The sequence below is a fragment of the Phoenix dactylifera genome, chromosome 4 (genome assembly GCF_009389715.1).
Source record: "Phoenix dactylifera cultivar Barhee BC4 chromosome 4, palm_55x_up_171113_PBpolish2nd_filt_p, whole genome shotgun sequence".
Lineage (NCBI taxonomy): Eukaryota > Viridiplantae > Streptophyta > Magnoliopsida > Arecales > Arecaceae > Phoenix > Phoenix dactylifera.
Window position 1 is genome coordinate 7,645,787 of NC_052395.1, and position 72,089 is coordinate 7,717,875.

Genomic DNA, 72,089 nt, shown 5'->3' on the forward strand with positions numbered 1-72,089 from the left:
ATAAGCAAGCAATGATAGGGTTCGAGTGGTGATTGAGTGGATTCTACAAAAGAGACAGGGAGTGTTCGACCATCCACTTGTAGAGGATATCCGGTTGCTGCTGTTGCAGGAGTGTGACGTCTTCCATATTGTGCATGTGTTCCAGAAGACGAATAAAACTGTTGACTAGATCGCTTTCTTTGTTGCTCATCATTCTGAAGAGATTTTTTGAACTTGCTTTGTACCTGTTTCTTCACCTTTGTATCAAGTTACCTAACAATTATTTGGTCTGCAGGTTGAGTAGATCATGCTTCATGTTTGTAGACAACCAATGCACAAAACTGTCAACTTGCGGCGAGATTTTGATAGAAACTGGTTTGTTTTGATGGTGTGAATGAGATGACCTACGTCATGCTCTCTCAAACATGGCTGGTCATTGAACTTAGTGAACTAGATATATTTGGAAGTTTAAATGGTGCTGCGACTGCTTTTGTTCTTGCAGGGTTTATGACCAGATACCTGAGCCTCGCTGGGTCATTTCCATGGGCAGCTGTGCGAATGGTGGGGAATACTATCACTACTCGTACTCCGTCGTCCGTGGCTGCGACAGGATTGTCCCCGGCGACATCTATGTCCCTGGATGCCCACCGACGGCTGAGGCTTTACGTTATGGTGTTCTCCAGATCCAGAAGAAACTCGACAGGCAAAAGGATTTCCTTCTCTGGTGGACCAAGTGAAATCCTCTTGAGTTGTCTGGTTCAGTTAAATGGATTGTTTCCCATCTCGACTTCAATGCTAAAATAAAGATAATACGCTGGATCATGCAGCTTGTGCTTCTTGTCAGTCTTGGTTTTGCGTTTTTGTTCTTATTTCTACGCAGGAGTCAATACATTTGAAGGCCTAAGGCGAACTCAATAAGAGGAACCTTTTTTTTCTTTCTCTTTTATCTTTGAGGCCTTTTCTGCAGTAGGCCAGCTTAAGACGAACTCACTAGGGGAGCTTTTATTCTTTATGTTTTGTCTTTAAAGCCTTTCCTGTGGTGAGCCTTCTTTGGGCTGGAGCCTTAAGCAACCGCCTCAGTCGCCTAAGAGTTGGGCCGACTCTGTTTCTAAGGGAGTCCTGCTTTGTTTTAATGGGACTTTGGATATATGTTATAATAATATCAAGTGAAATCAGTACTTTCCAGGCTATGCATATCTATAGAAAGGCCAACGGAGCTGCACACTGGGTGGTCTTGTACATGGCCAATCACTCCGGAGACACACTTTGGGTTGGGGAGAGTGAACTGCCTAGTGTGTTCTGGGATATGTTATATTTTGAGTTTTTTGAACGTGTCCATACTAAAATTGTATGAATCATCCATCTCAACAAAAAAAAAAAAAAAAACTTTTAGTTCCTCCTACTCTTTGTTTTGTAAATGCTGCATAATTTCTTGCCTGTCTGTTTGTGAACATCGACCAATGGTTCTAGAGGGACGTTCTCAGCGGTAGCATTTCTAAAGGCAGCATATCTCCTAAAAGGAAGACCTTTTCTTCACTTGCCAGTTGCTACGAATTATTCTGCCCTTTGAAACCTTTTGAAAACCATTTTGGGATTCTACCCTTCGTTTTGAACCTAGAACTGTGACATCTGCTTTCATATGCTGGTTTCATCTTTCAGACGTTCATATTGTCCTGTATCACAAACCATATTGTTCCGGGAGTTTTTTAATCATTCCTGAGTCCATTCTCTCAAACAAACAGTGGAAACCTATAACAAGCATTCTTCTTCCAAGTCATGCATGGACCTGCTTCCTGTAGCTTTTGTTTTCTCTTTTCGTTTTCAAGCATGATGAAACCTTTTCTATTTTTGGAAGCAAAGAATTGTTGCTTTCAAAAAAAAAAGGTGAAAATAAAAGCGAGGAATAAAGCAACAAGGATGCCATAAACACAATAAATTCTTCTTCCCTGCGGATACGCTGGGTGGCAATGTGAGCGAGCAGAGGAGCTAGTGCCATGTATAAACTTACCCAAAAAAATGCTATATACATGAGCATTAACAGCCTTGTAACAAGATGACTGGTGTTGACTTGTAGGTACTGGTCAAACAGAGGTTGACTAAAATATCTGTTCTACTATATAATACCAATCCCACAAGAAATACTGAAAATGCCCATATTTTCACATAATGCAGATATCTATTTTCTCTTGCACATAACTGTCCGTGGCTTTCATTCTCTGCTATTCTGGGATCATCCAAGCTCAATGAATTTCTTGGGTGAGGTACCGATCACAGGTCAATGCCTTCGCAGGAGAGAGTGCACTTTCTTAGAGCAGAGCATCAGGAAAAGGCTAGAGGGTTTGCAGGCGAACGCCTTGTCTATGATGGATAGGATCACCCTAGTACGATCAGCTCTCAGTTTGATCCCCATCTACCTTTTGTTCAATACCTTGGTGCCCATTGCAGTGTTACGGTGTTTGGAGTGTTGGTTCCGAGATTTTATCTGGTGGGGGCGGGGGGATAGCGGTGGTGTCCATCTTCTGGCATGGGACACGATTTGCCAGCCGTCCCGCAGTGGTGCCCTCGTATCCACTCCCTAATCGAGCGATGGGAGATCTTCGCCACTAGGATGGCAGCGAGGTTCATACTGGAGTCGTCGAGCTTCTGGGGCTCCATGATGAGGGCCAAGTATGGGGACTTGATGGACCCACATGTCTTCCGTGTGGGTAGGCGCAGTTTCTTCCTATGGCGAGAGATATGTGCTCGTGCCCCCTGGTACTTTCGGAGATACGATGGGAGATTGGTGATGGTTAAGTAGTGGATGTTTTGGGGGGACTGCTGGCTGGCTGACATTCCACTGTGCAGATGACCCACCTTTTGCAACCCTAGGGGATTGGAGGGGTGTAGAGTTCGCGATGTACTGGCTTAGGAGGGCAGGATTGGGATGGGGACCTCGTCCGACGGGTCTTTGGCGAGTGGTTGGGAAAGTAGGTGTTAGCGGTGCCGATCATTGTGGTTGAGGTGGGGGATAGGCAGGTGTGGGGCCGGATGGGGAGGATAAAGGTGCAGACACGAGACGTTCTTGGGTTGGTGAGGAGCCTTGCAGCTAGGCAGATAGAGGTAGGGTGGATCCGGCGGCTGTATATTCATCCTCGAGTGGCCTTGTTTATTTAGAAGGTCACCTGGGGATATCTGCCTACTGGGGAATCTTGGCCCGACGGAGGGTGCGCATCGCCCTGGGATGTTGGGCCTGTTAAGAGACGGAGGAGACTATGTTCCATGTCCTCTTTGGTTGTCAGAGGGCGGTTGCGTTATGAGAGTGTGCCTCGACTTGCTTTGGTCTGTAGTGGAGCTGGTCGTCGACAGAGGAGTTTTTGACCCTACTGTTTGAGTCCTGTCAGAGTCCCGAGCTTCTATCCTTAGGGATTAGGGCAGCCTATATGGCTTATCGCTGCTGGCTAGATCGCAATGCCCGCATCTTTGAGGACAGAGCCGAGCTTTTGAGAGTTGTAGTAGACACGCCCTACTTCATGCGGCAGAGGTCATTGATGTCACTGGTTGGGGCTGCCAGGGGAATATGGGGCTCTTATTTCGCTCATGTAGTACCCAAGTATGTTCTCATCTCCTATAAGTCCCCACACCCTGGTTTTCCTCAAGGTGAACTTCGACGGCAATACCCAAGAGGGTGGTTAGTGCGGCGTCGGCTTTATTATCAATCAGATATCAGCAGGCCAGACTAATGGCGGTTGGGGGTCAGCGCATCTTCGACCAATCTGTCGACAGTACTAAGTTGAGAGCAGCATGGGAGGGAGTATCCTATGCGAGACGGGTGCTAGGGGCAGACCGCATTATTATTGAGGGGGATTCCGCCACGGTAATCTAAGGGACTAGGGGTGCTGATGGGAGACTGCGACTGCTCTAAGATATTCGCCGTTTGTTAGGTGAATGCATCTCCTATCGGGCCTCTCATGTCTATAGAGAGGGCAACAATGCAGCGGATTGGGTGGGCTTCTATGCGGCTCATCATTCAGACGACTTCATCTGAGTGGACCAGGCTTATGTTCTGTCTTCCTTACAATCTATTTTACTTGTTGACTTTTTGGGCAATACTCATACCTGTTATGTGTGAGTTGCTGATGTACCAAAAAAAAAATATTTTTCTTTTGGATAAATAGTATAACACATAAAACATAAAACATTGTGAAATCTACCAGTAGACTGCAACATATGTTCCATAATTGAGTCATTTATCTTAGATCCATCTAGCACTAAAAGCATATATTTTAGAACTAATAGCAAAAGCTTAATCATCCCCTCGCTAATGACATGCAGTCACAGATAGCTTGAAATAAGGCTTGAGGTGAGGTGAGATCTCTGCGTTGCATCTTTTGCGCTGCAAAGGGCTTTGTATATCTCGGTTGTTGCTACATCACTGATCTCGGAAACGGAGGGCTCTCACACAATTTCTTTACATAGTGTGTCTAGCATCTCAAGGCGATGATCTTGGTTTCCAAAATGAGCAGGGATTCTTATGCAAAAGATGCACGACGGAGGATCTGAACTCGATGTCCATCTAGAAAAATCTGAGCCCTCGAATAAGTCCGGAGAACTACGGGAACAGAGTCCCGTATACCCGAAATTAGGTAACATCCAACGGCTATAATCACTCCAATCATCATCATCCCTCATCAATCGTATGGAGCCCGGCTATGCGCTCACCAAGCAAAATAAACTCGCACCTTTGGGGTCCAACAAGGGCACGGCGTCAGCCCGTGTCCTTCCGTCCGTTCTATATCTATATATATCCATCTCGAGCCCTTTCTCCATTGTTTCTCCTTTTCTATTCTCTCTCTTCTTCTGATCCGAGCTCCGAAGGATTTAATGGCGGAAGAGCTCCAGTTTTCTTCTCGTCTCGACAACAAGCGAAAGTTCGATGACGCGGCCGGATCTCCACCGTCCCCGATCGCCGCCCTGCCGCCCGGGCGGCGGCCGACGGGATTTTCGGCGCCGATCACGTCGCCGGACGGCCACTCCGCTGTGGTCTCGCCTCCGTCGTCGTACAACAGCGTCCCGCCTCCCGCAGATGGGATTCAGCTCGCCAAGCAAAGGGCGCAGGAGATCGCAGCGCGGCTCTTCAGCGATGCCGAGGCGAAGCGCCCCAAGGTCGAGAACGGCGGTGGGGGCGCGGATGATGCGGCAGATAAGGGGTTTATCACTGGTTTGTTCTTTCTTTGATATTTTACTAGGCGATCTTGCCCTAAGTTCGAAGGGTTTTCTGCTTGCGTGTACGGATTTGCGTAATCTTAGGGTTTTTTTTTTTTTTTTTTTTTTGCGAATGCCTTTGATCTTAGGGTTTATCTATTATAGTGTTTCGCTTTGATCATGTGTTTAAACTCCACTGGTGGAGGCTTCGGCTCCGGTCTGGATCTTTTCCTTTCTTGATTTCTTTCCCTCTTTTTGTCTTTTTTGTGCGCGCTTGCTTTCTTGCTTTTACGGACGACTTGTGTTGAAATTTCGTTGATTTCAGTTGATTAATAGCACATGGTTGAAGCATATTTGCTGATATTTTTTGGCATCTTGAGTGAATTGGTTTGCAGCGAGAAATGGTTCTAGTCTATCAATTACAAGCTGTGTTCAATGATTCGTTTAATTCAAGATGATAATTTTGCTGTTTGATTGGGTGTAGGGTCATGTTATTATATTCCAGCAGTTGCTTTTTCTTTTTCTTGACTTGTGTTTTTGCTTGTTGTATTGATGGTATAATAGCCTTTGCTTTTTTATGGTGTCTTCGATTCACCGGTTAAGGTTTTTGGTGATGCTTTGGTTCATTACCAGAAGAACATATAAAAGTAGCCCATGTACGAATCACCAAATATCATTTGATAAAAATAGTAGATTTCTTTTGTTTCCGAGCATTAAATCCAAGATCCTAATAAACAGAAGAAAGAAACGAATAACTTCTTATTTTCCACAACCCACATGTATAAGGGCTTTTTTTTTTTTTGGTTCGGAAGGATTTGTCAAGTTTTTCAACTTTCAATTCAGAGTATTTTCCTACTCTTTTTTTTCTTTTTCAGTATGAAGTATGAGATGATATTTAATGCATCTAAATAATATATGCCAAGATGTCAATGAGTAGAATAACTTGCTTCTGTCATACGCTTTAGGACATCTTGCTAAAGTGTTCAATCCATTTAGGTCTTCTGACTCTGTGGTTCCATATTTATGTCTTCATGTATCAGACCCTCTGCAGAAGCCCCTAGGTCAGCAAATGGCATCACAAGTTGGTATGGGCCCCCCTCCTTCATATTCCATGTATGGCTATCAGGGTTCAAACAAGCAAATCCATATTCCAAATGGAAGGGTACTCATTCTTTCTTGATGGATATTTGGCTTTTATCTTTTTATTGTTATGTAATGTGAAAGCTGGAATATTACATGCATGGTCCATACTCCACAATTGCTGCACATGCATAGTCAATATTTTATTGTTCCGTTCTCAGGTAGGTGTCATCATTGGTAAAGGTGGAGAGACGATTAAATATCTTCAGCTACAGTCAGGTGCCAAGATTCAGGTTACTAGAGATGCAGATTCTGATCCCAATTCAGCAACTAGACCAGTGGACCTAATGGGTACTCCTGAGCAAATCAGCAAGGCTGAGCAGTTGATCAAGGATGTGCTTGCAGAGGTATTACTTATGAATCTCTTGGTTTAGTAGTTGATGCATTGCGTCTCCTGTTTCAGAGACATGCTCGTTCACTTTTTCAAGACATGATCGCTATGCAGGCTGATACTGGGGGTTCTGGCATTGTTGTTGCTCGAAAATTTGGAGGCGGTCAAGTTGGTGCAGAGCAATTTGTAATGAAAGTTCCAAACAACAAGGTAATCTAATTTGTGATATGCACTGCTTTGGCAAATTTTTATGCCGACTTATTCTTTTACAGACTTTAATAAGTGATCTTCTTCCAGGTTGGTCTGGTCATTGGTAAAGGTGGTGAAACAATAAAAAACATGCAAGCTAAGACTGGGGCTCGCATCCAGGTCCCTTTTTTTCCTTAAAAGTTTTATTATTATCCACGTATGTTGTCATTCAAGTATAATGTGATGATAGGATTAAGCAAACTTTGAGCTCCTTTCTTGACAAGATTTTAGAAGCTGGGTCATTGGTCATCTTAGTGGGTGACCGAGACTGAGGTGAACTGAGATATTGGTTTATCTTGGTCGGGATGGAAAGTTGGAAAATGGGTGAGATTTTCTAAATTTCTGCCTATATTTTTTAGAACTGAAATATCGAAATCTTGGCCAATATGGTAAATCCAGAATTAGAAAAAAAATGATTTTGAGATTTATAAATTTAAGGGAATGGGTTCCATGCTACTTGGGTAGTGTATATATCACCCCATATATGGATACCATATTGGCCAATAACTTGGGATTTATCAGTTTATATTGGCCAAGATGATAAGGACTAAGAATATCATATATAATATTTGTGAGTGGCTGATACTGATACAAACTGAGATCTCGGCGGAGATGAATTAATCATTTATATGAGAATTGCATAGTCCTTAGTTATGGCAGTGAACTCTTGACTTAAAAGATATGACATAGACTCAAGATATAAGGAGTGCTATACTGGCTGCTTATACACACTGGGCTCTCCGATATTACTAATGCCTTCTTCAGTTCTTTGAATCATTTGGAAGGACGCTAGCACTTGATTCTCCTTTTTGTGCTGTCGCTATTTCTCCATGTATTCTGCAGAAGAGAACTTCTGGGTCTCAGTGCTGCTGTAATAGATTGTTGGATTGAACAAATAACTCATGCGTTAATTTGTTATCATTTTCCGTATCATCTTAGTGCTTATTCAATTGTAAGGTGCATAATGAAATGCTTGTTCAGAATAGCTTCAATCCCGAGCTTCATAGAACTTCGAGTGATCTCATAATCCGCTTTGTATTAACATACTGTTGTCATTATAGTTCTGTCATGTTTGTTTTTTCTGGATTTAAGTTAATTTGCCATGTTTTGGTCATATTATTAGATTTTTGCGGACTTCTGATCTGATTTTTATAGTATATACTATCTGGTCTTTGCAGGAATGCGTTATTTTCCAACCTTTCTTATGTCAGAAATCTTTTCAATCTTTGTTTTTTATTTCCTTTTCTGGATAGATCATAGATGCACTAGACATAGATTTTGGTATATCAGTTTCTTTTTTTTATGCTGCTTGTTATTCTATCATTAAGTTAAGATACTGAACTATGAGAATTTGTCCATTTCATTTCAGCTGATACCTTTGCATCTTCCTCCGGGTGATATATCGACAGAAAGAACAGTACAGATAGATGGTACTAAGGAGCAAATTGAATCTGCAAAACAATTAATCAATGAAGTCATTAGTGAGGTATGTACAAAGGCCACTATTTTTGGGGTCGTAGGTTTGCACACTAGCTCACTATCTGCATATTGTTTCCTGAGATTCTTTTTAAGGGAATATTTGGTTGGAGGTGGGATGGTCTCTAGAATGGGAATGAGTGACTCCATTCCAGAGGTTTGGTTGGGGGGAGTCCCATTCCCATTCCAATTCCAGTGGTGATTGGAGCATTCAAAATTCCAAAATCCAATCCGACCTCTCCTTTAGTATTCAAATTTCATTCAAATTTTGATTCCAGTCATAAACCAAATGCATTGGGAAATATGGCTATTCCGATTCCCATTCCAATCAATTCCGATTCCGATTCCGGTCGCTAACCAAACACACCCTAAATGTTTTGTGAATATTTGATATACTAGATATACTATTGCTTTGTGGGATATGAGACTTTAGTTCATAGTAAGTCTATTTAGGTTTGCTTGCTTAATAGTTATTTGCAGTGTGCTGTGAGCAAGTATCTTAAAGGAACTGATCATTGCGTGCAAGGTTTGGACATCCTTTTTTTTAAAAAATGTATCAAGGAAATTATGAATTTCCTGATATAGTTCTTTCTTTCTGGTATCCGTCTTAGCGAAATCATAATAACAATGGATCATAGTTAAATGATCAGTTATATTGACGTCTTCTCATTTAATTTGTTTCTCTAATCTGGTGAACGATCGACTATTTATCCAAGTATGTACATATATTCATATATTATACATATACATGCATATCTTTATATGCAATCTTTTTCATTTTTCTTTTGTTTGGTTGTTTATTCAAATTCATTGTGGTATACTTTTGACTGGAATAAACTCCAAGCATTATTAGGTTTCTTTTGCCTGAATATGCACTTTGTTTTGTGGTAAGATTTATTAGTAGCTTGCTCTAATCTGCTTTAATGGTTTTCCATATTTTATTGTCTTCAGTTCATGACCCATATGGTAAATATCTTCAATACTTTGTATGGTATGAGAGTATGAGGCTTTTATATCTATACGGTTACGTTGCTTGACATTGACAAAATCTTTTGTATAATATTTGCTTCACTAAAATGAAAATTCTTTTGATTGTGAAGTTGATATTACATCAAGAGTTTTTGGATATTGAAGAAAAATCTTGGTTGGTGCAACTATAAATTGTTCTTGTTTATCACTTTATGTGCATCATGTACAACTCACCTCTAATCGAAGAGATGCCTTTCATGGAGGTTGAGAAGATTGCATCTGTATCCTACACAGAAACAGGAATTTGTAAACTGATCAGTTTGGCACCTTGATAGTTGTGCTTTTTCCGCAAAGCAAAATTGTCGATCTTTAGTTGGGTTCATTAGCATATATGGAGGAACAAAGATGATGTTCTGGAGGTTTATGAGTGGTAAATTATGGGGGATATTGTTTAAATTTTGAGTGAATTGGAGGGCCCCAAGGAGTAACATAGGAGAGAATGAAGTGAGAACAGATTATCAAGATTTCTTAGATGTGCAAATTGCAGGTCTTGCACGAACTGGATGAGAGGCCCTGGTCAGGGGAAATATAGTTTCCCATGTCTCTTAAATGGGGAAAACTAGTATACTGATCACGGGCCTGGTTAGGGGAAACATAGTTTCCATTGTCTCTTCAATGAGGAAAACTAGTATGCTGATTCTTGTCTTCAATCTTGACTTCTATAATTTGTTAAGATATCCGCCTTGATGTATGTATGCTTGGTTGCCATGCAGTGTAGTAGAAGACGAGTTTAATAGTTCTGCTCAAGTTATTCATATTATATTTACTATTTTAAGTTAATATTCTGAGTACAATTGATAAAATTTTGTTGACTTGTTAGTTAGTGAACAGTCATTATTTCTTAAATGTGATATTTTAGTATTGCTCAGGAGGAGCATGGATAAGGATCCCTGTCCTAAGTGGACAATTTCTTCGTTAAGCTCCCTTCTGTCAACTTTTTCCCTGTTTAATTTTCTATCTCTCATGTTAGCTAACTTGCTCCCAGTGAAAACATATACTTTAGAATCTTGGGTATTAAATATGTGGGTTTTTTGTTAGAATGCTTGATTTTATAGTAGACATGCAGTTTGCTGCCGTTCTTGCTACAGTGCTAGATTTTAGCATCTAAGGATATCCGTAAAGTAACTTGGAACTTATCATTGGACGTATCTGCTGAATCTATTTGTTATTAGCAGGATACCTTTATTTTTTTGTCTCTAGAGGTTTTCTGCTTTGTGAATTTCGTGCCTTCCAGGATATTATGCTGGAGTTTCATTTGCACTTCAGGTTAAATGTCTTAGGCAAGCTTGTTGCTGTATCTTTTGCAGAGATGAATGATGAAATCAATGGATGAGTGCTGATTTTTTGTAATATTTTTGAGCTTATTGTTCTTGGGAATAATTGTAGGATTAGCAATGTGCTGGTGACCCCAGCATGGTGCAGGGGTATAGACAACCCATTATCAGTCTTTTCATGGCTTTTCTTGGCTTGGCACTGGTATGGTCTTGAACCTCCTCTCCAGAATTAATGCTCATTGGTCTCTTGAAGGGGATGTTTAATTAGGAATATTGCAGAGATTGCTTTAAGTTTTCTTCTGACAAAACAAACATTGAGGTTTATTAACCTAATTGCTTTCAGCTTTATAGTCTGCAATTTTAAGTGTCTGGTACCTTATTATGGTCTGCAAGGAGAAACTGTAATGACATGCTCAGCTATGCTGAAGTATTTGATATAAGAACCTTGCAGTTCTACTTATCTGAACTTTATAACTGTTCTTTCCTGAGCATATCCCTTCATCATGAGAATCCTTTACTGCAAGTACCTATCTGACATTCTCTAATTAATAATTCTGTGACCATCAATTTCAAACTGTTTTAAAGCTCTGATTATTTTGTATAGTTTTTGGCTTTTAATTGTACCATCTACTTTGTCTCAGTATTAAAAGGCTATTATTCCATATATTGTTGTAAGCAACAAATTTGTACTCTAATATTGTTTTACACTCATCAAATATTTGTTTAACTATTGAGGCCTTTTAGTAATTGACTTTGGCAGGAGCAAAGGGGTATAATTCCAATTCGTTACATTGTACAAAGTAGTTAGCTGGTTGGTTATAATCATTCTATGATGTCAGTGTTTAATTTACCTCCCCTCTTTTCCCCTTGCTGTTTTACCCTTCATGACAGAGTGCTTTCTATAGTCTTTTCTTCTAATTTTCTATGCCTGGAATGATATTGATATCTGCGCCTATAGACTGGTGATACCTTCTTTGTCGTCCACTTTTTGTTTTTGTATATCCTTCTATATTGGAGGTATTTGCATTTTGTACATCATTTATGTTTTCTTCTGGAAGAAATGCTAGTGCATTCCTTGGTATTGCTCCTGTCATTTTTTGAATCCTGTACACTCTTCATCTTTAATTTTGCTTTGCGAGCATAATGATGCCTCTTTGTATATGCTTATTAATTTCTTCTAGATAAGGTCTTTTTTGCACCACTTAAGAAGTGAGCATCGTTGCTATCAAAAGAAAATATTGGAGCACCTTTTTTGCTGGCCTCTACTGTTACCACTCAAAAAAGTATTTCACTTCCATAGTAACGTTGTTGTTTGTCAATAAGAATGGTGAATGGACTCTGGTCTGCAAGTGCAGCATACTGACTATGCCATAAATAGGAAACTGATGGCTGAACTTTGATGTTTTTCCTGACATCCATTAAGTTGTTAGTATTGACGTCTCAAATTTGTTTGGTTCTTTTCCTTGGCTGAACATTATTTCTTGTTTGTCTTCTCAAGTAGCACAGGATCTTCTCCATTCAATTGTATCCTTGTAGTCTTCATCTTAAGGGCTTATTGTATTTTTTTTTTTTTATGCCTGTAGTCTTCATCTCAAGGGCTTATTGTATTTTTATTGCCTTTGCTGAGTGGTTTACATATGCTACTGTTAGAATCTTAATGAAATATTCAAATTAGCCCCACTCAACTTTATACTATAGACAATTGATATATGTGTAAAGCACATTCTTTGATGTAATCACCTAATGCTGGTATCTTGTGGAGGATTCTTCTGACCTGCCTTTAGCAGGACTATGTAGGCAGGATGTTTCTTGCATCTGTTGTCTTTTCGCGTGTCAAGTTGTTAATTAGACAATGGTTTTCACCTTCTTAGGGGTGCAATCGAGCCAAGCCGAGTCGAGTAACTAGAGGCTCGAGCTTGATTTGATTCAAAATACTCGGGCCAAAAACTCAACTTGAGATCAGTCGAGCCTTAATATCCAAGTTTGAACTTGACTCGATCAAAAAATAAAAAATTACAGTACTCGTGATCAACTCAAGTCGAATATCAATGGAGACATACTCGAGATCGAGTATATATATGGTTATAAATTAGAAATATGGTTAAAAGTTAAAACAAAATATAACATAATATTATATTTTATTAAATTAAGTATATATATATATATTATAAATTAAATATATTCTTAAAAATATATATTCGACTAGGCTCGCGAGCTTTTGAGCCGACTATTTTGCTACTGGAGAGTCGAGCTCGAGCAGCTTGAGCTGCTCGGCTCATTTGCTCTCCTACACCTTCTTTATAGTTGGCATAGTCTGTCTTGTGTTATTTTTTACTTTTTCTGACTGGCCTTCTTTATACATGTTTTAGAGACCTCGCTTATGTTATTACTTGGTAGCTGTTGGTGACAGCAGCATTTTTTTTGTCTTGTTCTTTAGTCATATCCACTGTCATCATGGTTTCTCTATCACTGTATTGTGTTTTTTTTTTGGCTCCTTATAGTGGTAAGCGCATACATATCATTCAGTCAAGTTGCAAGTCATCTTATCTTTTAATAGTCCAGTGATATTTTGGTATGCACTTAATCGTCAGTTACTGATATAATTATGGCCCTTTCTGTTGATCATGGAAAATACAACACTAATATTGTAATATTAATTATCCATGTTAATTTATAGAACTTTTGTTTCCTGTGGCTATATATGGAATTTGTTTGAGAACATGTCTCGCTTTTGCAACTTTTCTATTGTTCAAATTTGTTTTGGAATGTGGAGAGGATGGACATCTGCTGATCTAGCTTGATACAGTTTCGTCCAGTGTGGTACGTGTGTGTTTCTTACTTTTTCTTTTTTTTTTCCTTTCAAATTACACATAGGTGTTATTACCTGGGCCCTTCATTAGGATTTGAATTTATAAATTGTTAAATTCCCTCTCACTTGGCCACTCTTTTGTTGCTTTATTTGGCTATATTTTAGGTTTCTCTCTGCTTTGCTTGCATTGGAAAAAATTTTGCAAGTTTAAGAAAGATATTTTTATGCAGAATCGCGTCAGGAATCCTCAGGTGGCTGGAGGATATTCTCAGCAAGGATACCGTCCGCCCCGGCCTCCTATGAATTGGGGTCCACCTGGACCACCCCCAGTGCAGCAACCTGGTTATGGCTACATGCAACCTGGTGCATATCCTGGGCAGCCCCCTCAATATAACATGTCTCAACCTCCTTACATAGGCTACCCTCCACCTGCATCTGGTGGATTGTCTTCTGGCTGGGATCAGTCATCGAATCCTCCAACTCAGCAAACCACGCCTGGAACTGGATATGATTACTACAACCAACAGCAACAGCCACAGCAGCAGCAAGCTCTTGGGGGATCTTCTGCTCCAGCAGAGAATACAACTTACGGTTATGGCCAGCCACCTAGTTACAGCTCGCAAGGGCAATATGGCAGCACAGCTTACTCCCAGGCTGCTGTTGGCCAGCAGCAAGGCTATGGGCAAGACAACTATTCTGGTGGCTATCATGCTCCTGCATCACAGACTGGATACTCTCAGCCCCAGTCAAATCCCCCGGCTGGCTATGATCATCAGCAAGGTTATGGATCCACTCCAACATATGCAGCGGCTACTAACCCAAGTCAAGGTGGGCCTACACAAGTGCCTTCATCTCAACAGGCTCCACCAGTTCAGCCCACTGGGCCCCAGCAAGGGTACACTAGTCAACCACAAAGCACAACATCTCCAGCCTATCCTTCTCAGGGAACTGGACAGCCTGGATATGGCATGCCCCCAACTTCACAACCAGGGTATGGGAACCAGCCCCTTACTCAGACTGGATATGGGCAGTCCATGCCGTTTCCCGAACCTGGTTATGGGCAGTCTCCTCCAGCCCAGAAACCACCTACTCAGCCAGTTTATGCTCAAGCCCAGCAGCCGCAGACCACTCAAACTGGTTATATTCAGCCTGCTCCAGTTCAACCAGGATACTCTCATGGACAGCCGCCACCAGCACAATCAGCTTATGGGTCTGTAGGTCCTCAGCATAGTTATGGACAGCAGCAGCTATATGGCAGTGTGCCATCACAGAGCCAGCCAGGTTATGTGCAGCAGCAGCAGCAGCAGCAGCAGCAATAAACTGATTCTTATGGCGGCAGTGTTGGTGGGTATTCACAGCAATCTGGTGCTGCGCATGGTTCCTATGATGCTCCTGCTATGACAAAGGCTATTCCGAGCGGAGTAGCAAAAGCCTCTCTTCGGAGTTGATATCATCTAGCAAGACTTTGTTATGTAGTGTTTCCTCTTAATGGTTTCTGCTGTTTCTGAGTAGCCTTGAATTTCTGAGGACTCTGTAGGTTGCGTAGATTTCATCATGTTGAAGTTTCTTTTTTTGTCAAATGACAACTGCATGAAGTGTTTTGTTAAGTTTGATCAAACCGTCTGTAGGTTTATTCCAACTGCTTTTAGTTGTTTCTTTATTGGGAAGTAAGATGTGTGGATTGCATATTTTGTGCTACCATTTTAGAAGTGCATGCCGGATAGCATTTAAGTTGATTATTTTTCATAGATGTTTGAAATTGTTGCTTTAGAGTTCGATCATGTAAATCAATTTATCGCATACAATATAGACTTTTGCAGCCACTGGTGGCTGCCACAGAATTATGTCCCCAAAGGGGTCAACATTGTCAAGGCAGGAAATTTAACTTCAAACAGTAGCTGCTGTACCATAGCTGTGACATATCAGATTGTTCAACTATGTTTGGTAAATTGTTTCAAGGGCTCTTACTAACAGTGTTGAAGACCTTTGAACATTGTTGACTCGGATAAGCAGCAGTCTTGGTGCCATGCATTCACTCATAAACGCAACCTATTTCGTATTTGACTTCTCTGTGTCCTCACAGGGGCTTGAGGAATAAGCGATCCAGCCATGTTCTGTTTTTCAGCTTGGCTTCTGGGAGTCCAAGCTGAGGGTCTTTTGACCTGATGCCTCGTACTTCACGTAGACGTCTAGAGGTTCTCATTTGCAAGGTTTTTGTTATGTCTATTTGCTTCTGAATCAGAGGTATTGATCTGAGTGGCAAAGAGGCTGCTCTTTGGAGTCGGCGAATCTCATTCGAAACTGCCTCATATATTAACGAGAACAGAAAATTCATGTAACTGTATATATAGCTCTAAGAAGTGCCTGTGTTTCTAATCGCGTCTTAAGAAATGAGAACGTTACCTTGTTATTAGGCAATTTTATCGGTTTCTAGAATTGTGTTTTTGAATTGTTATTTACACCTCAGAAGGTTCTTTTGTGTATGCATGAGGTATGATGTATCTTTGTATTTAATGAATTTAGCACCCTTTCAATGGAGGAACTTATAATCAAGCCAAGTTAGGGAAAGAATAATGGAAGGGAATGAAAGTTCAGACGGTATGGATGCAAAATTCAGATATTTTGGGAGGATCGATGTAATTCTGTCTTTTGAAGGCTCAATAATCAGATAAGGAATTCCAAAAAGATAATACGAGGAAATTTTGAAAAAAATCATGCTTGGATGTTTGGTTGACTTTCAACATTTTATCAGGTGATTCCACATAGATGGAAAAATGTCCTAGGCGTGAGACATGGCCCGATAGGCTGTTTATTCTACGGTATTTGGTGTCGCATGTCTTGGATGAAACTCGTTACACCTACTAAATCACCTGCTTTCATTGCCGGAGGAAACTTTGACATGCCAAAAATACAAAATAAAAATCTAAGAATTGTGATACAGTGGTCTCTTGTGCCTTATTTTTTTGGTACATGAGGAGGAGGCTAAGTCTTGAACAAAATTCGAAGCCTGGTATAGTGGTCTCTGGTGGCTTCTTAATTGGATGTATTGCTCAAAGAAATCTCTGGCCGTGCAGCTTGTCATGAATTATCCTGCAAACTCCTGCCTGCCCAAGCCGGCCACAAGGTACCTCAATGCAGAAGCCCTCCTAAGAACATTAAGAGTTGTGAATTGTAACCATATACTCGAGCTAGATAAACCACAGCAATCTACTGTCCTATCAAGTGATGTAGAATGACCTTTCCTTGACAGGGACGAGCTTTGTAATATATTGTGGCGAGCAACAGAGGGAAGAAAAAGCAAATAAAAATCAAACTTTTTGTCGAGACAAAAAGTTTTTTACTGACGATTTAACATCTCCAATCTAAACAACTAGATGGCTGCCACAGGTTTTACATCGGCGTTTAAGGCAACCTATACGGTTAATATGATCAAATATTTCATCTAATAAACCTAGCAGTGTTTGCCTAGTTGCTATTCCAAATTACCAGCTGACTAGGTTAACAATAAGTATCCATTGGAGTGAGAAAATTATTGCAGCTCAGTCATCATACTGTAGTCTGGTTCTAAAAGGTTTTGGTTCCGTACTAGTGGTCTTGGTTTTGGGATCCATAACCAGCCAATGGGGCTGAGATAAGGGACGGAACCAGGCACGATTTAAATGTTAGGGGTAACAAGATTCTAGTAGAATGTAAAGAAATGCGTCGCCCAATAGATGCCCCTCAAAATTTATATGAAATGTGACATGTTACGCCACTAATGGATTTTTTTTTTTTTTTTTTGGTATGCCAGCACCTCACACTAATCTCGCGTGAGCATTGCCTACTAAGTCAAAGGACAAAATACTTTACAATGGTGGAGGGACAGGTACATAGTGTGTCCGAAGAATATTTCCAGAATGATGAGCAGCAAAGGAGGCGATCCAGTCAGCAGCCCTGTTCGCCTTCCGAAACACATGGCCAACCTGTAAGACATCATACTCCTGTAGTAACCGTCGTACGTCCTTTAGAAGCGAATGGTCGAAGATTCTCGACCCTTCCTGTAAAATCCACTCAACCACCTTCACTAAATCCTCCTCGAGGATGATATACTGGACTTCAGAACTCACATCAATAAGAAACACCCTCCCATGCGGCCTTGAGCTCCGCCCCAGAATAGATAACTTGAAGGTGTGCCGCCCACTCGCCGCAATCAGTCTGGACTCGTGATCTCTAATCACAAAGGCAACACCTGTGCTTCCTCCACCGATGGACAAATTGCCATCAAAATTCACTTTAAGGTTGCCGGGGGTGAAAGGCTTTTAGAATGTGAGTACATACCTAGACACTATAGCAGCAGAAGGGGAACCTTATATGTTCCTAGCCAACCCAGATACAACAGTTATAGTAGCCTTGGATACCTCACTGGCCTGACGGATACCTCACTGGTCTGACAGATAGCTCTATCCACCACAACCCTCAGAGGGGTTCTTTTGCTCTCGAAGACTCTATCATTTCTATCCAATCAAATATGATAAGTCAGATAAACACCACCAATGCCACCACAAGTGGATTTGGATCTCCTCCGAGAGGCCCTCCACCTTGCTCGGGTCCCAACTAAAACAACTTTAAACACCCTTCACTTCCATGCAATGCCCTAATGATATTCACAAAATAACGAAATTACCCTCTACAGATGGAATATAAATTCCTGCAAACCCCAGCACCCTCTCGCTCGCTCGCGCTCCTCCCGAACTCCGCGAGTTTCTTTTCGGACTCGCCCCCCCCCCCCTCTCTATTTTCCATCTTATTCGCGACGGTAGAAGAGGTAATTCGTCATGCTCTTAGGGCGATCGAAATGCTCTTTATTTGCTTCCCGCATCCTTTCTCGTGTGGTTTTTTTTCTGATCATCTCCTGGAATCTAGGGTTTTTCTCGCACTTTCCGATCCGTTCGTTTCCTTCGTAATAAGAAAGGGTTTTTTTTTTCTCTCGTACATATTAGGGTTTTATCTCGTGGTTTCTGGATTTTAAATCAGGTTTTGTATTAGGTTAGATATCAAGAACTCCAGTTTCTGGCCTTGGCTTGGAGCGGTGTAGATCTGTGAAGAGTTTGATGGGGGTTTCTGAATTTTCTTTTTAGGGAAGGATTAGTTTAGGGATTCTTTGCAAACGTGTCTTTTGTTCCTTTCATGGATTTCTTGAAATGATCGACTGATGGAAGGATTATTTTTTGTTTCTTTATTGTTTTTGGGTGCTGTTGACTTGTGATTTAGGGAGCAAATGGCATCGAAGCTGCACCAGCTTCGGTCCAAGGCTGTTCAAACCTCAGAGTTTGTGGCCAAGCATGGATGCGCCTACTATAAAGAGCTAATGGAGAAAAACAAGAAATATGTTGTGGATCCGCCCACCATTGAGAAGTGCCAAGAACTGTCAAAACAGCTATTTTACACACGTCTTGCCAGGTCAGTCTTTGTGTTCATGTGATTTGGCTATTTCATTGAGGCGTGCAGATTTTGTTAATTTGGATGGCTCACGTATTTTGTTGGTCCAAGCCTGTGACTGTGAGCTGAAAATTGCATAAATACTGAATGTGAACCTTTGCTTTTCATATATATGTGTAAACGTTATATGAAATTGGGTGAATTCAAATGCATGCGGTGTGCTTGTTATCTCTTGTGAGGATCCCATGGCCAGAGAAGAGCTATTTCATGTTATTCATCGTGCTTTTCTGATTTACATCGTTTGTTCAGAGTGATTACTCCATAATTTGCTTGATGTACATTTATCTCCTCCTTTTGTGCTCTTTTACTTGTATGTTCAGTATATGCTCTACATATGGTGCTGTTTCAATTGACAAATTTTAGCGTAGGTATGGTTTCTGAAAATGTGATGATAAATTGATTGTTGATTTTTGTAAGATACATATCAATCAACTGATTAGAGCTGAATCACACAGATAAACGTCTTCCTGAGGTTTTCATTTGCATATTCACATTTTTCTGTTTTCTTTTCTGTTCTTGTTCTCTTACGGTTAAAGCTACTAAGATGATTTTTTTTTGCACATGATCAGATATAGTTAGTGTTACATAAAATCCCGTTCTTTGAGTTCTTGGAACTTATTTGTTATGACCTTTTTTTATGTGTGTGTGTGTGTGTTGGGGGGGGGGGGGGGTGTTATTATTTTCCTGTGCTCGTTGACAGTAATGTTGATCAAGCATGAGATAGTTATGATGGAAATGTTTCTGTTCACTGGGAAATATATGAATGGTTATTTTTACATGGCGGTGGTGGCTATCATGATGTAAAAGTTACATACACATACATATATTTTAGTTATATATAATATGCATATGTATACATAAGTTATATATACTCATATATATCGTGTACATAGATACATGCACATGCATGCACACTTGTAACTGGGCATGCGATATGCATTCAAGGGAGAAAATGAAAAAAATATTATATCATGTAAAATTATAAAAATATTATTTCTATATTCAGTCAATTTTTAATTCCTAAACAGTGAGTAGTTTTTATTCTAATTCTTAGAATCAATTTCATGGAAAAGTTTCCCTATCTTGATCCTGAATTCCAGATTACCTTACATCATTAAGTTGTGCAAATTTACAATCAATCCTTATTCAATCCTTTTCTAATTCCCAAATAGATCAGCTGTGCATTTTAATTCATAAATAGATCAATAGTTTAGGTTAAAGGTATTTTTTTTCCTAAAATCTTTTTTTATTTCTGAAATTCTAGAATCCTTTCTAAACATCTTTCCTGAGCAGATCATATTTTTTTATATTTAATTCTTAAAATCAATGCCTAGTTTGAAATCCCTTAAAAAATCAATGATTTATGGCATTTTTAAGATTTGACTAATTAAATATTAGATTTGGAATTATCTTAAAATATTTTCTAGTCAGATTTTTCCTAATATGACTATTTTCATCTGGAAATAGTCCATAGGCATTTCATAGATTCTATGAGTAGGGAGAGGATATTTTTGGAATTAAAAATGATAGAGGGAACTTGAATGAAATGTTTCCAGATGCCTGCTTGTCTGTGTATGTATGCATGCACAAATTTTGCATTTGTTTAGTTTAAGGCAGGCAGGAAGGACATTGTTGCTAGGTAGTATGAAATTTAACTTTGTTGAATAATTTGGTGTGGTGCAATGTAAGATAGATGTGAAAATGGAAATTTTTTAAATTGAGATTAAAAATCCTGCCTGTGGTGGGTTTTGTTTATAGGATGTTTATTTAAATCCCAATTTTGAAGACGTGATATAGAAAGGAAAAAGAAACTCCATTGATCCACACCAAAGTGACTAATAACAAGAACATAAAATATGAAGGGTTAAGCTTGCATCTTTGAAAATTCAGTTATACAAAAGATGCAATACGGAACAGATTCTTTGCCTATCAAATATTGAAAAAAAAAACATTTGAGAAGAATATAACTACATCATTGTCTTTGTTTTAGGGTATTTCTGAGTTAAATATTTCCTCATGCATATGCACATAAAATTGCAGTAAACATTATTAGGACCTATGCAATGTCATCTTCGCTACTTTGCCTTCACTTGTTATGATGACCATGCAAGTTTACTCATAATCCATTTCTTAGGCAGTGTTGCTGAGGGGTTTGAAGGCCTTGATCTAAATTCAGCTGTTAGATGTTTTGCAAGTCTTGTTTGTAGACTTAGATATTAACCTAGAAGTCATGATTATTGCATATTTTAGATGTTTTTATATGGAAAATGAGTTCACTAAAAAGTTACAAACATGAAATTTTTTTGAGTTTGTCTTGTAGTCATATTGGTATGCAATTTACTTGAGGAGTGTCAATCACTGATTGATATCACCGAATGGTTTTTGCTCTGAAAAGTGCATGTGTAAATGGTATGTTGTCTGGCTTTGTTCCTTGGTTTTTAATGGAGTTAATCATGTCAAATTTTGCCTTCTCTTTTTGGTGTAGACTTTTGCAGCATCTATTGGAGCTTTGGAAGTCTGTTCCTTTGCTGCATGAGCTTAAACTACATAACCAATTTAGTAACGCCTAGTACTTGTGAACTGGGCTTCTCATTTCATAGCTCCTGCCCAAACTTTCCGTACCAATTTTTAGAGGATTGACATCAGGTCAGGTTAAGACTTAAGAGCCAATTTTAAACTTTTCTTTGATTCTGATGGATCATACCTGATCTATAGTTACAATGGAATTAGGCTTATTGGTTAAAGTCCATTATTGAGATAAGCATATAGGTCTATATATGTGCATGCATCTCCATATTTGTGATTGTCTGTTGATCAAACTTTTTGTTATTGAATTATGAATTCTGGCTTTTGAGGATTGTTCATGTATTCTTTGTTTTCTTATGTTCTTGTGTTGTGTCTTATCATTTTGCTGCTTTTACCTGGAAAAGTTCTTCTAAGTGTTTTAAGTACATACTTGCATGTCTCGAAAGACATGCTAGCATAAAGATCATGATGGCCATTCATATCATTTTTTTTGCTAAATAAAATTTCATGGCTCAGTCAGATCTTATAGTGCATGGCTATCTTGACACTGTTTAGAGTAGGTTTATCATACCCATAGTTATCATCATCAGTCATTTCCTGATTACCATGGCGTTTTTTGTATAATTCTAATGCATTTGGAGATAATGAGTTTTCAATTTTGCATCATCCAAATTCCAGATTCAAATTCAAAATTTGGTTTGACATGCCTGGTGAACACCATCAGTATTTTTGCTGAAGGTTTAGTTATATTATCGGTTCCTATGTGAGAGAGCTGTGGGAGCACCAGTAAACATATTAAAGATATGATGCAAATAAGTTCCTGACAGTGTAGTGGTATGATTGTCAGTGGTCCTCATCCCTGAATATCATGACTGCTGTTATTCCTTTTTATCAGTTTATTGTTTTGTCCCAACTATAAATCAGAACTTACAATGCCTTCCTGAATGCCAACAAAATATTACCTTGACAATTGCTTAGTTATCTGATGTTGAGTAGGCAATGGAATTGGTTTAGGGTAAAGAAAAGTTATGGTGAATAATTATATGTGTACTGATTGTTTTATCTCAGCATTCCTGGCCGATACGAGGCATTCTGGAAGGAGCTTGATGGTGTGAAGCACATTTGGAGAAACAGGAATGAGCTTAAGGTTGAGGACGCTGGCATTGCAGCTCTGTTTGGGCTTGAGTTGTATGCATGGTTCTGTGTTGGTGAGATCGCGGGAAGAGGATTCACTTTCACTGGTTACTATGTCTGAGCAAACAACTACCATGATTGAAACACCACTTTCAGGCTTAACTATTTCAGATTTACGGTCCTTGGGGTGATTGAGTTTATGACCTCATTTTTTACATGCAAAATTTTGTCTTATAAATTTTTGAAGCTGGTGGTCAGCAAGACGGGCATCATCAACTTAATAATTTGTCGCCTTGCCTGTGTTCTGGGTGTTATATGAATTGACTTCTCGTACAATATTTTAATCTCTTACATGAAAAGAAATCTATATTTGATCGGGTTAAAGGTTTTCATGCGTCACCAAATATTTGTTTTGCATTTTAATTTTGTTCAGATCCTGCAGCTTATGCCCTAGCGATGGTGAACCCTCATTCTACGGCACCCATGCGTCATCGAAATTACCGGTGTCCAGAGCAAGTCTGTAAGTATATGTAGATGCCTGTCAGTTTCCTGATGCTGAAGATGTTTTCTTTTACTTAAATGATATTCAGAGAATGATGTGGTTTTCTTGGATACAAGGATCTAAACTTTGCAGGTAGGTTGCGCATTTGCTGGCACGGACAATTGTTTCTGAGGGACTAATGCCTCTTTTTTTAAAGTAGGTTGGGGTATTTCCCTTTGACAAATTTGGTGAAATCAGTATCCTTGGGTCTCAAGAACAATGATTTTTTCGCCTATTGATCCAAGGACTGTTAGCTCGTTCAGGTTTTCCTAGTTGCTTAATGAATCGAACTTCGGTTCAAACTTCAAAGCAGAAAAAAAGATGATGAGAATGCTTTCTTAACTAACTGGAGGTGGGGACTGAAGCGAAATTGCACGTGAACAGTCCGTGCTTGACCTCAGAATACGGAAATTTGAAATCGTGTCTCAGTTACGGCACGAGGCTGTCTGATTTAGAGATGGCCACCAGGTGCACGTTAATGCGTAGGTCGATAAAACCATAGCGATCCCCATATTCTACGCCGTCAGGAGCCAAACGATGCTGTTATCCTAAAAACCAGTCTCGGTTCAGAATTCCTAGGGTTATGGTGGGATCCGCGTTAAATGCTCTACTAATACAGACAATTTGATGCTCTATCAAACTGATGTTTCTCCCGAAGTCAGTCAGTCAGTTTCTAAATGTTAGTATTAGGGTCAGATTGGTGTAAGATGCTCCCTCCTAATAGAAGCAAATTGATCCCCTAACGCCAGCCCAAATTCAGAATGTTCGTTTTCGGCAGACTCGCAGTGAACGTAATGGGCGTGAGGACAACATTTATACGAACATTATCAGGCACAGGTGCGACAGCAGGTCTCCATACTGGCGCTCCGGCAGGTTCTGCAGCGATGCACGATTGAAACGATAAATCCTTCGAGCCCTGATGCAGTCCAAGGAGGTAGCTAATACTGAAATGGTTGGTTCCTTGCCTTTGTAACAAAGAAAAATGCCTTGGATGATGCACTCCAGCTTCACCTGATACTTGGCTTGTCATATTTGTATTCACCCAACCCTGCATGTATCACACCAATTTCCGTCATTTGCGCTGATCCACTCAGGCCACGTGCTAAAGGAAACTATTCATGCACAAAACGGCGACCTCGTAATATTGTTGCTGTCAATCCAACAACATGATATGAGAAAAAGGCCTACCCTGATATGAGAAACAAACAAATTTGCTTGAGATTCTTGTATTAAATCTCCGCATTCGTAAGAGGAAACGAGAAACTGTGTTATCCAATTGTTTCTCATGGAAAGGCATGCCATAGGCATTTGCCGTCTGAAACACAGCTGTCTGCTCCTGTAGCAAAAACATTTTTCTGAAGTCACAAGCCCTTCCCACATGCTTTCCGTCTGCTTGGAAAACAGACCAAATTGGTTTTCCAGATAAATTTCGCAAGGTCAGAGCCAGATTGGTCATTGGGAGTCATTAATAGAACGAAATCCAAACATGAAACAGCAATAAGTTTCTCACCTAAGAGGCTTTTAAGAGCAAGGATCTTGATGACATGTTCATGACAAATCATCTCATCAAGCATTACAACATATGCATTCTGCAGCTAAGCAAATCAGTATATAACGAAGCATCGAAAATCAATTTGAGCTTAAAGATCAAGAAAAGAGGCTTCATAACAATTATGAATTCTAGATACAATTAGGTATGTTTGTGATCCTAGCCTACAATAATTAGCTATTCATTTGATTATTCATTCGAGCAAATTTTTAACACCCCTAATTTTGCCAATAAAGCAGGGCATAATTTGCAATTGTTTTCTCCACAGAAGCTTGTACTTCCATCAAACTCATTGATCAATAATTTTCAAATAATTAGTCCATGTTTTAGTCACTGATTAATCAGTAAATAACATTATGAGAGCATACATAATCAGCTGTTGGCCAAAAAGTGCTTAAGGTGGCTAACACTTACATTTCAAATTTCTTTTCTTAAGATTGTTAAATTTTAGACATTAAAAAAAAAGATGATGAAGAAGAAGAAGTTGTAGCAGATCTCCAAAACTATTTTAAAACACCAAATGGTTGACATATTCAGGATCCCATATTCCTCATATTAAAAACAAATAAATAAAGAACCTGGTATTTCATTAATGTGGGTGCCAGTGTATCCACACATGCAGCCAAATCAAATCCCCTCTCTCTTCTTGCTAAAACGTTAAATTATGATTAGTGAGGAAAATTGGCATTCAAGGCCTACAGTTGTCTTAAGGACCAAATCTGTGAATGATAGTCTCAACCAGAGGTGGCTACCGTGAACTTCTGAAAAGGTGTGGGTGTGAAGGGGATAAGTACAAAAAAAGAAAAAACCACATTAATATGGATTGACAGATTCATATTTTAGTATGCGCCGGGATGATGCCTACCAGTTGTGTCAAAAAAAAAAAAGGGGTCTCATATTTGATGCAGCTGGGAGCATTCCTTGCATTTAATGTCATCACAGAATATCTAACTATTGTAATCTGATTAGGATTTGTTTAATATCCATGTAAGGGTCAGAGTTACATCCAAACTATCTATCAGTAGTTCGGTGGCAGATTGCAGATATCCCACCTCTTAACAATGATTGAAACATTCACTTCTTTATTTTCATTATTATTGATTTCTTCCTACTAATAATACAAGTTCCTGGGTTGGGCAGCATTGGCAAGGGATCAAAGTCAGGGGAGAGAAACAAGAAGAGATGGTCAAAGCTGTATAAATTAAAAAGAGATTATTGAAGAAGAATGAGGAAAATATGAAGAAATAACATCCAATTATACCCCTTAATACAACATGAAAAACAGCTGTCAGGCAAGTAGCCTATGTACTGTTCCTCAAGCATGATGGTGGGACACCTCTCCCTTGATCTGATATTGACTTAGTCAGGCATCTGATATTATATTTCTTAAAGAAAAATGTTTATTTAGTAAAAAAAAAGCTTTGGATAGCATAGAAAAAGATTTTAAATGATTCATGGCCAATCTTCTGAGGACTATGACCCAATTTATTTAAAGCTTAATAGTATTATTAAGCAACTCAAAAGTGCTAGATGTAATCATTACAACAATCAGAATGTCTTGACCAATCATTCAAGTATGGTTTTGCACATTTGGAATTTTATAACTTTTCCTATCAAGGTCTTGGTCCTTTATCAAGGAAGGACGTCTCTTCCTTAATAATTCCATCTAGATTCAGTTCAGCTAGGCCTCTCATTGTCAACTGTCCATATATGCATAAGGCCCTTCTATATCAAGGCATCTGTCGACCTTTTTTACACAAACTATGATTCTCAAATAGGTCTCCATCAGTTAGTCCTCTATTGGTGCATCAACATTCCTTTCAAATTCATCAACTCTGATTGCGACATGTAACCCAAAATTGCAATATCATATTCATTTTAAATATCCCTTGCCAACCAGGCTTTGCTCAGCTAGTTGGCACCCTCTTCCAGTTGGAAGAGGTGCAGGGTTTGAACCCTGGTGGTGGTATCTCCACTATGTTTTCCAAAAAAAGGTGCTACTACTATGCTATGGCAACCAATTGGTCAAGAAGAATATAACTTTGTCAACGACTATTTCAATTCTCATTATATACTCTTTTCTCTTGCATAACAGGTATTCAATGTAGTCATCGAGAACTAATATTACATTTTGGAACCCTTGTTTTCATAACTACTATAAGACTGTTTAAGGAGAACTTTTAATTTACCAACTAGCAATGGTCCACTATGAAGGTATGTGTTTAAGGAGAAACAGACTAATCCTGGTAAGGAAAAAAGAAAATTAATAAAACAAATTTCATTATTCGAAAAGGACTCTATATGATTAGCAGGAACTTTTAATTTACCAACTAGCAAGTCCTATAAAGGTATATGTATAAGGAGAAACAAACTAATCCCGGTAAAGAAAAAAGAAAAATAATAAAACAAATTTCGTTATTCGAAATGGACTAGAGCCAGATGAAGACCATGTGGAATCCACCAAAAAAATTGTCTTCCAATCTAAATAACCTATATCTTAAATTCATACATCGATACAAAGAGCTTAAAAAAGGTCAAAAGGTCATTACCCAGTTATAGTCCTAGCAATCCAGGGTCCTAGGAGGGGCAAATTGGGACAAACCTAATCTTTATTTATTTATTTATTTATTGCATAAAGTGGCTACCACAAGACTTGAACTTGTGCTATTGCACTTGTTAGCCCAAGCATTTATAGTCGCTCCAAGTGATAACCCCTACATTTATATGAAGAACTTATGAAAATAAAATCCCCAAACCCTCTAACTAAGCATCAGTGCTAACCCTAAATTAAAACAAACTTATAATTTGCGATCATCCAAGACACATTAATATTTCACACTGATTCTAAATCAAAACAATCACGACAGATTCTTCAAATAGTAAAAACTCCATACACTTCAAGAGATATTTTTTAACTACAAAACAAGACAATGAGTAAATCAAAGCAATTTTGGTGGAGCAAAATCTATTACTTGGCCATCAGACATGTATCAGTGTTTGATGCAACTTGAGGTCCAGCACAAAGCATCAGTCTAGGACCTCTTAACCATACATGCTTCCTCAAAATTTCTGCCTAAGGATATGCTTAAGCTTCAATTGATCACTAGGTCTCCAGATTCATGAGATCTTGCATCTTGCACTATTAGGCGCCTCCACACTAACTCTCCAACAAAAAAGGCAAGATTAAAGTACAATAAAAGATTGGAGAACTCAAAACTATCTCCTCCAAGAAAGAGAAATTTACATTCTTGGGACTACAAATACCTATTGTAAACCTAAAAGAAAATGTTGAATTTACAACCAACAGCAGCCATCTTCAACATGGATACAACTCAAAGAATTAAAAAGTTCTCTTATTTACCTCAAAACATGCAATAAAGATGCACCACAAAAAAACCTACCAAAGAATTTGATGCCATAGAAACTCTCAGAATCACTCAAGCAACATGAAAGTATCATAAGCATACCACGTATGACTAATGGAAGTCAAATAACAACACATTTTGAATTGCCTATGAACCCCTCTTGAACACATCTTATTGGACGGCTCTATAACAAATGCAACAACTATAAGGTCTTGTGGCCTCAATCACTTGTGACTACCAAGAATAATTTGATGAAGCACTAATAGTCATTGATGATCTAAGAATCATGATGTGCTTTTTAGCATTTAATCAAGCATTGGTCCCAAATTTCCATTCTAATTTTTCTCAAACACTGCTCTTTAGTAGTTTAATCGTGTCCAAAGCTTTTCTCAAGTCTTCCTCATTTGATAGATTACAATTATGACAAGTAGATCAATTCATCAATAAACACAAGAAAAACAGCTCTAATGGATCATGTTATAAGAAGCACTTTGCCTCTTGGCAACTGGAAATACAAAATTCAACTCCATTTTCTCCATTAAACCACTCCACTCAACAACTTTATATTGATGGAATATATCTTGTATCAAAATCTAAACCTAAGGAATAAGAGAACGTAATCATAGTACACCTCTATCATCTTTATCAAAACATACATGTATCTGTACATGTACAATATAGTTAGTTAAGGTCACCAATAACCCTTATAGCAACTTCTAAAAGCAAAATCCCAAGCACTCTCTTACAAACTATGGATGATATACACAGGTCACCATTGATATTCAGCACATCTCAAGATGCTACGAGTGTAACAGGGCTGCTGAAGCATTTGTTGACAAATGGATCACCCAAATATGATTGAATTAACTGGAAAAGTCAATCACAAACAATTACACTGATTTCTATGGAAAATTAAAAATTATCAAAGCCTATACGAATCAAATGTTTTTGGTCTAATAAACATGCAAGGTCATAGAAAACAAAAGAATATAAAATTATTCTTTCTTTCATCCTATAGCAGTCATCTAGGATGCAAGTGTCATGCATGGTTTTGGATGAGAGAGATCCAGAATCTTGAGTTGGAGCAATTTCCTCAAGCATAGAAATGGTTTCATCTAATATGATGATCTCATGAAACCTTGGACCCATAATGGTTGATCAACCAAATAAGAAGGCCTGAAGGGGAGTAATATTAAACCATGAAGTGTCATTGATTCATTCGATATTGTTTTACTAATTTAAGGTTTTCATAGCCATACATTTTATTAATGAATGCTAAAGACTTAAAAGAATACGAATGCTGCCATGACCATACGAACATTTGATGCATGTAACATTACTAAAACAACAGGCAAACAACACCACTAAATATGATCATATGTTCCACAATCATTATTCTCTAAACACAACAACCATTGCAGAGATATGACTAATTAATATTTTCCCCAAAAAATGCAATGCTGACAGAAGAAGAAAAAAATAATAATCAGTTCTTGGCCATCGATGAGTCTCATACTCAATCTTATGGAAATAATCACAACTGAACAAGAAAAGAAATGGTAAACATTTTATTGACTAACCAAATACACACTATCAAAGATTTGATGGTCAATTTTTGATGCCTCATAACATGGTTAGAGCAACACCAGGGATAAAGCGCCAATTGTGAATATGGGTTACTTGAAGACCTAATTTGCAGAGATATGACTAATTAATATTTTCCCCAAAAAATGCAATGCCGACAGAAGAAGAAAAAAATAATAATCGGTTCTTGGCCATCGATGAGTCTCATACTCAATCTTATGGAAATAATCACAACTGAACAAGAAAAGAAATGGTAAACATTTTATTGACTAACCAAATACACACTATCAAAGATTTGATGCTCAATTTTTGATGCCTCATAACATGGTTAGAGCAACACCAGGGATAAAGCGCCAATTGTGAATATGGGTTACTTGAAGACCTAATTTGCAGAGATATGACTAATTAATATTTTCCCCAAAAAATGCAATGCTGACAGAAGAAGAAAAAAATAGTAATCAGTTCTTGGCCATCGATGAGTCTCATACTCAATCTTATGGAAATAATCACAACTGAACAAGAAAAGAAATGGTAAACATTTTATTGACTAACCAAATACACACTATCAAAGATTTGATGCTCAATTTTTGATGCCTCATAACATGGTTAGAGCAACACCAGGGATAAAGCGCCAATTGTGAATATGGGTTACTTGAAGACCTAATTTGCAGAGATATGACTAATTAATATTTTCCCCAAAAAATGCAATGCTGACAGAAGAAGAAAAAAATAATAATCGGTTCTTGGCCATCGATGAGTCTCATACTCAATCTTATGGAAATAATCACAACTGAACAAGAAAAGAAATGGTAAACATTTTATTGACTAACCAAATACACACTATCAAAGATTTGATGCTCAATTTTTGATGCCTCATAACATGGTTAGAGCAACACCAGGGATAAAGCGCCAATTGTGAATATGGGTTACTTGAAGACCTAATTTGCCGGCAATGCTAGGGACTCCAACCCAGGATGATAACACATAGGAGAAAGCTTAAAACCATGTATACAAGATAAACCAGCCTACCTCCTCAATGACAAAGGCTGATGGTTCAATCTCTCCCCTATGAAGCATGGTGAGGCACCCTTGCCGCCATGCTTGATACCTGTGCCTGCACCTGAGCTGCCCGCACCTTGGTTGACATCGCCCGATGGAAGTACTGGTCCCTCGACAATGCCCTCACGCTCTTCAGATACATATCGAACGGGATGGACCCCTCCTGCACCGCCTTGTCCAGCGAGTAAATTATATCCTCCACCGCTAAGTCCGCCGCCGTGCACTCCAGCATCTGCCGCGACAGCACATCCGCTGGCTCAAAAGCATCATCCACATCCACATCCCCAGCCTTCCTCCTCCTCCCCTCATTCTCCCTCAGCCACCCCTCCAGCACATCCGTATTCATCAAAATCAACTGCAACTGCTGCTCCAATCCCTCCTTCTCCTCCAACATCTCCTTCAGACCCTTCGAAAGCTCCTCCTCCCTCCGCCTCAACTCCGCCTGGGTGCTGAACAGCCCCTCTATCTCAGCCTCCCGCGATCTCCGTAGACCTGCCATATCGCCGTGCACCACATCGATGATCTTGCTGGTTGCATTGCGGCGGTAGACCTCGGCCGCGTCCTCGGTCGGCCTTGAGGCCGCCGCCTGCGGCGAGGGCGGGAATCGCCCACCGTAGGGCGACAAAGAAGAGTAGATCCGAGACGACAAGGATGAAGACGACGGGGACGGAGCGGGGGACGGGGATGGGGAAGGGGCGGGATTGGGGTTAGGGTTGGTGGGATTGTTATTGGGGTTCTGGCGGGTGTAGAGGGGGGGATCGAGGCCGAAGATGTGGGCGAGGGAACGAACGAGGTCGACGAGGTTGGAGGAGGGGAAGACCCAGGAGCGGAGGTAGGGGACAAGGACGGAGCCGGAGCGGTCGACGTGGGGGTGGCCGGGCTTGACGACCATGTCCCGGGTGGGGGAGAGGAAGACGGCGGGAGGGGAGCGAGGGTAGGACTCGAGGAGCCAGATCACGGCGGGGATGTTGTAGACGGCGCCCTGGTAAACGATGGGGATGGTGCCGTCGGCCTGGAGGAGGTTCACGGTGCGGCCGTCGTTGTGGGTGAAGGCGGAGGCCTTGGGGTGGACGGAGGGGAACGACTCGGCCAGCGCCACCAGGTGCTGCCTGATCAGCCACTTCACGTCCTCCGCGTACGGCAGCGCCGCTGGGCCGCGCTGGGAGAGGGCGGTGCTGAGGAACTGCTGGGCGTACTGGGCGCCCGGCGCGGCCGGGACCGGCGGCGGCGGAGGGGCCATATGGACGAGGGCGGCGGACGACCGGAGATTTTAGTCGCCGGAGCGACGAGTTCTTCCCCTTTATTTCCCCGGTCTATCGTCTTCTTCAAGAAAGCTGTTTTGTTTTTGATGGAATCTTGTTCAAGAACGTCTTTTCATTTCTCTTTTTCCTTCGCGTCGAAGGATCGTGCTCTTATACTTACGGGAGGCGCCGCATCGATCTATTCGGAGGCACGTGCGACGCACTTCATGATGTTGGAGCTCGGGCGGGTGGGACGACCCGCGGCCTGTGCGATGCTCCATGGGCTGAAATGAGTGGATCTGATTTTTATAACATATAATGAATAGTCTTTATTATTCTATTAATTTAAATTTTAGTTAGACAAATAAATATATATTTCCGCAGCGATGGAGATTGGGATATGGATCAACTGATGGAAAAAGATAATGGATGGTATGATAATCCTAATATTCGGTATGTTTTGGAGCTCATTAAGGAGACATATGGAATATATATATATATATATATATATATATATATATATATATATATATATATATAGTATGGAAGCTATATTTATATGTATAAAGCTAATTATTTGTAACTAGATGAGGCAGCTGGAAAACAAGTTAACTTAGATAGATGAAAAGCAAATCACTGCTGCTGGAAAAATCCAAGACACAATTTTAGAAAGGAAAGGGAAAATGAGAAACCCAAACAGGATATAGCGGTCATGGTAGAGAAATTATATCTCATACCACGTGTATCATATGATGGTGCACCATACTAATCACAACCATTAGCTTTTTTTTTTTTTTGGTGTACAACCATTGGCTCTTATGGTGGTGCACTCCATGCTAGTCACAGCTATTCGTTCCTATGGAGATGCACTACTATAATTGTTTGATGAATAGAGTTTACGGAAGTAAGTGTCTGATTGGTGCACTTTTAGACTATCATTATAGAAAAGAAAACCAAAAAATGTTAAAAAAATAAATTAAGTAATTAGGATCCAGAATAGACATGCTTGGGTTGCTAAATGTCATAATAGCACAAATAATAAACAAAACCTAGCAGTGTCAAAATAGTAAAAGTATACATAAACGAATACATTAGAACAAGTAATAGAAGCATCCAAGATAACAAATTGTGCCAATTAACAATATGCAGATAGAAAAATTAAGGATACACAACAAGTGCAATCATACATAAAGGATAAGTAACTAGCTAAAAATGCCAAATTAATATATCTGGCATGAATCTAAAAGCCAGCCGGCTCAAGAGGCACAACCATACAAATGGCTTAATCACTAGAGTTTCCATTTATCTATCTCAGAGAAACAACTAAAAGAGAGATAATGGTATCATGAAATAAAGAGTTTATTTTTAAATAAGAGTAAATTACGAAAACCTCTCCGAGGTTTATATTTGTTACTCTTACATTTAATAGTTTGTAAAATCTATACTTACTCCAGTTAAATTAACGGGCTTAGTAAGACGGTTTAACTCATGTGAAAAGTTAAAATTATCCTTGAGCGAGGAGAAGGATGCATATATTTTCTTATGCTCTTGGATGGTTGTTATATCACTTAAGATTATTTTATCTATTTTTAAAATTTTTTTCTTATATGGCATTTGGGTCCCATTTAAGATTAATAGTTTGGCTAATGTTCTGTTGAGTTATGGGTTAAAATATTTGATTAAAATAAATTTCAAAGGAGTAAGCATAGATTTTTCAAGCTATTAGATGTAAGTATAATTTATTTTTAATTTTAGAAGAATTTTTATATTTTACTCTTTAAATAATAAGGCAACCGGTAAGATATATCCAATATGGAGGCCAAACATATATTGGTCAGAACCACAGTTAGAGGATCAACCCATCTTCTTGTCCCCATGCTTCCCAAGGACTTCTATGGGCCAAGGAGCCTGAAAGCTCCAAAGGCTTTCTCAACCTTCCTCAACTATTGGCATAGTTCATGAAGCTGCACATAGGAAAGCCGACAACTTGCTTATTGCTGGGCCGGGGACCCCGGGACACCGCAACTGCAGTGATGACAGTGTTCTTAAAACTCTGTCAACCTTCAGCTCTAGCTTGGCTTGTTCAACCATGAACGAAATGAAGAACCAATTCCATATGGCAATGGCACCAAGTAGAAGGATACAATTGGAAATTTAAACCGTCCGAAAAAGAGTGCATGAATAAGTTGGAAAAGAAGTGCGATATGTTAAAATAATTTCAAAATATGGACTTCCACTGATTGCGTATTTTATTTTATAAAACGGGTTAAATGTATGGCTCATAATGGTACTATAATTAAGTCCAATATGATATGTGATCATTTTGTTTTATAGGCTTTGGTACACTTTGTATGTACAGGATTGAGTCCTATTTGTTGGAGTAATTTTGATACATAGGTCAAGAAACTCAATTAGGTTTTGGAGCCCTTAATGGGAAGGCTCTCTTATGTTTTCTATATAAAGACTAGGTTCCTCTCTTCTCTCCATATGATTCATAGCTTGCTTCATTGACGGCTATCTTTTATAAGGAGCCAGGTGATTGAAGAATAGTATTCAATATATCTTTCGCATGTATATCTCTCAAATTTGAATACACTATTATTGTGATTTTAAATGTTAATATGTTATTATTTATGATTAACACAACAAACTAAATTAATACATCTTATGGCAAAAAAAACTAATTCTAAACCTTCTACATATCCTCCATTATTTTGTTCATGAAGAGCAACTCATTCCCGAGCCTCATCCTTTGCTCCCTCGCATTTCATGACTCGGGAAGATTTAGCAATCTCTTCCCAATCCATAGTAATAATGAAATTATACGAGATGCATTAAGTCAAAACAAGATCAACTCGAGTCTCAAAAGGGAAGAAGGGATTATATGGTAGAATGTCAAAAAGATTCGTAGATGAATCCAGTGGATAAAGCAAGGGATGGGTTGATAACCATGGAAGAGCACCAAATCAACGCATTGGTGGAGGGGTATGGGCGACGGATAAGGTAAAGGCAGAGATTGGGGCCTGGGTTTAGGGTTCTAGCCCTATACAAGAACTAGGGTTTCGGGTTGTTGATCGCCAGCATGGCTGGGGACGGGAAGCAGTAGAGAGAGAGAGCGAACTTCAAATTTTTACTGCAATGGGATTCAGATACACTTGGATGCAGTTATCAGACAGCCCCTAAACAAATAAAGCAGTAGTTTTTTCCTTCTCAAAAAAGAGAAAATTTCTTGTAAAAGAATTCGACATGAGAGAGGGCAGTGGAGAAATTAAAATAGAAGGAAAAAAGAGGAAAAAAAGAGTTATGTTTACCAATCATCCAAGCATTTGTTGCTATTACACATAAAAAAGAAGAAAGAGGAGGAAAAAAAGGATTTATTTCACCCCAAGTAAAGCCCATGCTGAATTTGGTCTACCTAATAATTTCCCTAAACAGTGGCTCTCTGATACAGAAAAATAACAAAATAGGAGATGTCCAACTCTCTGGTGGAGTTCAAATCCCAGAGTTTGCTTTATAGAAGTAGAGATGTAGTAGAGATATAGGCAAGTATTTGTAGTAGGAGGGACTGTGAGCAGAAGGGAGATTCCCCAAGGGTTTTCGGCCCGAGAGGCCGGCCTGGCCCAATATAGCTGTAAAAGGCTGCACTGCCAATTTATGGAAAGCCTTTGTTGAATATACGGTTCTAAGCAGCCAGCATTAACGTGGGAGAAGGCTTGATCTCGTCAACATGCACAAATAGGAGCCAAAAATAATACCACCACCACCGACAAGAAGAAGGAAAATATTTAGAGAGTTCTTATGCTTCGAGGAGTTTCCTAGATCTTCAAACTAATTGGCAACCAGAATGCATTCTCCCATAGATTGGTGAAGCTAAGTGGAACTGATCAAGCAGCATAACATTACCTTGGTTTTGATGTAGGTGACTTGATTATTGGATCTGGAACATTTGATTCATGTAAAAAAAGTTCAAAACCTATTCGATATGGAACTATTATTTCTCAACACTCCCTCTCAGATGTAGAGCCCAAAGGATGGAACTTCGAATAAGGAGCAATATGTGAATTAGTAAGTGGAACCATAGACACTTTGATAGGTAAGAAAAATTGGCAGATACCATGTTACATTCCTATATAAAAATTCAGATGTTTAGATGAATAGGCTCAAGACTATAAAAGCATTACAAGAGTTCTTAACTGATCTTATATTGTACTATTATTTCTCAACGTTGAAAACTTTTTTATAAATCTGAACTTGAATTAAAATTTGAGGAAAATAATAATAATAAAAAAGACAGATTCCTTTTTCCTCATGTATGGCAATATAAGCCATAGCTTTGGCATTGCTTCTTTTAAATTTTTCCAGCTTGCTGCTCCTCATCAACACTTAATGTTAGGTGGGATTTTTCCGCATCCCGTAGAGATGTAGCGGTGGGTTCAGCGGATGGACGGCGGAGATGGATGGATCCATAGGGGCTGAGCTGAAGATGAGCGGGACACGTGGCAAGAAGACTGGAACATAAAACATAGAACATATATTAAGCCCTAACAGAGAGAGTCCACTCTCTGACCTCAGGAAAGAATTCTCTTTGACCAAAACATCTAGCTGAACTGAGACGGCGGATTTCCAATACTTCAGCTCATTAACTTCCTTCTCCTGAAGGATATAGAAGGCAACATGAGTGAATCATCCAAGGTGCTTCTGTTCTCAAAGGTTTTGGTCCTGTGTATATGCCAAAGTAGATCAAAATGTAGAATGTAATCTACGCCTGGCTAAGAAATGAAGAATCTGATTTTGTGACATGACAATTCACATACCCCAGATGAAGATGCCTTCCATTCCTTAAGATCCTTGACTTCGGATTTTTGTCTTCTCCAGGAGAAGCATTCTGAAAAAGCTCCTTGTGAAGATCTGGGAGAATATCACCATATCTTCGATTAAGCTCTTTAACATATTCCTCCAAAACAGAAAGGCAATGATCTCATTTTCTGCATCAAGATCATTAAAACCGCATCACTAGGTATTCTTCCACTTAATTGTTGCTTACCCTCTTTCGAAGGACGAGGAAGACTACCCTTCAGAACCTCATTCTTCGACTCATTACCATCCATACCTTTGATAGGAACATCAACCGCAGAACTAGCAGCCTCATCTTTCTCACTTGAACTTGGCTCTGATCACAGAGAAACAACATCATCTTCCACACAAGACACTTCAATAAGATCTTTAAGCATCTTCTCAGCAGCATGAATACGTTAATGTGCAATAATACTCTGATCCATAATGGCTGACCAGATTCAACCTCATGTATCTTGTCCATTTGGGTTCCGAAGGCATGAATCTTTGTGCATGCTTCACATTCTCCGCAGTAAAAGTCCCCAGAAGGATCCACGTCTCAGTCAAAATCCTTGAAATTAGAAGAATAGTGCTCCAAATTTGCAATCTCAATAGCATCAACCAGGGTCTCCTCAGAGAACTCAATGACAACAAACTTCTCCTTGTGGTTAATTTGGAGGCCGAGAAGGAGGAAACCTCCATTGCCATGGCCGTGGCCGTGGCCGTGGCCGAGATGGGGATGGAAGAGAAAAAGCACACACCACAAGGAGAAGGCAAGGGAGAGGGATAGCTCGTAGAGGCTCTTTCTCCTGCCATCCGTCATGGCAACATATCTTCTCCTTCTTCATAGCCTTCCTGTTTTTCACAAGGCTCCGTTTGAAAGCTTGAAATTGAGGAGAAAGGTATGGAATGGAAGGAAAAGTTAAAAATTTTGGTGTTTGGAAGTTTTTTAGTAAAGAGAGAAAAAAAAAAAGAGAGGAGAAAATAGGAGGAAAAATTTTGGGTTCTAATTCTCTCTTTTTTTTTCTTCTATAAGTGGGAGGATTTAGAGAGAAAGGAATTGGAATTCAATAAATTTTTTATAATACCTATTTCATCCTTAAATTAAAGAAGTACCAAATTAAAAGAACAAATATATCCTAGAGCATCTTTCGTTTTAATTTTTCATATGTCCTTCCTGTTTTTCACAAGGCTCCGTTTGAAAGCTTGAAATTGAGGAGAAAGGAATGGAATGGAAGGAAAAGTTAAAAATTTTGATGTTTGGAAGTTTTTTAGTAAAGAAAAAGAAAAAAAAAAGGAGGAAATAGGAGGAAAAATTTTGGGTTCCAATTCTCTCCTTTTTTTTTTCTTCCATAAGTGGGAGGATTTAGAGAGAAAGGAATTGGAACTCAATAAATTTTTTATAATACCTATTTTACCCTTAAATTAAAGAAGTACCAAATTAAAAGAACAAATATATCCTAGAGCATCTTTCGTTTTAATTTTTAATATGTCATCTCCATCTTCATATACCCATTTGCTGCACCTCTATATGGAGCTCCATCTCCACAGCTGCACTTTCTTGAAGGAGCAACGGTTGTTAAGCTTCAAAGGTAAGCTTATAATAAGGGTATTTTAGTAAAAGTGTTAAAAAGGTATGCTTTTTTTTCTTTTCTTTCGAAACTTCAAAACAAGAAGAAGGAAAGTACTTTCTCTTCCCTCTTAAAACTCCCAAACAAGAAGAAAGGAAAGTCTATTCTATTCCTTTTTTTTTCTTTTCTCCCCAAAACTCCCAAATGGAGGTGTAGAGAGAGAGGAGCAGGAGACGATTTGTTGATCACCGAGGAGTCGGCAACTGATGAACCGGGAGTTCGTTTTTGGCGTGAAAGTAGGGGAGGGAAACGGTTCCCGGTACAAGGGGATTGGACTGCCGGGATCTCACTTCCGGTTGGTTGGGGATAGGATCTAACGGTTGTGCATGACTTGGAAGCCTATAATTATTTTTATTTTATTGTATTTATCTATTGATTTGCTGGTTTATTATTAGAAGGGATTTGCAAATAATAAGTCTCTCATTATTTACTCTCTCTACTTTGTTTAATAAGCTCTCAAGCAAAGGAGAAGAAAAGGAACCACAGATATTTCATGTCTTTTTAAATCTTGCCAAATGAAATACCAATTTAGATTTTGGTATACAAATTCTAGGTCCTAGAGATTTTGCCAACATGATTAGCTACCACGTTAAATTTACTACTTCTGGCTTTCCTTCTTTTTATTAAACCGGATGCAATGCCAAACATACCCTACATGCGAAGCTCAATGTTTTATTCACAGTGATGGCACATTATCATGCCATATGTCGAAGATAAATAATAAAATGAAGCAACCTGCATGAAAAATCATATTATTTTATCCAAGGAGTGAACAAAGTTGGTTGATTTCACCTCGAAGAGCCAAATGGACATACCGACAAACAAGCCTGAATACAACCAAGCTATTGCAGAGATACAATGAAAGTATAACCAACCAAAGGTAGAAAGTCAAATTACTCATGGTCTTCATAGGTGCCACACTGCGGCGGGCTTCTATTAATTAATCTAAGCCCTGATAATTTATAAATCCTCTTTCCTCCAAAGATAGCTGGTCTCCAGCCCTCACAGCATGCCACGTGCCACCGAACGGTGAAAACAAACACAGAACTTGGGCGGATCTAAAATTCCAAGTTGATGACGAAGTTTGGTTGGTCTCGACTCTCGAACCAAGGTGCCCCTCACATGGTGCCTAAATTGCAAGCACAGTAGTCCACGTGCCATGAATTACTTGGTGGAGTCTCTCACTGATCCCGTCGGTCCATGTGGAGCCATTATTGTGGCTTTCCTTTGTTCCATCTGTTCAACTCTTTGTTTCCACCTTGCCACCTCTAGCTTCCAAAGCCATCAAAATTACACCGAATGGAACTCATCAGAAAGCACTAAGAAACACGAGAGATGCACCAATGTAAAAAGCGGCACATTAGCCTCTCTGCATGCATCACTGCATACTTCTTGTCTTATAATATATTAGCTTGCATCACAAGAAAAGGGGAACACAAACGCCACATGCATGCTTCTTTTCTTTAATGGCATGGGGTTGGCTTGCATCACGAGAATGCTCCAAGCGTCGCTTCCCACCCTTATCCTTCTTTTGCGCTTTCCGGGTGCAGAGACGGTGGCGGGAGCATGACATGAGTTAATGGACAAGGGCACATTATCTTGCCTCCTAAGCCTATGCCACATCATGCCACTTGCCTGCGTTTATCCCACTCTCTGTTTTGGCTTCTATTCCTTCCTCTTCTTCTTATTTATTTATTTATTTATTTTTTTGGTAAAAATGATATTTCATATAGCTTTAACTTGAGTACATCCAGCCATATCAAAAGAAAGTAAAAAGTACAAGGTAGGAGGAATATCCCTTACAGATGTCTATGTGATTTTTCCGAAGTGCCGGGCAACAAATGAGGCAATCTAGTCTGCTGCACTGTTCGCCTTCCGAAAAATATGTAAAGCCTGAAAATCGCTCAGCTCTTGAGCCAATCTATGGGTATCACAGATGAGAGGATGACCATTATCATATTTGTCCACTCTTCGAATCTAATCGATCACCACAGAGGAGTTCCCCTCAAGGCATATATGCTCAGCACCAAGTACCCGCCTTGCATAGGATATCCTCTCCCAGACTGCCCGCAGCTCCGCCCCGACTGCAGTAAGTCTAGGCATGCGGCGACCACCAGCTGCTATCATCCTACCTAGATGATCTTCAATGACAAAGCTGACTCCTCATGACACCCCGTCCACCGACATACTACCATCGAAGTTCACTTTGAGATGACCAAGAGGTGGGGGTATCCAAGAAACAAGAGCAAACCTGAGCGCTGTGATAGCGAAAAGAGTATTCTAAGTGTCCTTGACCATCTCAGAAGAGAACCTAGCGGCAGCTGTAGTGACCTCCCTCGCATGGAGCATGGCTCTATCCACCACCATCTGCGGAGGTAACCGCCTGCCCTTAAACAGGCCAGCATTTTTGTCCAACCAAATAGAATAAGCCAAATATACCCATCGGATCCCTGCCTCAACAGTACTAGGCCTTCGCATGGAGACTCTCAGCCAAGGAATCAAATCCTGTGCCGACTCGACTGAGTGGGGCAGTAGAGAAGGAGATCTGCTCCAAATCCCCCTAACTCTGGGACACTGTAAAAGAACATTATTAATCGTCTCCTCGGTCCCATGCACTCCTCACAACACCGAGTAGTCCTCACCCCTCGCTGTGCTAACAATCTTCTGGTCGGTAGGCAACCCCATGCCACCTTCCAGATGAAGAACGCCACACGCGAATGAATCCACATCCTCCAAATCCATCCTTTCTCTATCTGCCGGGCTGGCTCTCGGCTCAACAATATGTGAATATCTCTGGCTTGCACCTGCGATCGCCCAGTCGGCACCAGACTAATCTGTCTGGCCCCTCCCGGGTAAGAATTAGTAAGGCCAGGACCATCTCTGCCAACTGCTCTCCAAAAGCCTCCCTAATCAATTCCACCCTCCAGTGGTCCCCCCGAGCTCCATCAAATCTCTGACCCTAAGACCGGCTAACCTCGACGTATCTACCATAATCGGTAACCTACTAATTGGCTGCTTCGTCATCCAATAATCCTCTAGCACATTGATGGATCGACTATCACCATTGGGCCATTTGATCGCGGAAAGCACCAACACTGCTCTAGCACAGATCTCCCTCCAAACCAGTGAATGGCGACGCCCAGCTCGGACCCTAGGCACTAGAGCACCATACTTGGTCCTCATTAGGAAGGACCACATACCATCTGGCTCCAACACGAATCTAGCGGTGTGCCGTGCCGCTAAGACCTCCCATCTCGCCACCAAAGACTGCACCCCCAAACCCCCATACCTGGTCGACTGACATACAACCTCCCACGCCATCAGATGGATTCCACCTCTGCCTCCGCTTCTCTTTCAAATAAAGTTTTTGAAGATCTGCTCAATATTCCTCACTATCGCTACTGGGATGAGGGAGTTGTATAGTAGGTAGATAGGGATCGAGGAGAGAACTGAACGTACCAGGATAATCCTATCCATTATCGAGAGTAAATGTATCTGCTCTATTCCCTTTACCCCACTGACTTAGGCCCTATTTCGCAAAATTTTTGATGGGCCAAATAGTAATTTTTGATCCTCTAAAAATACTTTTGAATAGAATAAGAGTGTTTGGTAAAAAAATCGAAAAGTTGTTTTAATTTTACAAAAAAGCTAAAACAACTTCTTGGAAGAAACTCCAAATTGAAGTTTCTTCGAAAAAGTATATTCAGCATTCGTTGGAAAGTTATTTTGATTTATAATTTTTTTAACCAAAATATCTATAATAAAATATTATAATTACAAAAAATATTTTTTTTATTTTATTAATATATAATAATAATAATATTCTATATCTTTATTATTGTATTATACTATAAATATAATATTATATTACATTATATCATAATACATTTATATGTTATGTTATATAATATCAAATTATGTTATATTATTATACTATAGCATACAATATTATATTATTATATTATAATTATATTATATTATATTATAGTAATATTATACTATATTATAGATTTATGTATTAATATATATGGTATTATATTTTATTATATAATACTATGTAATATTTTTTATGATTATTTTGTTATAGCAAAAATATTTTTTTAATTTATTTATCAAATAGTTTTACCGTGCCTCAAAAATGTAGTTATCTAAAAAAAATAATTTTTTATAAAAATTCTATTTTTGACCGTCCCATCAGCTTGCAATGGTTATTATGGTGACAGCCAAAGAGCATGTCATGTCACCCAACGAGTGGCACTCATGAAATTGTGGGGTGAGTGGAGACTTTTAAGGAACATCTTCTTCTAATGGCCAAGTCTGAAAAATTGGGCGCACAACTTTCGCACAAAGTAGGCATTGTTAAAATAAGCTTTCAAAAGTAATGTATTGGATGCAACTGTCCACCACGTCACTCTTCGCCAAAGTTTATTATCTCTAAGCAGTTGTCAGAGGCCGAACAGTTCGGTGACCTTCGTACCGTGAACCGCTTCTCATGGATGCTTCAAAAAATAGCCAACTGCAGTGATATAAATATCCTACGGCGTCTCGACAGTATTAAAAAGAATAATCATCGTATATCCTAATGCCAAGACTCAAGGCGAGCGCTTTTATACTTCATACTTCCTATCTTCTAGCACAGAGCAAACATTATGGAACTACAATTCAATAGCAAGTCCACTCTTCCGGATCTTAAATGGCTGACTAATATGATTAGACATTGGATCCAGAATTAATGCTTTTACCTTGATCCAGAAACCATCAAAATCACCTACTTAAAATAATCAAGAAGCTATTTTATAAGTTAACCACATCAATATAGTATGAGTACATTCTAAAAAATTAAAAAACAAAATATTATGAAACTGCAATAAACCTAAATAGCTATAACCAATTTGTAGCTCTATTTACCTCTTAAAACGTATATATACTAAATAAAATATAGATCCACATCAATCTCTATATATCTATCAATAATAACTGTACCCCAGCAATTTGTGAAAATCTAAAAATCCATCCTATCATTATCAGATTGTCTCTCTTCAAAATATATGATCGGCTTACGGTGCTGAGTCTCGCATATCTGATTCTTTTGCATGCCTCTCTCAACTCCGCTTCAAAAATAAATATATCAAGAACCTAACTATCAGTCTATCACCCACTGCACTGTAATCAAACTGGAATCAGACCTTCTAATAACATATTCTGAACCATCTCTGGTTCTACTTCTAGTTATACTATTATGGAAATCAATTTTGACAAAGCATGGAAGATGGGGCTTCCAAGTAACCAACTAATGACCATCTTTTATTTTTTCAGGATAATCACCATCTTTTCATGAGGCCTTTCCTGCAACAAAGGCTTTAAACAGTCGACGAGTCCGCGACGAACGACAAAGGCAGAGCCCATCAGCCCTTTCTTCTCCCGCCTCCATAAAGTTAGGGTTCAGCGTAAATAAAGAGAAGGGTAAGGGTATTTACGTCATAAAACATTTATTCGGCGGGCTGCCGCAACGGGTAGTTCTATATACACCCCCCCCCTATTGCTCAGGACACCCCCCAAAAACCAAAAAAAAAATACCCAAACTAACCTTTAGTGTAATTACCATATTGCCCTTGAAATTTTCTCATACACCCCCTTCCTCCTCCTCCGTTTCGTTTTGAAAAGAAAAAAAAAAAAAAACACCCCTCAAACCCCCCTTAAACCCCTCCTCCCCCGTTCCCCCTTCTCCCTCTCGTCGCCGGCATTCTCCCGATCTCCGACCACCTCGCCGGCTTCTCCCGGAACCACCTCGCCGGCTTCTCCCGAATTTTTTTTTTTTCACGGTTCGTGCTCCGTTCGGCACTGGATCGCCGAACAAAAGGCTTCTGTTCGGCTGAACAGTGCCGAACAGAAGCCTTTTGTTCGACAACCCTCAACCGAACAGATCTGTTCGGCTGCACAGTGCCGAACAGAAGGCTTCTGTCCGGCACTGTTCAGCCGAACAGAAGCCTTTTGTTCGGCGATCCAGTGCCGAATGGAGCACGAACCGTGAAAAAAAAATTTCGGAAGAAGCCGGCAAGGTGGTTCCGGGAGAAGCCGGCGAGGTGGTCGGAGATCGGGAGAATGCCGGCGACGAGAGGGAGAAGGGGGAACGGGGGGGTTTTGGGCGTTGGCGAGGTGTTTTGGAGGGGAAGAGCGGGGTGGGGGGGGGTTTGGGGGGTGTAGAGAGCAATTTAGGTGAGGGGGTGGGGAGGGTGGGGGGTAATTTAGGAATTTTTAATTTTTTAGGGGTGTCCTTAGCAAATGGGGGGGTGTAGAGAGTATTTAATTTTTTTTTAATTTTTGGGGGGTGTCCTGAGCAATAGGGGGGGTGTATATAGAACCACCCTGCCGCAACGCCAGATCCTCAACAACTTCCCATTAATTACAGAGCTGCATCCCATCTCGCTTCTAAATATCCCCTGCACTCGTTACTCTCCTGTACTACTCTGGTCTTCTCTCCCATGGCGATGGCGGTGACCAGACCCCACCTCGTCCTCTTCTCTCTTCTCCTTCTCCTCCTCGTCGCCGATGGCGCGGCGAAGCCCATCGAGTACCAAACCCTAGTCGTCACCCCTCTCCGGAGTCCCCCAGCTCTCCTCCCCGACGACGACCTCCTCACCTGGACCACTGACACCCAAACCCTCGCCGACGAGACGGGCATCTCCGCTGGTGCCGCAGCCGCTTCCTCGTCTCTCCGCGTCCGCATCGCCCACCGGGACTCCCTCTTCGCCGCCAACTCCACCCCGGAGCACCTCCTCGGCCTCCGCCTCGGCCGCGACGCCACCCGAGTGTCCCACCTCCACGAGATCCTTGGGGCGGAGGGAAACGCCACCCACGCCGTCAGGGCTGGGCGGAGGGGGTTCAGCTCCTCGGTGGTGTCGGGGCTCGCTCAGGGCAGCGGGGAGTACTTTACCCGGATCGGAATCGGCACGCCGGCGAGGTACGCGTACATGGTGCTCGATACCGGCAGCGACGTGGTGTGGCTCCAGTGCGCTCCGTGCCGGCGGTGCTACTCCCAGACAGACCCCATCTTTGATCCTCGCCGCTCCCGCTCCTACGCTACCATCCCCTGCGACGCGCCGCTCTGCAGCCGGCTCGACGTCGCCGGATGCAACACCCGCCGCCGGTCGTGCCTCTACCAGGTCTCGTACGGCGACGGGTCGATTACCACCGGCGAGTTCTCGACGGAGACCCTCACCTTCCGCCGCGGCGCCCGGGTGGGGCGGATCGCGCTAGGGTGCGGCCACGACAACGAGGGGCTGTTCGTGGCGGCCTCGGGGCTGCTGGGGCTAGGCCGAGGGAGACTCTCCTTCCCTTCCCAGGCAGGCCGGCGCTTCGGCCGCCGGTTCTCCTACTGTCTGGTAGACCGGACGTCCTCCGGCTCCGGCGCCTCGCCCGCGAAGTCGTCGTCGGTGGTGTTCGGCGGCTCGGCGGTGCCCCGACCTGGGGCGGCGGTAGCGTACACGCCGATGCTGCGGAACCCGAGAATGGACACGTTCTACTACGTGGAACTGATGGGGATCAGCGTGGGGGGGTCCCGGGTGGCCGGCGTCTCGGCGGCGGTCCTCCGGCTGGACCCGGCGACGGGGAAGGGAGGGGTGATCGTGGACTCGGGGACGTCGGTGACGCGTCTGGCGCGGCAAGCGTACGCGGCGATGCGGGACGCTTTCAAGGCGGCGGCAGCGGAGCTGAGGGAAGCGCCAGGCGGATTCTCGCTGTTCGACACGTGCTACAACCTCGCCGGAAGGACGCAAGTGAAGGTGCCGACGGTGGTGATGCATCTCGGCGGCGGGGCGGCGGTGTCGCTGCCGGCGGAGAACTACCTGATCCCGGTGGACACCAAGGGGACGTTCTGCTTTGCCTTCGCCGGGACCGACAGTGGGGTCTCCATCATCGGGAACATCCAGCAGCAGGGGTTCCGGGTGGTCTTCGACGGCGCCCAGTCCAGGGTGGGGTTCATGCCTCGCGGGTGCTAGTTCTGGTGGCTGCGGCTGTCGGCGTCGGGCGGAGAGCTCGAAGGCTTCTGTGTCCCGTTCGGTGTTGTTTCGGAGCCGTTACGTTTTAATACCGGTATCATTATGTTGAGAAGCTTGAAAAGAAGCGAGGGATGAAGTGTGGAGTAAAATAGCGGAAAGCGAGTAAAGTTTGTAGAAAAGAAAATCTCGATTCCAAATTCTGGTTTCGCTTTTTTCTCTGTAACCGGGCTGCCCGTTTCCGCAAATTTTATATGAAAATGGCTCCCTTTGTCGGTAAGCTTCCTATTTTATTTTACTTTGTTGAGTTTTTTTTTTTTTTTTTCTGAAAGTTGATATATCTTATCCTTTAGCATAAATATATTTAAAAAATTAAGAAAAAGTGGAGCAATCTTATATCTCTCACAAATCTAGCAGTTGGAGTGTTGCGCAACGAACCAGGCAACCCAATCAGTTGTGTATGAGAAATTTGAAAGACCACACAATTTTTCAGGAGATCTTTGATATCCTATAGCAGTAGGTGTTTATCTTCTGCTCTAATGAAGCCCTAAATTGACCTTATTACAGTAGCTGAACCACCTTTCAAATGGATGTGCTCGGCCTCAAACCTAACCCACGCATAGGTGATTTCTTCCTAAGCAGCTCTAAGCTCAGTTCCTAGAACAGAGCTACCATAGAATTGGCTCTCCCTAGTTGCGATCAGTCTGGAGTCAGCGTCTCTAATTATAAAATTAGCACCTTTTCAACCCTCCTCATACACACTTCCGTCGAAGTACACCTTGAGAAAGCTCGAGGATGGGGGCTCTCAAGAGATGAGAATCGGCCGAGTCGCTCCAAGAGCTAAGTGGGGCCCCAAGATATCCCTAGCTGTCTCAGAACCTCCAACAGCACGTGTCTGAATGAACTCCTCTGCTAGCATAATTGCCCTAGCTGCCACGGTCCTCAAGCTTTGCCCCTATCCCTCAAGGGTTCTGGTGCTCCTGTCAAGCCATATGTGACATGCAACATAGGCGGCAATAACACCTCTAGAAATCATGATCGGTCTGCTGATAGATCCCTTCAGATAATCAAGGAATGATACCACCGGAGTTAGAGTTCGTAAGAACCTCTAGTTGCCAACTGCCACACTTGGGCCACTCTCGGACAGCTAAACAACATGTGTTCGATGGTCTCCTCCTCCCTACACTAGTCACAAGTGGGCTGGAGACTCGAACTCCGTCTGCTCAAAACTCCCTTCGTTGGGAGGCATCCCCACGCTACCTTCTAGAGGAATAAAGCAATCCAAGGGTGAACATGGAGCGTCCAAAACCAACCACTATCTAGCGACTGAGGTGCCTTAGCTCTGTACAGCTCTCCAAGGTCACTAGCTCTCACATTTGATCTCCAAGTCAAACTCCAGGTTCTACTATAGAGTCCTCCCCTTCGAGGAACCAGAAAAACTAGGATTCGCTCCGCTAAGTCGTCCCTAAACAGACGCCAGACCCCGAACAACATCCTATCTCCTCTCACCTAGCCTGAATAGATCACACACTCTGAGGGCCGAGCTCTCCACATCAACCATGGTGGGCCATAATTGAATAGGGATATCCGACACCTAGGAGTCATTGACCATATTAATCGACTGGCCATCTCCAACTGTCCATCGAATCTGGGCCATCACCTCCGAGGCACGAGAGCACATCTCTCTTTAAATGAAAGAGCTACGACGATCAGCCTGGAAGTTAGTCGCCAAGGTCCGGTCACCATACTTGGTCTTCATCAAGGAGTTCCATAGGCTATCCGGCTCAAGCAAGAATCGATCCACATGTCTGGTTGCCATCACCTCTCTCCTCACTGTAGAGAGCAGATATTCAGACCCCCACAGTCTCGGGGCTGACATACCACCTCGCAAGCTACAAGGTGAAGTCTTCTCCTGCCATCACACGCACCCTAGATAAAGTTCATGAATAACAACTCCACCTTCACAAGCGGAGCCCTGGGTATGGTTATATGAGTCATCAGATAGACCAAGACTAAACTAAGGATTGATCTGACTAGAGTCAGTCTACTTGTTATGGAGAGCGCTCTCGCCTGCCACCCCTCCAACCTTTGCTTGCTGCCCTCCTCGATCTTGCTGCACTCCGTTGCTCGTAATCTCCTCCCGGTAATGGGGACACCTAGGTATCTCCAGTTGCTATCCTGCTTATCCATACTCAAGATATCCCCAATCCCAATCCCAAGTTGCTGCTTGGTCTTCGGACTGAAAAGGACAGCGGATTTGGATAGGTTGACTCGCTAACCAGATGCAAAGCAGTAGCCCTCCAAAATTCTCTTGAACCTCCAGGCATTCTATACTGTTGCTCGAACGAGGAGCAAGCAATCATCCACGAAGAGAAGATGAGAGATTGGCTAAGCAAGCGGTGTGGGCCTGTAGGCCTCAAGATCCTGCGATGCCATGGCAACCTGGAGAGCTCTGGACAGGGAGTCAGCACAAATGATAAAAAGATAAGGGGACAGAGGGCAACCTTGCTGAAGGCCGACAGTAGAGTGGAAGAATGATGTAAGCGTGCCGTTCACCAAAATGGCGAAGGTCGGATCCTGAATGTAGTTTATAATCCATTGGATCCACATCTTATGGAATCCAAAGCTTGCCAAGGAGGAGAACAAAAACCTCTAGGTCATCCGATCGTAGGCGCGCTACATGTCCAGCTTGATCCCCATTAAGCTCCATCAGCTCGGTACTCTATGTAGGTCATGCCTAAACTCCTGTGCTATCAGAATATCATGAGATATGCTCCTGCCTCCCACAAAGAGCTCCTACTCCGGCCTAATAAGTCTGAAAAGAATCTCTTTGAATCTGGCTACCAGGACCCTCGCAGTGATCTTGTATAAGATGGAGCAGATACTAATAGGCATGTAACGACCCGACTCAGTAGAATCCAACATCTTAGTAGAGTGACAAAAGTTCTCTTCCATTTCTGAAGCATCACAGATGTATGAAAGAGTTGCTGAATATAAGTCACCACCTCACGTTGGACGATGGGCCAGTATCTCCTAAAGAATAGGGGAAGAAAACTATCTGACCCAGGAGCTTTGTCCTCAACAATAGACCAGACATCCTCATGAATATCCTTGGTCGTGATCGGCCTAATGAGATCATTGTTCTTGGCCTCCGAGACTCTTTTCTCAGGCAAGGGACCAAATGTTGGATTATCACTCTCATGTTGTCCCATCCATCTCGATCTAAAAACATGTACCAACTCCCGACAAATGCTCTCCGCATCCTTAGTCATCTGGCCACCACTATCTTTGATGCTCCGGATCTTGTTCCTTTGTCTTTTGATAACAGTCGAATGATGGAAAAACCTGGTGTTTTAGTTATCCTCCAAAATGCACTACACCATGGACTTCTGTTGCCAGAAGGTCTTCTATTGGTGGAAAAGCGAGTGATGCAAGGCCAGCTGTACACGAAATTTGGTTAAGTCCCTAGGAAGAAGGCCTCCATCCCTCTCATCCTTAGCTTAGAAAGAGGCGATGGAACCTTCAGTCTCCTCCAACCTTCTAGTGATGTCTCCAACCTCCTCCCTGTTCCACCTATGGAGGTGGTGTTTGAGTAACTCGAGCTTGCGAGTAACTCGATACATCACATCCCTCTTGACTGCTGTACTTCAGACCTCCTCGACAATATCCCAGGAGTGCGGATATGACAACTAAATCTTCTTGAAGCGAAAGGGGGTCTGATGAGGGATAATGACATCGGTGCTAATGAGGATTGGGCTGTGGTCCGATCCAATGCGGGCCAGGTATTAAACATTGTAGCTCGAGAAGCACTGTATCCACCCCATGATGGGGATATCAGCTAGGCCACCATTTTATTTGCATATTTATTTTATTTCTATTTCTGGGCTTGTTTGTATTTTAGGGTTTATTTGTATTATTTGTGGGCTTATTAGAATTTATTTCTGTGTAAGGGGATTTATGCAAATTGTGTATTTGGGCCCTATATATAGGGAACTATTTTCATGATGAGGGTTTTTAATGAAGAATTAAGAATTTTTTCCACGTCTTCCTCTCCTCTCTTCCCTCTTCTCTTTCTCTCTGCCATTTTTTTCTTCCCTTCTTTTCCTCTTGTTCTTCCCTTCTTTTCCTCTTGTTCTTCCTCCCTCTTTCTCTGTTCTCTATTTTAGAACCACTGCAGCCATTTCTCCCTTGCGGTTCGGCATCAACTTGGTATCAGACCGTCGGCCTTGCCCTGTCAAAGCCACAACCCTGGTTCACTATCCATCACCTCCTCCACAGCAGCCCTGTTCATTATAAAAAAAAAGGGTACCTGTTCATCTTCCCCGTTCGTCCGCCCGCTGCTGTTGTGGTCGCGGTTCCTGCACCCGACGCCACCACCACCTGCAGCAACCACCCGAGCCGCCGGTTCTTGCACCCGACGCCACCACCACCTGCAGCAACCGCCCGAGCCGTCGGTGCCTGCACCCGACGCCACCACCACTTGCAGCAACCGTCCGAGCCGCCGGTGCCTGTACCCGTCGCCACCAACACCTGCAGCAACCGCCACCGGTGTATGGCTGAACATCGCCGGATCCCCGAATTTCGGCTGGCGCACGAGCTCTACGCGGTACCCCGACCACGGACACCGGAGCATGTTGACGGGCCGCGAGTGGTTCCCATTGCTGGAAAGAAGAAGAGCATCGCCGCCTGTTGCCCAGTAGATACAAGCCAAGAGGGGGGGTGAATTGGGTCTTTTAAAACTTTTAACCTACTTCTAAAAGTTTTTGATTAATTATGCTAAGTTGTTCAGATGCACAGTGTAAGCTAAAACTTAGCAACAGTTTGATGTAAAGAATGTGACTTGATTAAATATGCTTGCAACTAAAGGATGCGCGGATAACAGTTAAGCAAGCAATTTATCTAAGTAAGTAAGTGTGTTAGTTAGATAATAACAAGGAGCATTACAAACTCAACAAACATATAGTGGTTCGGTGCACCCCAGCACCTACATCCACTCCCCAAGACCTCTTGGGAATTTCACTATAATCCTACAGATTACAGCCGGTTGTTTTACAAGCTCACAACCCAACTTGTTGTTTTACGAGCTTACAACGAACTCGGTCGGTTTTCCCTGGCTCACCGACTAGAACCACCCCGATTGTTTTTCCGGGATCACAATCGAACCCTTACACGTTGGTTTTACCCTCGGCTCACCAACCAACCTCTCACCGTTGGTTTTTCCTTTGGCTCACCAACAAACCTTAACCCCTTGATTCAATCCCTTGATTGAATCAAGTTACAAGATATTAAAACAAAGATTTAAAATAAATCAAAGCTTCTTAAACAAGCAAATATAACAAGATAAACAAATAGAACCCGGAAGAACCCTTTTAGCCGTTGGAAGCGTGGGAGATGATGGTTCTTCCAATGTGGATCGCGTTGGCTTGAATGTGAGCTTTGTATCCCGAGGGGAAGAGAGTAGTTGAGCTTGAAAATCACTTGAGAAGCTTGAAGGCACTTGATTTCTTCACTTGAATGCACTAACTCCCTTGAACCTCTTTTTCTTTCTTCTCTCTTGAATGATCTTGTGTTGGGTTGGTGAGAAGATGTTGAGAAGCACTTAAGAGGTCCCTTTTATAGCCCAAAAAGCAAATATAGCCGTTAGACACAAAAAAGAGACGTTTGAAATTCAAATCAAACCTGAAAAAGTTGTCAGTCGCGTCCCAGGCGCTCCGGGGACGTCTCCGCGCTTTACGGGGACGTCTCCGCTTGTTTGCGCTTTTTGCATGGGGATGACTCCGCTGCTTCGGGGATGACTCCGCGTTCCGGGGACGTCTCCGCGCTTTACGGGGACGTCTCCGCTTGTTTGCGCTTTTTGCATGGGGATGACTCCGCTGCTTCGGGGATGACTCCGCGCTCCGGGGACGTCTCCGCGCTTTACGGGGACGTCTCCGCTTTTTTAGGGGACGTCTCCGCTGCCTTATCTCCGAAAAAATCATTCTCTGGAAAACCCTGAGAGAGCCGTCTCCGCTATCTAGGGGACGACTCCGCTGGTCTGCTTTTTACTTGCGGGGACGACTCCGCAGGTACCGGGGACGTCTCCAGACGTGCCAGTTCTTCCTGTTTGTGCCAGAGACGTCTCTGAGACAACCCGGAGACGTCTCGGCTGTCCCTGATCTGTTTTCTTCAACTCAAAAATTCTTCAATAAATTCATAAAAATTATGAGAACTTGCCTAGACATTTCTTAACAATATTCTTAATTAAACACATGAAATCCTCAATTAAATTGTTAAGATAAATGAAATTATACTCTCGTGTTTTGTATTCATCAAAATCCATTAGGTGGTCAACAATCTCCCCCTTTTTGATGATGACAAAACACTGAGTATATGCAAAATTTAAGATTTAAACATATACACAGTATTTGAGTATGTGCAATATAAAATATATTGTGTTCTAGAACTAATGCATAGCTAAGTTGCATGAAGTAGAAAACATATATATTTAAAACATACTTCATGATAATGCTTTAGATTTAATCAGCTTAACACATTTTAATTTCAGCTGATTTGTATTCAATTCAAAAACACAAAGCATTATGAGCATATACTTAAATATTTCTCCCCCTTTTTGACAACATCAAAAAGATAGTGAAACATTAAGCACAAAGATAAGAATACTCAAATATTTCTTATTGTACTCTGATTTGCATGTCAAATTATTGCAAGGATATGAATCATATAACTCAAGGCAATAATATTAGAATCAGATTAATGAGCATAGATCAGAGCCAATTAAGATAATTTCAGAGCAGAACACAGATAGTTTTCTAATCAAGTGTAGGTGGAATCTTCCTTAGGTTAATTCAAGAAGTACCACAAATGATATTCAAGGAAAAAAAATATGAGTGGAAATCTAACCTCTCATCAATAAGTATGAAAGCTTGTTCATTTAAGACCTTTTGCCCAATCTATTGAGTATTTTATCAACATGAGAGCAATTTAATTGATTTTCAGAGTAAAGGATCAAAACTTATATATTTGAAAGACATATCATCATGTTGGATCATTATTTCAAAGTTCTTTTTATGATAATAAGAGCATTGGGGCACAAATACCAAAATATGAATTCATGCAATTTTTGATACATCTTAGAGCTCTTTTAAAGACTTTCTTTTATTTCTTTAGAAAATAAGCACAATTTGTTAAAGAGAAATATGAATTGGCACAAAATTGAAGTTCTAAAGATCAACCCAATTAGGACTCATTAGTGAATTTCAAAATAGATTTTCTATGAGATACTCAAGAAAATTCAACATATTATTCTCCCCCTTTTTTCATTAAGTTAGAGGCTCTTAAGATCAACTATTTGAATTGCAATTTGGTTCATGAGTGATGCATAAGATATACTAACCAAATAACAAGCCTCAAGGTATATCATAAAGATTTTCAGATTTAAATTTCAGATGATACATATTGGAGAGTATTAGGATCACTTTTCTTTTAGTATTCTTTCCCTCTCCTTTAGTTATAGATTTATGCGATTAAGTTCCATAAGATCTCTCCTTCTGAAATTTTCTTTCTCCCCCTTAATTGATCATTCCATTTAAGAGTTTAGAATTTGAAGATAATGTTCAATAAAATTGTCAATCTCAAAAATATATTTTCTATAATTATCAGCTTATTTTCATAAGACTCAAGGTTTGAGATAAGACAACCTCTATAGAACTCATCTCAAGGTATAAACTTATGATTAAAGCAAGTATTGCAATATAAGGAGGTTCATCAAAATCAATCCATGAAAATCAAGGTATGCATCAAATTAAAGTAACTTTAGGATAAGATATCTAAAGCTCCCCCTCAAAAGATGCATTCCTCTTTAATCATTCTTTTCTTTGGTTGAATTTCAGATTTTAATGATAAATGTGAATAAAATTGAAATTCTATGTTATCGAGAATGTAGAGTGATCTAGAATTATTCAAAATTTATAGAAATCACTCTTTCTAATTCTTTAAGAACAAGTTATGCTTTCTCCTAATCTTAGAGAAAATGTATAGAAATATTAATCAGAAAATGATTCATTTGAAGCTCAGTTTCTTTCAAAAGCATTTACATTTTCTTTCTTTTAGAATCATTTGAGTGAGCTGAAATATTTCTAGCCTTAAGATCATTCACTCTATTGATGGAAGTCTTTAATAATATAGGAGAGAAGAACATATAGATGATCATTGAAATATTCATATATTTATAGAACTCAATTTCTTAATCATAGTTTTTCAGCAATGTATACATGAAGCACAATAAATATTTTTTAATATCAAAATAAAGTCATATATTTAAAAATCTTTGCTTGCAATCAAGATCATTGAAAGACACATCATTTAGACCAATATTAGTATACTTTGAAGATAAGAAATGATATGTTTCGGATGCGTATCGGAGCAATCAACCAAGGCATCAAAATTAATTCTGTTTTTCTTAAATTAAGACTTTATTTAGAAATCATATTAAGTTTAAGCTTTTATACAAAATCAGATTCTGAATTTCATAAAGATTTTCAATAGAAGCTTTCAAAGTCATAATTTGAGATATGTATCTTCCTCATTGTAGCTCATCTTAAACCATTACGATTGAAAACTCATATTTCAAACATATAAGAGCATATTCAGATTCTTTGTATTTAATGTTGAGTTTTGGTACAACTTAGAACATTATATACCAAATTTAGGCAAGTTGATGGATAAAAACAGAATCAATTCATTTTCCCTAAATAGAGATATCCTTTTCTACAATTTTATTCAATTTTTAGATTTTAGGAATGATTGTTAATGACAAATCTGAAATTTCTTCCCAATAGAACCAAACAAAAGATGTTATGTATCATTTCAAACATTCAATCAAATTGTCCAAGTATGAAGCATTACAAAATATTGAGAACCCATAATTCAAGACATTATGTCACATGCAAAATATATTATGTGTTAAGTCATGTATTAAAATATTAAGAACAAGCATGTCAAGAATCAAACTCAATTCTTTTCAAATAAACTCCCCCTATTAAATATAATCTTGCAATGATTTCATCCTTAAAGTGTGTTTTCAAGTGATTAAAAATTTGACTTGATTCTTCTTATATACTTTCATTAACTTTGTCTTTCATTTTTACTTTCTTGTGCTCTATACTCTATTTGCTCCATATCCGGTGGAGTTGGGAAGGGGCACGAGGTACTACCACTAGCCTCCCTCTTGTGCCGTCCCTAATATGCCCTACACCGAATAGTTGGGTCAAATAGTGCCGGATACTACCACTAGCCTCCCCATTGGCACCATCCCTATGATGAGCAATATAGAAAGGTTAAGATGTTTACTTCAAACTCTCCCTGTTTGAGTGTAATCAATTATGGATTTTATCCCTTCCATATGTGTCGAATATATTATGCTTGTTTTACTTTTCCTTAAGATTGGAGTACTTGCCTTGCTTAGATTTTTCACCTCTTAAATAATGTCCACTTCCTTTTCTTTATCTCTCTCTCTTTTTGTTATTCTCAAGTAATTTACATGAAAGAGCGGAATAAAGAAATAATCTTATGTATCATATAGATGTATATCATGCAAACAACATTTTTATTGTGCTCAAGGATTCACAATTTCTCACAAGTTATTTTAAATCAAAATTTTAAGCATAAACTTGTGTATTTCATGGTTATTACATAGGCAAAGATATATTTTAGTTTGGGCAAACCATGAAACAATTTCTAAAAGTATAAGTCAATCAATACATATATGGACATGATATCAAAAGATTAACAATTAATGATTTTAATCATGTCATAATAAGATTTAAAGTTATTGACTTTGCTCAGCTAATTTGTGAGAGAGATATCTAGAATTACTTATTCATTATATATTCTTCAAGCCAAACTAGATTTCTTATGTGTGAACTTTTGGCTGAAGAAGGTTTTCTCTCTTGTTTGCATGTGAATGTTTTAGTGTATCTTACATGAAGATATCCTTCAAGTTGAAATCTCTCATTTTTCTTTCTTGAAGGAAGGTCATTAGTTTCGTTAAAATACAAAGCATTCATCCAACATATATATTTTTCTAATTAGATGACTCAATATAAGATATGACAATAGTTGTATGTTGAGTCACTTTACTCAAGAGATTGCCTAAATATAAGCAAGCACATATCACTTGAACTAAAGAGATAGATCCAAGATAGTTCAAGGACAAGCATGTGAGGCAATAGAAAGATTTATCAAGGTCAACTTAGTTTAGTGTAGATTCTATTTTCTTAAGATAATTATCAATAGGATATGTTAGCTAAGTTTTAATCAACTTATCTTAAACGTTTGTTTCTATCAAGATTTAGATTATGATTTATTTGTTATTAATGAAATATGATTCATTAACGTTAGATTGAAGTCTTGCACAAGGTCACATAATGAGCATACAATCTGGTCTACTAGCTGTATGATAAAATAATTATTCTATCATGCTTCAATACAGCTTTAAACAATAAATCTACTTTGCTCATCCTTTTCAATTTCTACAAGATGGGGTCATAGATATACCTTCTTCATGCCAATCTTCTATAAGAGTTATCTTGTGGACTAACGTTGGTCAATGAAGATCCCCTTTCCTGTTTGTCTTAATTTGGAGTTTGAGAGAAGATGTTCATTCATCATATTTCAAACTCACCTTGCAATATATCTCTTCATTAGTAGAACCAAAAATGATGTCATTACTGCATACTTTGAGCAAATAAGATATCACAAATTCTTCTTTTTGATGCATAGATTTATCACTATCATTCTCTATCAAAAAGGTTACTTAAGCTTTTATATCATGCTTTTGATGCTTGTTCCAAATCACGTAATGCTTTATCAGATATGTAATATGTATTTGTAAATAAGGGGGTTATTTTACTTAGATGTCCTTTTTAATGAAATAACCACATAGGAGTGCATTCTACACATTCATTTGACAGAATATAAAGCTCATAAAGCAAGCAAATGATGATGGTGATCTTTACTTCTAATCATGTAAGAATCTTATCAAGATCTATTTCATCTTTTCTTGATTTAGTCTTTTAATAGTCATCAATTTTTCTTCATTAAGTGCATTTCTGAAAAACTCAATTTGGTTCTAATAAATTTTCAAATTTCATCGGCAAGATTTCAGATTAAAAAAAAAATGATTTAGTTTAACTTAACCAATTATAATCTTATACATTCTTAAGTTTTTTAGTTTCAGATTATTAAATGTATGCAAAAAGATTAATCATAAACATGTCAAATAATCTGATTTTAGTGTCTTCATGAAAGATTATTAGTCTCATAAAGAGTAAGATGAATTGATATTTCTGCAACTAAAATCTTTTCATTGAATATTCTATATGCATTGCTTGATGAGTGATATCCAAGGATGGCATTATTTTCATAAGAACATATCAAGCATAGTATGAACGACTGAAAACTATGAAAGATATGCAATGGTTCATTTTTCATTTTTCAGAAGATCAAAAGGAGTTTTCATCAAAAATGGATCTAGTAGAAATCATATGTATGACACGCAGTGATGATAGCTTTCAAAAATCATTTAAGTAGATGACTATCATACACAATTGTCTTTTTTCATTTCTTCAAGAATTCTATTAATCCTATTTTATTTAAGGTGTCCTTGGTGCTGAAATAATCGAATTTAATATTATTTTCTGTATAACCTTTATCAGGATTTTGGTTTTCGACATTGTGCCATGATACTCTTTATCTTCACAGTTTGGAAATCTTTTTCATTTGAAACACTTTTACAAGATTTAGTAAATACAGAAAAATACTTCAGTTTTATTTGCCAAGAACAAATCCAATGCAAGCTTTTGAAAAACTTAGAGATGGAAACAACATCTTTAGATTTAGAAATGATTTTTGTTTGTTTCCTTAGTTAGCATGCATAGCAAAACTTTGACCTTTAAGAAGATAATTTAAGTAAGCCAATGGCAAGGTCTTTTGAGATTAAGTACATACTAGCATGAGTTGATTTTGTATGCTAAAGATGGTTTCTTTAATCTTGGTATTCATAGTGCATATATTCAAAAGCATACCAAGTACACATTATCATATCTATGATCAATAAACAATAATGCCATGGATAAAAACTCTCAATCAAGCATATAGAGAATTCATAGAATTATTCTTAATAAATTAATCATTTTGCAACTTATCCAATAGTGAGTAAAGTATACTATAAAATGAAGTGATTTGATTATATTTCCAAAAGTATTCTCTATATCATAAAATTGATCAATACATGCAATTCATATTTTAATCAAATACTAAAGTAATTTCAATATGAGAGGATGCAATAATAACTTATATCATTATTTCTTTCATTTAACTCATTCTTCTTAATTACATTTTAAATTCAATTCCTTAGCACATGTCTAGAGCATCCATTGTTTAGATAACATCTTTTATTAGAACCTTGGATAGCTAGACATATTTGCTGAAGAATAATCATATTTTCAACTTAGGAACCCAAGCTCTTTTGGGTCCTTGTAGGTTAGCTATAATTGTTCCTTTTGTAACCCATATTTTCTTAATAGCTATTTTGTCCATGAATTTACAGATTTTAGGATTACAAGGGATGTATTTCTGTATCCTCTTGTTGAATTTAACAAACTTAGATCGAACATGAGTAGTAGAAAAACTTTCAGTTTTCTGTTTTTCCCTTTTAGGTTCATCAAATTTGTAATGTATAGATTTAGGAACAACAGAAGAGATTTTACTTAGTTTTTGTTTATCAGTATTATAAGAATCTGTTTTAGAATAATTAAAAACTGTTTTAACAAACATATTCTTAAAAGATTTTTGGGTGTACCAAGGTTGATATCCTAATGTAGCTTTATCAAATTCAGCTCTTTGATTATTTATCATTAGGTTCAATTTTTCAGAGCTGAGGGTAAATTTTTCAACAACAGGTTTTAATTTGTCAACTTCTTTAGTTAATCTTCTGTTATCTTCTGAAAGTAATTCATTGTTTTTCTTAAGTTTATCATGACTTTTAGTGAGAGATTGATCTCTTTGATTTAGTTCTTGATTCTCTTTCATTAAGATTTCAGTTTTACTAGTTAGTTTCAGTTTTTCATCTATTAGAATTTGATTTTCATTCTTCAAGTTCTTGTTCTTACAAATAAGTTTCTTATATTCTAAATACAAATCAGAAAAGGCATCATGGAGTTCATCAAATGTAAAATTGCTTTCAGTTTCAGCATGTACCTCTTGTGCCACCAAGCATGGATTTTCAATATGATACTGCTCTCCTTCTACACATGATGTTTCAGATTTGTTAGTGCATTCATATTTGTCTTCAAGCATATTCCATATTTCTTTAGCAGTCATGCAAGAAGATATGCAATTAAACTCATTCCTATCTAATGCACAATATAAAAGGTTCATGGCATCAGCATTCAATTGTGCTAAGTCCTTTTCATTAAAAGTTTGAGAGAGTGTGTGAAGATCATTTATTATGATTTTCCATAAATAATAGTTTTGTGATTGAATAAAGATGCGCATGCGTATTTTCCAATGTGTATAGTTTATGCCATTAAATAGTGGTGGTGTATCAATTGATTGTCCTTCTCCTAGAAAACTATCTATTTGAGTTGTCATGATCTTTGGCTCTAGTCGGTTAAGACTACAAATAATATTTGAGCACCTGCTCTGATACCACTTGTTGCCCAGTAGATACAAGCCAAGAGGGGGGGTGAATTGGGTCTTTTAAAACTTTTAACCTACTTCTAAAAGTTTTTGATTAATTATGCTAAGTTGTTCAGATGCACAGTGTAAGCTAAAACTTAGCAACAGTTTGATGTAAAGAATGTGACTTGATTAAATATGCTTGCAACTAAAGGATACGCGGATAACAGTTAAGCAAGCAATTTATCTAAGTAAGTAAGTGTGTTAGTTAGATAATAACAAGGAGCATTACAAACTCAACAAACATATAGTGGTTCGGTGCACCCCAGCACCTACATCCACTCCCCAAGACCTCCTGGGAATTTCACTATAATCCTACAGATTACAGCCGGTTGTTTTACAAGCTCACAACCCAACTTGTTGTTTTACGAGCTTACAACGAACTCGGTCGGTTTTCCCTGGCTCACCGACTAGAACCACCCCGATTGTTTTCCCGGGATCACAATCGAACCCTTACACGTTGGTTTTACCCTCGGCTCACCAACCAACCTCTCACCGTTGGTTTTTCCTTTGGCTCACCAACAAACCTTAACCCCTTGATTCAATCCCTTGATTGAATCAAGTTACAAGATATTAAAACAAAGGTTTAAAATAAATCAAAGCTTCTTAAACAAGCAAATATAACAAGATAAACAAATAGAACCCGGAAGAACCCTTTTAGCCGTTGGAAGCGTGGGAGATGATGGTTCTTCCAATGTGGATCGCGTTGGCTTGAATGTGAGCTTTGTATCCCGAGGGGAAGAGAGTAGTTGAGCTTGAAAATCACTTGAGAAGCTTGAAGGCACTTGATTTCTTCACTTGAATGCACTAACTCCCTTGAACCTCTTTTTCTTTCTTCTCTCTTGAATGATCTTGTGTTGGGTTGATGAGAAGATGTTGAGAAGCACTTAAGAGGTCCCTTTTATAGCCCAAAAAGCAAATATAGCCGTTAGACACAAAAAAGAGACGTTTGAAATTCAAATCAAACCTGAAAAAGTTGTCAGTCGCGTCCCAGGCGCTCCGGGGACGTCTCCGCGCTTTACGGGGACGTCTCCGCTTGTTTGCGCTTTTTGCATGGGGATGACTCCGCTGCTTCGGGGATGACTCCGCGTTCCGGGGACGTCTCCGCGCTTTACGGGGACGTCTCCGCTTGTTTGCGCTTTTTGCATGGGGATGACTCCGCTGCTTCGGGGATGACTCCGCGCTCCGGGGACGTCTCCGCGCTTTACGGGGACGTCTCCGCTTTTTCAGGGGACGTCTCCGCTGCCTTATCTCCGAAAAAATCATTCTCTGGAAAACCCTGAGAGAGCCGTCTCCGCTATCTAGGGGACGACTCCGCTGGTCTGCTTTTTACTTGCGGGGACGACTCCGCAGGTACCGGGGACGTCTCCAGACGTGCCAGTTCTTCCTGTTTGTGCCAGAGACGTCTCTGAGACAACCCGGAGACGTCTCGGCTGTCCCTGATCTGTTTTCTTCAACTCAAAAATTCTTCAATAAATTCATAAAAATTATGGGAACTTGCCTAGACATTTCTTAACAATATTCTTAATTAAACACATGAAATCCTCAATTAAATTGTTAAGATAAATGAAATTATACTCTCGTGTTTTGTATTCATCAAAATCCATTAGGTGGTCAACACCGCCCTTCTTTCGGCCTTGTCACTCGAACCCGTCGAAACACCCGCCGGCCACCGCGCACACGTTCGGCCACCGCCTGTCGCTGCCGACCACGGAGATGCGGCCGCGAACTCCGTCGCCGCTCCATTCGGCCGTTCCGCCGCTACTGCCGAAGCGACCGGATCACCCTCCCGAATCGGTCGGGAGGTTGAAGGAGAAATCAGGTAACGGGTAAGTCCTAAACCCGTTACCCACAACCCGGTAACCTGGATCCAACAAGTTAAAAAAAAATTTTGCGTGTGATCTGCACGTGCTGGGCCTAACAGTTATCAAAGCGGGTTTCAACCGAAACCCGAACCCATAAAGGTTCAAAAAAACAAAAATTGCCGTAGGATAACATGACCTGCACGTGTCCTGCAAAAAAAAAAAACTGCTTACCTTGTTTCTGCCGAAAGAAAACCCTAGGGGATTCCGCTGCCGCCGCCGCCTTCGCCGCGTCGCCGAGCTCCCTCTGCGTCGTGCCGCCTCCGCTTCGCCACCGCCGCTCGCCGCAGCGCCACTCCGGCCGACCGCAACACCTCCTTGACTGCGGCCACTGGCTTCGGCCTTCACCGTCAGCGCCACCTCTTCCTCTGCCGCCTATATGCAGCGCCGCCCCATCCTACGACCACCTCCGCCTCCGAACTCCTTTCCCGAGCTCCACCGCATCTTGTCACCGCACCCGCCGCTGGAAGACCGCCGCCGGCGCCCTTCTCCGAGCGCCACCTCAGCCGAGCGCCCCTCTGAGTCCGCCGCTTATTCCTCCAAGCGAACCACTTGCAGCGCCGTCGCCGAGCCCATCTTCCTCAGATTCCACCCGAGCTCGATCAGCCGACCCCCCTAGTTTGTGTTTAGTAGGCCGCAAGCCCATCCTCCATCATCTGACCCGCGCGCCAGTCTTTGAGCGCGGCCCAGGCCCGCGCGCACACTTCTTTGAGCACGGCCCAAGGCCACTTGGCCGCAGGCTCTGTTTCAGGCTCGATCCACAGATCCAGGCCCATCGCTCCAGCTAGCTCCACCCAGCACCAATTTCGTGTTCGAGACTCTACAACGGACGCTTCCAGTTGACTGCATCCGCCACAGGTAACAAGTTCTTTTTTCTTTTGGGCTTGTTTATCTAGTTATGTTCTAGTTCTCTTGCATGACATTCCTATTTTGCCTAAACTTATTCTTTTGTCAAACTGCAAAACCTAGAACATTTACTACCACACCCATCCTACCCACTATTTAAATCTAAATATTAAATTAGCACATCTTAGCGACAGGATAATTCTCAACATCCGTCGATCAGATTACTTTAGGATTAGAACGACTGCAATACGTGTTTGCAACCTACTTCTTATAGTGACAAATTTTTTACTTTAATTCTGAAATAACCAAAGTACAAATTAGTAATATTTAATTTTAAATTATTTTGTGAAAATTTGCTGACTTCCGAATTTATAGTAGATTGCATTAGTAGATTGTCCTGCATTGCATTTGGTAAGTTAGGGTTCATTAGTAGCATTGCATAACATATCACCAACTAGAGTAGTCCCTGCATGCCAACCCGTAGTGGTAGAGAGTACCTCCTCACTGACTCTCAGACCCCTTTACCCACCACGGACCCTAAAGTTCTACAAGATATTTTGGAATAATTAGCTGCATTACGAGCTGATCAAGACGAATTCAAACGAGAGATCCGAGCTCTAGTGCAACATCGTAGGACTCTTGAACCATCAACCCCAATCGCAGCTTATCCTGAGCTTGGTTTGGCCACACCCCCTGTAGCTCTTCCCCATCCCCCTAGGAACCAAGCCCCTCCTGATCACCAGCGCGACCTTGACGAGCGACTGCTTCGTACCGTACGAGTAGATGCCCCCACATTTGCTGGTCAATTAGAGCCGAGTGTGTACCTTGATTAGAGAGCAGCTATGAATAACTATTTTGAGTGGTACGAAATGACTGATGATAAAAAAGTACGGTTCGCTAAAATGAAGCTTATTGGCCAAGCTCACTATTACTGGCATAACGTTGAACATATGCATGAGACCCAAAGGCTTCCTCGCATCACCCCCTGGGAGGATATAAAAGAAAAGTTGAATGAGAAATATCTACCATTTTCTTACCGACAACGCCTTATAGATAGGTGGCAGAAACTAACTCAAGGGACTTCAACCGTTGCCGATTACATTGCACGATTTGAGGAGTTTCACATGAGGTGCGGTGTAATCGAAGAAGAGACTGTTACCATTTCTAGGTTTCGGGCAGGACTCCGCGAGGAGATCCAGCAAGAATTAATCCTCCGAGAGATTACCACCGTTGGCCAAGCATACCAGCTGGCTCAAGATGTGGGTAGTTTTTTACGAATCCCTGTACTGAGGCGTACCGACCCTCGGTCTATACCCTCAGGAGCCTGACCTAATCAAAGCTATCTCCCGCAATCCAGACCATTTTCCAACCATCCTAACCAGCCCGGCTCTAGCCAAGCAACGACTAGGCCGTCCCCGATGCCTGTTCAAAGTTCGTCAACTGATAAAGAAAAATGCATACTAGATTCCAATCCGCCCCCAAGAAGTCAAACCCAGTGTTTCAGGTGCCAAAAGTTTGGCCATATCGCGTTCCAATGTAATGCCAAGACCTATCTAATGACTGAACTGAAAGTAGGAACCCAGGAGGCTGAATGTGTTGAAGTAGTCTATGAACCAAACATCGAGGATTTTGTAGAAGACTTTGGAAACGAACAGACCGGATTAGAGTTTGTTCAGCCTGAATCCCAAAATGAGCCCACTGATCAGAATGATCAAAACCCTAGGCTTCATGTGGTTAGGTATACTTTAGCTCAAACCAAAACCGAACAAGATTGGCGTGGAACCTCCCTATTTTACACGCTTATTAAGATCAATGGTAAAACATGCAAAATCCTATTTGATAGCGGAAGTTGCATCAACGCCATTGCGTCTGGAGTTGTTTCCTCGGCCTGAAATCTACCCCTCATCCTAACCCATATAAAGTAGCCTGGGTAGATAAGACGTCCATCTCGGTGTCGGAAAGATGCTTTGTCCCGATTCAATTCCTATCTTATAAAGACGGATCTGGTGTGATTGCCTTCCGATGGACGTAGGTCAAGTCATTCTAGAGAGACCTTGGTTATACGATAGGGACGTCACACTTCATGGTCGGTCAAATTCGTGTAGCTTTATGTTCCAGGGTCGAAAAATTATACTGAATTCATTGCCTCCTAGAGAGCCGGCCCCTGAAAAGAAGGATGCTACACCATGGAAAGATGAGTCACTCCACATCATTACTTCGAAAGAGGTAATGAAAGATATCGAAAGCCAATCACCTGTGTTCGCCCTTGTGGCTAGGGTTATCAATGTGGAGTCAAATCCCGAGCAACCGCCCGCAGTAGTTCCCCTGTTGGAGGAGTTTTACTCTATTTTTCTTAAGGATCTTCCAGATGCACTTCCTCCGATGCATGATATCCAGCACGTAATTGACCTCATTCCTGGAGCATCCTTGCCAAATCTTCCCCATCATAGACTCAACCCAAACGAGCACACTGAACTGAAATGTCAAATTGACGAACTCCTCACTCGAGGATATATTCGTGAGAGTCTGAGTCCCTGTGTTGTACCTGCACTCCTCACTTCCAACAAAGATAGCTCTTGGAGAATGTGCGTCGATAGCCGTGCTATCAATAAAATCACGGTTAAGTATCGTTTTCCCATTCCTAGGCTGGACGACCTTTTAGACTATATGTCTGGTGCTACAGTTTTTTCCAAGATCGACCTAAAGAGTGGGTACCACCAGATTCGGATTCGTCCTGGGGATGAATGAAAAATTGCCTTTAAAACCAAAGATGGACTCTACGAATAGTTAGTAATGCCTTTCGGATTAACAAATGCTCCAAGTACTTTATGAGGGTGATGACACAGATCTTTCGATCTTTCTTGAATAAATTTGTTGTTGTATATTTTGATGACATCCTCATTTATAGTCAAACTCAAGAGCTCTATCTCTCACACTTAAGGCAGATTTGTGATGTCCTGCGCCGAGAAAGCTTCTTTGCAAACCCTAAGAAGTGTGCCTTCCTGACTGATCACGTCACTTTCTTAGGGTTCATAGTGTCTTCCAAGGGTGTCTCCGCGGATCCGGTAAAAGTAAGCGCGATAGTCGATTGGCCTAAGCTCAAGACCCTAGCAGAAGTACGTAGTTTTTATGGCCTGGCTACTTTCTATCGTCGCTTCATTAGAAATTTTAATTCAATAATGTCTTCCATTACAGATTGCATGAAGAAAGGAGACTTTATCTGGACTAAGTTGACATCCCAAGCATTTAAAGAAATTAAAAAAAGGATGACCGAAGCGCCTGTCTTGCGCCTCCCCGATTTCACTAAGGTATTCGAGGTCGCCTATGATGCCTCTGGCGTTGGCATAGGTGGCGTATTAAGCCAAGAAGGTCACCCTGTCGCGTTCTTTAATGAAAAATTAAGCGACGGCAGATTGCGTTATTCCACTTATGATAAGGAATTCTATGCGGTAGTGCAAATTTTGCGACATTGGCGACAGTATTTGCTACCGCAAGAATTTGTTTTATATTCAGACCATAAGGCTTTATAGTATCTCAACTTCCAAAAGAAACTGAACCATCGACACGGCCGATGGATTGAGTTTTTGCAAGCCTATACTTTTGTACTAAAACATAAAGCTGGAGTTGAGAACAAGGCTGCTGATGCGCTCAGTCGACGGATCTTCCTCCTATGCGTGATAAGCACTGAAGTAATTGGTTTTGAAAGGATCAGGGAACAATATACCACCTGTCCCGATTTTAGTGATGTATACCTGACCCTGCGAGATGGAGTAGGGAGAGAACAAGATGATTTCTTTTTATAAGATGATTACCTCTTTCGCTCCGACCGATTGTGTATCCCCCGAACCTCATTGAGAGATTTTCTAGTATGGGAAATACACGCTGGAGGACTGTTTGGGCATTTCGGGAGAGACAAAATCATTGAAATGGTGGAAAGGTCGATCCGAATCAGAGATGACGTGGATTTCGTGAGCCGAGTTGCAGCGCTTTAACCCTGATCTTCTAGAGCAGTACGACAGCCGACCAGATCTGCACTCGACGGGGTCGAGTTTTTTCCATCCGGGAGGAGTTGATGGGGACATCAGCTAGGCCACCATTTTATTTGCATATTTATACCATTTTATTTGCATATTAATTTTATTTTTATTTTCGGGCTTGTTTGCATTTTAGGGTTTATTTGTGTTATTTGTGGGCTTATTAGGATTTATTTTTGTGTAAGGGGATTTATGCAAATTGTATATTTGGGCCCTATATATAGGGAACTATTTTCATGATGAGCGTTTTCTATGTAGAATTAAGAATTTTCCCCACGTCTTCCTCTCCTCTCTTCCCTCTTCTCTTTCTCTCTGCCGTTTTTTTCTTTCCTTCTTTTCCTCTTGTTCTTCCTCCCTCTTTCTCCGTTCTCTATTTTAGAACCACTGCAGCCATTTCTCCCTTGCGGTTCGGCATCACCCCACCATAGCGAAGGCCCTAACGATCCTCTCTCAAACTCTCACCAGCCCCTACTGGTTGTTGCATTAAGTGAGTCTTGGCCCAGCGAACCCTGAATCCACAAGTCCGTTGGTAGAGATGAAGCTCTGAAACTCCCTTACCTCATTCTTGCATGAGAACACCTTCCCCCCTCATTTCTTAGCAAGCCCGTCAATACTATTGAAGTCTCTGGCTACTAAAAAAGGAATGCCCTGCTGGATCATACACGATACCTCGCTCCAAAGCTCCCGACGCACCCTGTAATCCGTATTGGCATACACAATAGATAAATACCAAGGATTGCCATTACGTCCAGTAATTACCATAATAGCTTGCTGGTTACACCTACGAAAGATGTCAAAGGTGGCAAAGCTGAACCTCCATACCACCACAATGCCCTCGGATAAATCTCGAGACTCAATGGCAAAAAAAACCCTAGGAGGGAGGGAAATGACGCCTTGCCAATTGAAGATTCCATCCTGACACGCTTGTTTCAAGAAGATGCACACATCCAGCCCATTCAAGTGCACAAGTCTTCTAAAGGCGGCCGGGAAGGTCGGAAAAGAAGGCTTCTTGGCTCCTCTACAATTCCAAATCAATATTTTCATATCAAGACATTGAGTCCATTGGATCTTTACATACATCTGGTTCTTTGGTCCCCACTTGGCCCACAACATCCCTTCGACCACGCTCGGCCAACCCACAGTCGGCATCTTCACCAGCCGAGCCACATGACGCCTCTGCCAAATCTGCCTTGAGTTTCCTTACCACCCTCCCATGGCTAGTGTCGCTGCCTCGAGGTCTAGCCCCCTGAGTCAGCAAGATTGGCACTCGAATCGGGCTTCGTTGACATCCTCCGAGCCTCTGGCCGTTGAAGCACACAGTCGGGCAAAGCTAAGCTACCACCCGTTTCTCCACCCTTCGCACTTTCCTCCGATGCCAAGGCTTCCTCCGGACTGGCTGATGCCCTCTCACTGAATGGAAGAGCAGAGGGCACAAGGGCCATGGAGGCGCTGCGAGAAGAAACCACCCCCTCCTTCGAGGATGGGGTTGGGTGGGTGGGGGGGGGGGGGGGGGTCACCCCTTTCTCGAGTCTAAAGGCTTCCAGTCTGCAGTGGGCTTCTGGCTCGCTTGAGGTGGCCCGTTCCTGATGCGGCCTCCTGCTTTGCCACGTCCACAGGCCTGGCCCACTAGCCTGGTCTATATGGACCATCATTTGGGCTCAGCCCACTTCAGCGGCTGAGTTAACTCTACTTTTCGATTTAGACCCGGGTTGACTCGCTCCTTCAGTAGCCTGACCCGAATCTAGAACGCGGTAACCCTTCTTCGATGACCACCGGCGAGCCACCTTAGATGGCTTCTGCCAGTTGTCCTAATCCGGTGGCGAGCTAAGCTAGCTCGACCGATTCCTCAGCAAATTTGGCCCTCAATGGGACGGACTGGAGCTCGAGTTGGACTCTAGGGCTGACTTAGTCATCTTCCTTAGCTACCCCCCACTTCTCAATGGTCTTAGTTGCTGGATCTTAGTCGTTGCAAGCCAAGAGGATCCTTTATCCTCCATCGACGCGGCAGTCTCTGATTCTGTTTCCACCACTATGGGTGTCGCCGAGATCTTAGCTCACCCTTGGTCTTCCCCTACTGTTGCTAGCACCGAAAACTGACATCCTCCTCCTAGTGGCCTATTCTTCCACATCGGCAGTAGAACACCGGAACATTTTTAAAGGTAAAGCTCTTATATAGATCTCATAGATGAGTGGGCAAAAGAAAAAAAAAATAGAACACTACCGTATTTTTTTTAAAAAAAAATTCACTGTGGAAAAAAGATGCAGGTTGGTGAAAAGCTGTTGGGAAGGAAGAGAAAAAGGAAGCACATGGTGCAGCGCGGACTGGCACCGCCTGTCGTCTTTCTTCCGCATCGGGTTCTGCGCGTGGGGGCCCAGGAAATACGGATGGTCTAGTATGCCGGCCGGTAGTGGGATATGGGCTCATGACCAGCTGTGGCGGCACATCGCATGCATACATAGAGTAATTAAGCTAATAGTTTTTTTGTACTGGGCCCAAATGATGGCTCTCTCAGGGTAAATGGAATTCCGTAATATCATCTGCCGATCAATTGATTAGATATTTAAGAATTCTTCATGTCAAGCTTTTTATAACTAATTATATTTCCATTTTGAAACACCGTCTCCTCCAGCTGATCTCATGGAAGCTGCGACTGCATCTGTGCGTAGAATATAATGCGATGACTACCAATCTCCTAAGTACTAAGCTGCTGCTTTTTTGCATTTTCAAACGAGGCATCCTGTGGTTCGTGGGCCCCATCCGACCTTTAAGGTTACGAGGGCCCACCGAATGGCTAGAGGCCATTGTTGGTGTACTGGCCAGGACAACACGTCGTGTCCACCTCCGCGGAGGAAGGGACGAATCCGGCTCGGCTCCCGAGACCTTCTCTTTCCCAGTCCAAGTGGGGGATCAAGCCCCGAGTACGACGCTGTGCTGCTGCCCCGACAATCACTTCAAGCAGATGACGGTCAAGTAACTTGCATCAAAACGTTCCCGAAAGCATAGCAAAAGCACACAAACCCCTCTTAAAATCTCATCTATCCGTCTAACCATCAAGAAACCTCCTCTCTTTTTTTTTCAGCAAAAAAAAAAAAAAAACCCCCTCTTTTTCTTTTTTTCAGCCAAAAAAAAAAAAAAACCTTCTTTTTTTTTTCCTTTTCTTTTTTTTTTCTAAGTTAGGTGGATCATACCTCACGAGTACGGATGTACCCAATAAAATCAAAAAACAGAATGTTTCGGAGTGCCCCATCATTAGCTTATAAGGTGCTACAGGAGTGGTTGGCTACACCCAATAAAGTCAAAAAACAGAATGTTTCGGAGTGCCAAGGACAACTCCCTATCATTAGCTCATAAGGTGCTACAGGAGTGGTTGGCTACATAAGCAACCATCCAATCTATAGCTCCATTAGCTTCACGGAACACGTGCTTGGCCTGAAAGGCCTTGCCATCCCTCTTCATAGCCCAGATGTCTCGCAGCAAAGGGTGGACGCAACCGTAGCCCCTCGAACCTCCTCGGATCCAACTGATGACTGTGGCCGAGTATCCCTCCAGGACAATAAAACTAGCCTGTAAGACACACCGGCGTGACGAAGGCCCGCCCAAGTGGCCCATAGCTCCGGACCCGAAACCAATGTCTCGAAGAGTTGACTGCCTCCTGCAGCCACAGTCTTGGCAAACGGGTCCCGAATAACAAAACCCGGACCGCCTCACGTATCTCCATCCAAGACAGATCCGTCAAAATTGTGTTAGAATATTAAGCATTATGGGAGTTAAGTATTTAAGCCAAATTAAATGTAGGACCCACATGTTTAATTGAACGGGTCAAAGAGGAAACGTATTCTACTCTTTGAGTAGAATAACGTGATATATTCACATGCTCAAATTCGTTAGTAGTGAATTAGATAATTGGCTTCAAAGTATCAAATTGGTAATGGATTATTGATGGAAAAATATAAATCCTACATTGGGAGAACATATTTCAGTAAATGGTTTATATAATGTCAGAACAGTTTTTAAAACCGTCAACTGTCAACAGTTGTGTCTGTTCAAGGAATTTATTAACTTCCTATAACTGCTATTCGGTTGTAATATAGAATAATCCTTTCCTCCAGAAATCTATATGTCACCAGAAAATCCGCAAGATCTTTTTCTGCAGTTGTAAACAGATTTTCAGATTTGCTCTCTTTCTCTGCACTTGTTTCTTATTCCTTCCGGCCCATTTCCATAATTGAGTACTAAGCATTGAGTTTCAAATAAGCCTTGAAGATTGTAGTGCTTCATCTTCAAGAGGTTTCATACCGTTTTATCCTGGGAGACAAACGTCTAAACAAACCTTAAGCACCGAGAGGGAGACGAATTTGTTTTAAGGAAATTATGTTAAACACAAGACTCGGTTATCAAGTTCAATTGACATTCGAATCCTTGTAAGTAGTTTTATACAAATTATGTTTGCATTGTTTTTATTTATCTCAGAATTTTAATATTGTAGTATTGATAAATTTACCCTCTAACAAATTGATGTTGAGGAAACTTAGAGGTGGAGGCTCTCAGGTGAAAAACACCGTGCGGAATACCGCCGAAGCAGAAAGAAAATCCCAGGTGTCCCAAGCTGTCAAGGTCCCTACAACAGGTGTGATGAGACTGAGCTCCGCCGCCTGCATACGGGCACTCTCCACTACCAATCTCGGCGACATACTATGTTCACCAAAGGTTCGAGCATTCTTAGCCAGCTAAATATGGTAGGACGTGCAAATCGCTCGAGCCGCCTTCTGGTGCAGTAGTGAGGACTCCGAGCATCGGCGTATGGCCTGTAAAAACAGGTCCCTCCGTCCCTGAACCTCCTACGGGATCCTTGCCAGTTGCCACATCGCCCTAGCTTATGTACACTGAAACAAGGCATGGTCCACTGTCTCATCCACACCACAGTCCCCATACATTGAGAAATTCCTTAGGCTCCGTCTACTCAGTACAACTTTCGTTGGAAGACGGTCTCAGACCACCTTCTAGAGAAACAATGCTATTCTTGGGTGGAGACCCAAGCACTAGATCCAGATGCAATCTGGCCTAAGCTCATACTGTCGTCGAAGGATGCGGGAAAGGTCGCCCGCCTGACACGGGAAAAGAACCCTTCAATGTTGGTGGCTCCAATCTTCTTCTTTTTTTTCATTTGCCTTTTTTTGTGGGGGGGGGGGGGGGGGACATTATGGAC

At 40.9% G+C, this 72,089-nt stretch overlaps 4 protein-coding genes across 5 annotated transcripts; 3 read left to right on the forward strand and 1 right to left on the reverse strand.

Annotated features, from left to right (window-relative positions):
* Nucleotides 1-4,749: 4,749 nt before the first annotated feature.
* Nucleotides 4,750-15,166, forward strand: LOC103714215 (far upstream element-binding protein 2-like). Its single transcript, XM_008801398.4, has 7 exons — nucleotides 4,750-5,176; nucleotides 6,201-6,322; nucleotides 6,462-6,647; nucleotides 6,746-6,841; nucleotides 6,929-7,000; nucleotides 8,250-8,366; nucleotides 13,699-15,166. Exons 1-7 carry the CDS (start codon nucleotides 4,840-4,842, stop codon nucleotides 14,785-14,787), a joined length of 2,019 nt encoding a protein of 672 aa, XP_008799620.2. The 5' UTR covers nucleotides 4,750-4,839; the 3' UTR covers nucleotides 14,788-15,166.
* A 2,999-nt stretch (nucleotides 15,167-18,165) lies between these two features.
* On the forward strand, nucleotides 18,166-22,973 carry LOC103714214. The gene is made up of 3 exons (XM_008801397.4): nucleotides 18,166-18,272; nucleotides 18,719-18,907; nucleotides 22,541-22,973. Exons 2-3 carry the CDS (start codon nucleotides 18,726-18,728, stop codon nucleotides 22,725-22,727), a joined length of 369 nt encoding a protein of 122 aa, XP_008799619.1. The 5' UTR covers nucleotides 18,166-18,272; nucleotides 18,719-18,725; the 3' UTR covers nucleotides 22,728-22,973.
* Nucleotides 22,974-23,674: 701 nt separating this feature from the next.
* On the reverse strand, nucleotides 23,675-32,103 carry LOC103714213 (protein ELC-like). 2 transcript variants are annotated; one of them, XM_008801396.4, is made up of 2 exons: nucleotides 30,675-32,103; nucleotides 23,675-24,195 (listed from the first exon to the last, which is right to left on the reverse strand). In XM_008801396.4, the coding sequence occupies exon 1, from the start codon at nucleotides 31,942-31,944 to the stop codon at nucleotides 30,712-30,714; it is 1,233 nt and encodes a 410-aa protein (XP_008799618.1). In that variant the 5' UTR covers nucleotides 31,945-32,103; the 3' UTR covers nucleotides 23,675-24,195; nucleotides 30,675-30,711. The 2 variants fall into 2 exon arrangements, 1 of the variants encoding a protein (XP_008799618.1); XR_005511423.1 differs by lacking the exon at nucleotides 23,675-24,195 and adding an exon at nucleotides 29,881-30,305 and having other exon boundaries at nucleotides 30,584-32,103.
* Nucleotides 32,104-44,804: 12,701 nt separating this feature from the next.
* On the forward strand, nucleotides 44,805-46,701 carry LOC103714211 (aspartyl protease family protein 2-like). Its single transcript, XM_008801393.4, has one exon. It carries the CDS (start codon nucleotides 44,892-44,894, stop codon nucleotides 46,404-46,406), a length of 1,515 nt encoding a protein of 504 aa, XP_008799615.2. The 5' UTR covers nucleotides 44,805-44,891; the 3' UTR covers nucleotides 46,407-46,701.
* Nucleotides 46,702-72,089: the final 25,388 nt, after the last annotated feature.

Excerpts from the sequence above, each read along its gene's own strand:
- LOC103714211 (XM_008801393.4), top strand. The coding sequence starts at position 44,892 with ATGGCGATGGCGGTGACCAGACCCCACCTCGTCCTCTTCTCTCTTCTC.
- LOC103714214 (XM_008801397.4), top strand. The coding sequence starts at position 18,726 with ATGGCATCGAAGCTGCACCAGCTTCGGTCCAAGGCTGTTCAAACCTCA. Across the intron at positions 18,908-22,540 it reads TTTTACACACGTCTTGCCAG|CATTCCTGGCCGATACGAGG; the intron begins GTCAGTCTTTGT and ends GTTTTATCTCAG.
- LOC103714213 (XM_008801396.4), bottom strand. The coding sequence starts at position 31,944 with ATGGCCCCTCCGCCGCCGCCGGTCCCGGCCGCGCCGGGCGCCCAGTAC.
- LOC103714215 (XM_008801398.4), top strand. The coding sequence starts at position 4,840 with ATGGCGGAAGAGCTCCAGTTTTCTTCTCGTCTCGACAACAAGCGAAAG. Across the intron at positions 6,323-6,461 it reads TCCATATTCCAAATGGAAGG|GTAGGTGTCATCATTGGTAA; the intron begins GTACTCATTCTT and ends TTCCGTTCTCAG. Across the intron at positions 7,001-8,249 it reads AGACTGGGGCTCGCATCCAG|CTGATACCTTTGCATCTTCC; the intron begins GTCCCTTTTTTT and ends ATTTCATTTCAG.